Here is a 72,089-nt window from a genome sequence, read left to right on the forward strand (position 1 = left end):
CGTAGGGCCTTTCCCCAGTGGGTCAAGCACCCTGGCCAGCCAATTAAATATTCAACATAAGAGCCTTATTAGACCAAAATACATTGCCCAGGTTGCAGAAATAGCAAGCTATCTAACTTATTGTATAGGCATGATCATACAGTACATTAGATGATGAAGACCAATTATAAGATGTGGTTTCATAACCTTCTGAAAATAGTTGGAGTAATTCAAAAAAACTGGTTAGATGTTGTTCTCACTTGGAGCAATTCAATTACATGATATGACTATTGACAGAGAGTGAGTGGCGGGAAGATTATTGAAATGAAGACTGCCAACAACATTACCACAAGCACCAATTTTTCTATCATTATGTGATCTAGCCAATCTCACCATCAATTTTCATCTCTCCATTGGTTAATCAACAGGGAAAATAATTCTACACTGAACAGGATTCGACACCACATGAGAAATAGTCTACGGACGACTATGAATAATTATCATTAAATCACCCAAAATCAAACATATGGTTTCTTTTATAAACTTGAGTGTGTTCCTATATCAATTTGTGAGTGTTCACTATTTAACAACAAAATATAAAAATCTATAACCCCAATCCCCAAAAGAATGAAAGAATTTAAGAGTAATTGGAGAAATCTACCAAAAAAGAATCATCGGATTCCAAAACATTCAAAGATATTTCATTGCAGAAAGCCCTTGATCTCTCCACACCATGGATGGAAAATAGAGATATGTCTGCTCAAATCTGAGGTCAAAATAGGGGGAAATAAAACAAAGAGAACAACGATTAAATAGAAGAGAAGGACGACTCTGCTGATTCGCCTTGTAGCTCCTGCATAGCGGAAAAAAATCAAACACTCAAGAAAAAAGAACAATCATACCCAACATAAAACATTTAGTCAAGATTGCACGGCTTGGGAAAAAGCGTCTCGTCGCTTTCTTCAACGGGAAGTCCGCATGAGAGTATAAGACACCAATCGTCCGTGGGTCTTCAACTGTTACACCAACCTACACAGAGAGTAAGAGGCGTCTAGCGTTAAATCTGGTACACAAACCAACCGAGAAGAAGAGGCTCATATTTAGGGAAGTAGGAGAACGGGAGCAGCGGGCCGACAATCGGTGGAACACAAAACGGTATTATTTACGCTACTGAGATTTTACGTTATTTTGTTGATTTTTTTATTGCCGCGGGTCATGCTTTCTTAGGCACAAACTGAGAGTGATTCAAATAGGGATAAAGAAGTGTGGAGAGTCCACGTGGGCATAAATTGAGAATCTTAGCAATCAAGGTGTCAATAATATCAACACTAGAGCCTCTGCTTTATAAATATGTATAGATTTAGGTAGTTGTTTATAATATTTGTGGCCTGTGTTATCAATAAGGACACAGTTGAGAAGATATATTCCAATAAGAACAACTAAAAATATTTATTAATAAGTACATAACTCATAATGCATTAGCGCTTTCCTGATTTGGTAGTGATATATGTCCAAAGCAAATATATTCATAATGGTCTATAACTAGGTGGCATTCCACATAAGCAAGTCCTCATTGAAAAATTCAAAAATGAAAATGATATGTCCCTAAATTTGACATTCATAAAGGTACATAATCTAGGTGGCATGCCAACTTAACATGCCACCTTGATTTTTTTTTTAAAAAAGGCATGACATAGGTTTTCCTACTTCTGTCTCCTCAAATATTTCATTTGTTTTGTCTCTACTCAAAGATTTCATACATTTTTCTTTTTCGCTCTCGATCATTCTCTCTCTTCATTCCTATTTCCTCTCATCTATCTCTTCTAACCACCCACATGACATATTTGTCGTTCGGCCATCGTTCGTGACGCAACTGGTCCCAAAAGAATCACAAAGAGATGAGAAACAAAACCCAACAAACAAAGACAAATTTCATCCACCGTAGTTGCCAAAATCATGCTCGGAAGTTCTCGGCCATCGTGAGGAAAATCAACCAATCCAGAAAATCATACCACATTTGGAGAAATCCGACACCACCAATGGACTCATCTCAATGAGAAGTATCTAACCCACCTTTTCTTAGACAAAAGATGTCGCTAAAATTCGACTGTGTAATAAGGAACTATTTTCCTTTGTCATAGTGTAATAAGACACTATTTAATGGCATGAATTTATATGGTCTATGTGGTCTATTTACAGTCCTGAATTTATATAGTCTATAAACAATTACCGATTAAACTGCCATGAAATTATACATGTCTTTTCTAGAGACAGTGACTTATTACATTGACAATGTAATTAATTACATTGCTTCATAAATAATGTTTAGCCACTGTCAAGCGACTGCCAGGTTTAATAACAAGTTTAATAGCTTTTGGGTTTAGCATTATTGACATTGGTATATGATGTTTTGGCCATCAACTTTTTGGGGTGTTCTCCATATATTCACTACAAATCAACCATTTAAATTCAAACCATGTGAAACAAAACTTAATTACATTGTTGATTGGACCTCTATTTTGAGGTTCCAATGTCCTTTAATTATGATGTTCTAGCACTTAGCTAATGTATTTGATTGCATTTTAGCTTAGTTTTACACTTACAAATGTTTCCCCTTGGTTTTGTAGGAATCAGACCTTGTTCGGGCAAGTTGGAGCACTTTTTGTGCACTTTTTGTTGTGAGGTGTCCGGACACTTCCTTTGAAAAATGAGACAGAGCCTATAACGAAGACTTGATGAAACCCAGGTGTCCGGACACCTACCGCGGATCTGTAATTTTCTGCACCAAAATTTCAAGGGCATTTGGGGTAAATCATGTATGTAACCAATGGGGAACGATTTTATATGGGTAGTTAGGTATTTTCTATTGTAAAAAGAGGGGAAAACCCTAAGATTGGGGTTTACTTTCTCATTGATGGACTACACAACATCTAGCCTCCATAGTTTTTCTCTCTCTATTTCTCTCTAGGGTTTTACTTAGTTCTTGTGATCTTGATTGGTAACATTGGTTTTCATCTATAAAATTGATGTTTCTTTTCATTATGATGAGTGGCTAAGTTCCCTTTCTAGTTTCTAGTCCCAAACGGTGGATGCAAAGTTTCGATTACTCAAGGTATGTTCAAAGAATCGTAGCTTCGATTCTTCTCTTTTAATTTCATGATAGTTGTGTGAGTTGATATATGAGAATGACATATTTGATTGTGTTCTTGGATTGTCTAGTCTAGGGATTGCATCTAATGTGTTCGATTGAGGATTGTTAAACCCATTGCATGATTTCCTTAATTAATCAAGTTTTACATTGCATAGCTATTAATTATGTGTATTGATGATGGGGTTTTGGGTTGATTTAGGAATGTGCATGGGAGATTTATGGTTAATTGATCTTTGAGTGTGAAACTAGGGTGTTAGCCAAGCCGAGCCCCAAGGGGGAACATTAATCCATAATATTAGGTGTTTATCCCTCTGCGTTCATCGTAGATTAAGAGACCCGATGGCCTACATGCACGAATTGAAGTCTCATAACCCAATTCTCTTTGCATATGCATGATTAATTGTATCACACAATGCATTGTGTATGGTTGTGTGTGTTTGCAATGATACCTTGAGTATGAGAACCGAGTAGCCACCGGGACGGATTAGAGACTAGGTTTTTAATTAATTGTTTTAAATCCAATTCGTGCTTACTTTGATTACAACATCGTTCATGCTACCGAGTCATTCGGCCCATTTCATTTACTCGCTTTTATTTGATATTCGTTGCGTTTATTAGTGTTAGCAAATCATTTGCATATCATTCACTTCAAATTTGCATTGCTTCCTTGTGGATCGATACCGGACTCACCGGTTTATTACTTGCCGATACCCTACACTTGGGGTAAGTACACACACACACTTTGGTGTCGGTCAAGTTTTTGGTGCTGTTACCGGGGAGGCAAGTGTCAAAGACGGAGCTGGGTGGCTTGTAGATGCTAGCTTTATGCTTTTAAACACCATCAAATAAGGAAGGAGCACAGTCACGCTTCAAGAGTAACTTTGTTCCTCCCTTTTACTTGCTTTCTAGTGTAGTTGATTTAGTGTAGTTGCTGAAAAGAGAAAAAAAAAATTTGTGAGGAGAACTTGACGGATGGGGCTAACTTAGATTCCTGTGGGCGATGGATGCCACCTTGTTTGTTGCTTGGTAGTGATACGTTGTTTGAGAGAGCTTTGCGCATTTTTCTTTCTATCACTACTTGCTACATCTTGGTGTGTTATTGTTCCTAAGGTTGATCGTTGTTCTATTCCTATCTTTGCTCTTGTTCTTGGTAGTTCGCTGATTGAAAATCTTGTGCTACTTGACTTGGTTGATTGCTACTTTTGTGTGCTACTTGCTATTGTTCCTTGCCATCATGTCTCAACTTAGAGATAATGCTAGTGGGCGTGGGTCTAATAGAGATGGGAGAGGTGGTGATCTAAATGTGAGTGATGCGGGGAGTGTTCGTGGGGGTGATATGAATTTTGATGCATTGCGTCGCCTTTTGCAACATGTGAATATTGATGAGTTGATGAATCCGGTGCAAGGGCAAGATGTCCAAATTGGCAATGCCCAAAATGCACCAAATGCCCAAAATTTGCAAAATGTTCAAGTCGAGCATGCTTTGCAAAATGCACCTCAACCACTTCAACAAGACAATGCGGCACAATTTGCCCCACAAAATGTCTACCCACCTCCCAATATGCCTCCCCCATATAATTATATGCATCCCATGTATTACCAAATGCCACAAGTGCCACAATATACTCCCTATGGGCAAAACATTCATGCACCTCCTCCTATGGAGTACATTCATGCCCAAGCTCAAGAGTATCGCACTTTGAGGGAGCTTACACATCCCGTAAGGCAAACCCAACCTTCTTGCATCATCATGCCACCGAACCAACAAAATGTGAGCCTTAAACCGTCAATGTTCCAAATGATTCCCAAATTCCATGGAATGGAAACGGAACGACCATATTCACATGTGCGTGATTTTGAATCGGTGTGTACTACTTTTGGTAATGTCACATGCTCACAAGAAATTTTGAGACTCAAACCTTTTCCATTCTCTTTGAAGGATCATGCAAAACAATGGTTTGAGAACTTGCCTCCAATCCATTGCTACTTGGGCGGCAATGCAAGAAGAATTTCTTAACAAATATTTTCCTTCCCACCGTACCATCTCTTACCAAACACAAATCATGAATTTTCATTGCAAAGAACATGAAACCTTCTTCCAAGCTTGGGAGAGGTTTAAAGATTTGTTGTTTATGTGCCCTCACCATGGATTTCAAAATTTTCAAATTGTGAATTTCTTCCATAAATCTTTGACTCCATCTTTGAAGAAATTGGTTTCCACAATGACTCAAGGTGACTTTTTGAATAAGGATGCTAATGAGGCTTTTACTTTCTTTGATGGGTTAGCGGAGGAATCCCGATCTTGGGAAGCTCCTCCACTAACCCGACATGATGTTGTGCCAAACTCTAGTGGCAAGTTTGTTTTGAATGAAAATGATGATGTGCATGCTAAACTTGCTTTGTTGTCCAAGAAATTGGAGTCCCTAGAGTCACTAAAGGCCCCTATAAATGTGGTTGGTTTTGATGAATATGTTGCTTGCACTTTGTGTGAAAGTAGGGATCATAGAAAGGATGAGTGTAATGCTTTACCGGCTTGTAAGGAAGTCCTATTTGGGCAAGGTTATAGTGGGAACAATTCTCAAAACTTTAGGCAGTCCTACCCTACCAATTACCAAGGCAACAATTCTTACAATGAGAATTACCCTTGGAGGAATCATCCAAATTTTGGGTGGAGGAATGATGGGAATGATCAATCTCCATCAATCCCCAATCCACCCCAATAACAATTGCCTCCTCCAAGTGTTGCACAACCAACTCAACAACCTTATATTCAACCCCCCAAGAGGTCTCTTGAAGACACTCTCAACATTTTCATGCAAGCTCAAATTGGGGAGAATCAAAAGGCCAACAAATTTCAAGAACAAACCAATAGGGCCATTGAGGATATTAGGAGTCAAATCACCAAGGTCACACAAGCTCTCACCACCTATGAAAAAGAAAAATTTCCGGCTCAACCTTACCCCAATCCTTCAAAGCAAACCAATTTGATAAATTCATCTAGTGGGAGTAGAGAGGTTAGTGGACATGAGCAAGTGCAATCCATTCTTACTTTAAGGAGTGGAAGAGTTGTGGATAGACCTATACCCTTTGAGAATAGTGATAAAAATGATGTGGTGCAAGACTTTGGTGATGGTGTGAAAGAGAAAGAGGAAGAGAATAGTGAAAATGAGAAAATTTTGCTTGGTGAAAAAAGAGTTAAGCAACAAAGAGACTGCGAGGATACAGTAGAGCCTAGCAAGGAGAGTGAGTACATCTCCAAGCTACCCTTTCCCCAAAGGCTAAGAAATAACACCAATGAGGCATTGCATAAGGAGATGTTTGAACTATTTAAACAAGTTAAGATCAATATACCTCTCTTAGATGCAATTAAGCAAATACCCTCTTATGCCAAGTTTCTTAATGATTTATGTACGGTAAAGAGGAAATTAAATGTTAAGGAGAAAGCTTTTCTAGCGGAGCAAGCAAGCTCTATTATTCAAACCAACACCCTCCCTAAGTACAAAGACCCCGGTTGCCCTACTATCTCATGTGTCATAGGGAACCATAGGGTAGAGCAAGCGTTGTTAGACTTCGAAGCAAGTGTGAATCTCCTTCCGTACACAATCTATCAAAAATTAGGGTTAGGTGAATTGAAACCCACTAGGATTACCCTACAATTAGCCGATAGATCCGTTAGGGTTCCTAGGGGTATTGTTGAAGATGTGTTAGTACAAGTGGACAATTTTTACTATCTCGTGGATTTCATTGTGTTAGATACTCAACCTCCCACTAGCTTTAGCACTTCCATTCCGGTCATTTTAGGTCGCCCATTCTTAGCAACTTCCAATGCCTTAATCAATTATAGGAGTGGGGTGCTACAACTTTCTTTTGGGAATATGACCATGGAAATGAATATCTTTAGTGTGACTAAGGTTTTGGGTGAGTGTGAGGATATAAGGGATGTAGATTTTATCCATGCCCATGTTGAGGATAATTTGGAGTTAACCCTTGCAAAGGATTCGGTTGAAGGTGTGCTAGCATTGGGTACGAAAGTTAGTCAACCTTTGTGTGAGAAAGATGACATTGAGGAATTAGAGCCTCCTACACTTAGAGTTGAATCATCCCAAGTGCATCCACCAAGACCAGAAAGAAAACCTTTAGTAAGTGGAGTGAAAAAGTCTCCTAAATGCCACTTTGTGCCAAAAGTCATTGAAAAAGTTAGGAAGGTGTGGCGGCCCAAATCTCGGGTACAATTTTTTCCCGGAGATTTGAGGCCCAAGGAGAATGGACCTTTAGATGTTCGTCATGTTCCTCAACATGGAAGTAGTGATTTTGAGGACACTAGTGGAGGAAAAGTGTTTAAGGTGAATGACCAATGTTTGATACCATTCATGGAGAACTTTGATGCTTTGGTTGTTCCCCGGGATCTAAAGGATCCCACCCCCACCTAGTTGTGGGAGACTCCACCCTTGTACCATAGTATGGTTGTGATTAGTTTTGATTTGATTTCAATTTTTGTGTGTGTTTTGTATGCTCACAATCTATTTCACAATTTCCGCGCCTTGTGCACTCATTGAAATTGGGGGGTGAGAATTGTGAAATGGTTGTGTGTTATGTTGTGATTTTCTTACCCTTAATTTTGGTGTGTTTTTGTATGTTCACAATGCATTTCACAATTTGTTCTTGCCTTGTTTTCCATTCTTGACATTGGGGACAATGTCTCATTTAAGTTGGGGGGTGAGGGAATTGTGATCCATTGTGAAACTTGCTTTATTTTGGTGTGCTTTTGTGAATATCAAAAATTTGAATGCTTTATTTTGGTGTGCTTTTGTGAATATCAAAATTTTGAAAATTTGAAAGAAAAAAAGTCTTGTTGTGTCATGCTTGGATAGTGTGGTTGGTATTAACTTTTTCAGGGCATGCTTCGTTTCTCATGATTCTAACCACTTTTGAAGAGTATGGTATGACTTCCTACCCTCTATCCTATTGTGTTGTGCTTTGTTGTTCATACATGCTAGATGGACTTTAGGAGGGGACGGGTAGGTGCTTTTGGGGATTCACTACCAATTTGACTGTTAATTTCTTATTCTTGTTCACACGTGCAAGTGTAGAGTAGGTTCCTTGGATTCTTTTGCTAAATCGATGCATGTGATTGAGTGGGATGACTATGATCAATTTCTCTTGAAATGACTGAGACCTAGTTTGATATCAAAATTGTGTAGTTAAGCAGACATCTTGGCATTAAAGCATTTGTATGAATGCGTTTTTTGGATCCTTTTGTCTGAAAATTACCTTTTTACCCTTCTCATTCTTTTGAACCAATCTTCATTGATATACATTGGGTTTTGGGTGATGCTCTTCATTGATATTCATTTGACATCCTATGAGCGTGTTCTTCAATAGCTTTGCAAATATTATATTTGATTACTGAGAAGTGTGATTTTTTGTATTTGCCACTTGCTTGTGAACTTAGGATTGAAGGATTCACTAGGTTGAGAGATTTGAGCTTAGCCTATTCATTTGTGAGTGATTATAAGCCCTAAATTTCTTTAAGCCTCTTGATTTCACTTACAAGCCTTGTGTGAGCTATTTTCCCAAATATTTCCCACATTTGGTTGCAAGGTTGAGTAGGAGCTTGAAAAATAAATCGGTAGTGATATTACCCCTCCTTATTATGAGAAAAAAATTATGAGGGTTGTTGTATAAATGATGTTATATTCAAAAAAGAAAAAAAAAATAGAAGAAAAGAAACGAAAGAAAAAAATGCATAGAAAAGAGAATAAAAACATAAAAAAAAAAAAAGGAGGTGTATGCAATAAAGTTAATCATTTGTGTCTAAAGGATGAGAAGTGTTCGAATTTGTGGTACAATGGAAGGGGTGACAAAATGAGAATTTAGCTCACATGTTTGAATTTAACCTTGCAACTTGTTACCTAGATCCAAATTCTTCTTACCTTGTAACTTGTTACCTAGATCCAAGGTAAGCAAGTGAGTTGGTGAATGCATTAGTTGATCTTCTAGGTGATTTCTTTCTCAAAGCTATGCCCATCCAAAATTATTTTCATAAACACATACATTTAATCCAATTGTGTAAGTCATTCACTTAGCACAATGCTTTTATGTTTTTGTGTACATTCGGGATTGGGGATTTATGAACACCAAAAGGTTCCATAACAAGGTTTTACTTGTGTGAATGTGTTGAGTTGCCTTGCGTGATTGCACATATATTTTACATAGTATAAAATGTTCTTAGTCATCTTTGAGGAGATTGAGATTGGTTGTCCAAAGATTTTGCATGTTTTCGACTAGCGGGGGAATTAGGGGATTAGCTCTATTTCTTGTATGTAAGAATTTAAGAATCATTTATGGTGCTTTCAAAGTAATAGTGGTCCCTTCGCAAGTGTTTGTGGGTATCGCTCTGATAAGCCCTCACGAGACTACAACTCGTCCACTAGGGTGACCTAGGGGTTTAAAGGCTTGTTGCATGCGCTAAATGCAACCGCGATGCCTACGTCAGTGAGTTAGGATTTTATTTAGTAGATTTTAGTTTTAGGTAGTGGTTGCATTGCTAGGGACTAGCAACGTCTAAGTTGGGGGGTGTGATTGGACCTCTATTTTGAGGTTCCAATGTCCTTTAATTAGGATGTTCTAGCACTTAGCTAATGTATTTGATTGCATTTTAGCTTAGTTTTACACTTACAAATGTTTCCCCTTGGTTTTGTAGGAATCAAACCTTGTTCGGGCAAGTTGGAGCACTTTTTGGGCACTTTTTGTTGTGAGGTGTCGGGACACCTCTCAATGTGTCCGGACACTTACTGTCCTGACACCCACATTAGGTGTCCGGACAATTCCTTTGAAAAATGAGACAGAGCCTATAACAAAGACTTGATGAAGCCCAGGTGTCCGGACACCTTTCGAAGCCGTCCGGACACCTACCGCGGATCTGCAATTTTCTGCACCAAAATTTCAAGGGCATTTGGGGTAAATCATGTATGTAACCAATGGGGAACGATTTTATAAGGGTAGTTAGGTATTTTCTATTGTAAAAAGAGGGAAAAACCCTAAGATTGGGGTTTTCTTTCTCATTGATGGACTACACAACATCTAGCCTCCATAGTTTTTCTCTTTCTATTTTTCTCTAAGGTTTTACTTAGTTCTTGTGATCTTGATTGGTAACTTTGGTTTTCATCTATAAAATTGATGTTTCTTTTCATTATGATGAGTGGCTAAGTTCCCTTTCTAGTTTCTAGTCCCAAACGATGGATGCAAGGTTTCGATTACTCAAGGTATGTTCAAAGAATCGTAGCTTCGATTCTTCTCTTTTAATTTCGTGATAGTTGTGTGAGTGGATATATGAGAATGACATATTTGATTGTGTTCTTGGATTGTCTAGTCTAGGGATTGCATCTAATGTGTTCGATTGAGGATTGTTAAACCCATTGCATGATTTCCTTAATTAATCGAGTTTTACATTGCATAGCTATTAATTATGTGTATTGATGATGGGGTTTTGGGTTGATTTAGGAATGTGCATGGGAGAGTTATGGTTAATTGATCTTTGAGTGTGAAACTAGGGTGTTAGCCAAGCCGAGCCCCAAGGGGGAACATTAATCCATAATATTAGGTGTTTATCCCTTTGCGTTCATCGTAGATTAAGAGACCCGATGGCCTACATGCACGAATTGAAGTCTCATAACCCAATTCTCTTTGCATATGCATGATTAATTGTATCACACAATGCATTGTGTATGGTTATGTGTGTTTGCAATGATACCTTGAGTATGAGAACCGAGTAGCCACCGGGACGGATTAGAGACTAGGTTTTTAATTAATTGTTTTAAATCTAATTCGTGCTTACTTTGATTACAACATCGTTCATGCTACCGAGTCATTCGGCCCATTTCATTTACTTGCTTTTATTTGATATTCATTGCGTTTATTAGTGTTAGCAAATCATTTGCATATCATTCACTTCAATAACAACTGACCGGTTTATTACTTGCCGATACCCTACACTTGGGGTAAGTACACACACACACTTTGGAGAGATGCAACCAACTTCAATAACAACTTGCGGATTGGTCCATCAAATTTCCACTTGGAATTATTGAAGATGTGTTGGTGAAAGTGGATCATTTCATACTTCCGACTGATTTTATTATACTTGATATGGAAGAATGCTGAGAAGTTTCCATCATCATGGGTCATCCATTCTTGGCAACCGCTGGCACTATTATTGATGTGAAGAAGGGCTTGTTAACCATTGATGTTGAAGTAGAGTCGACGGAGTTTCGAGTATTCAAGGCCATGAAGAGACAGGCATATATGGAAGAGTGTAATTGGCTGGACATTGTTGAGCTGCTTGTACACACCAATTTGGTTCTCAAGTCAATAATGATGAGATAAAAACCAACCTAGAGCATCTAGAATTAATACAAGCAGCTGGTGATGATGTTTAAGACAAGGTAGTTATGTTCAATTCTGCTCCAACTCAAACACGAAGATGGAGACAAGCTACTAAACTTTTGGGGCCACCTAAGAGACGAGTTTTGCCCTCCATACAACAAGCTCCTAAACTGAAATTTAAATTGCTACCCACTCATGACATGCCAATTGGACCAAAAGAGTTCTCTCTAGACCAAAAGAGTTCTCTCTAGACCAAAAAGTCCTTTTGAACAACTCTACGCTCAAGCTATTTCCATGAAAATTACGTTCAAGAAGGCACGGTCTTTTTCAAGTTGCTCAAGTCCACCTGTGCAGTGGGCTTATACTTATAAAGCCTAGTTGGGTGTGAAATTTGGAACAACGTGATTGGGCTAGACTTAAGGCCCAAGCCCATGACAGTTGGCTTTTTCTTCTTGTGATACAAAAGGGTTGGCTGGTGTGGTAGAAAGGATATTTGGATATTTTGGTGAACTTTTGCTCTTAGTTTCTTCTTTCTTAGTTCGAGTTCTCTACCCTCGCCACAAGTGTTCGAACGATGTTTAGGGTTCTCCCCATTGGAGCCCGTTCTGGAGCCCATAATCTCACAAAAAATTCTAAGCCTGTTTCTTGGACCCATAAGCGTGCAAAAATCCTAAAGCCAATTTCTTGGACCATAAGCCCATAACAATTCCAACCCAAGCCCAATATAACTAAACCCTAGAAAATATCTAAAAAATAGGACATTTAAATAAATAATAAACAAAAGAAAATCCTTAAGAGAGAAAGTTGGTTCCTTTATTAGGGTTTCACAAAAATAAGGAAAAGACAAAAATGTAAGTCTTGAGGGTTTTAGAGAAGGAGAGATAAATAGGGTTTTTGGGGGCATTTTGGGATTTTTTGAAATAGAGATAATTTAAAAAGGAAGGCAGCCGCACAACAAGAAGGGGGGAGAAAGGGGGAGCCGCAGAAAGAGAAAAAAAAGGGGGAGAAGGAAAGGTGGCGTGAGAAAAAAAAAAGGAAGAGAAAAAAAAAGGAAGAAGATAAAAGAGGGCCGAAGAGAGAGGGGGAGCCGCAGAATCAAAAAAAAAGGGAGCTGAGAATAAAAAAGGAACTACAGGAAGTGTTCTTTGAGGAGATTTGGCTGCTGCACAACAAAGAGAGCAAGGAGAAAAAAAGGGTTTCGTTTGTTCTATTTCTATGAGAAGGTAATAATCGGTACATTTTCTTTGTTCTATTTCTCTGCCATTTCTCTGTTTCCATTTCCGGTTTTACGTCTGGGTTTGTTCCTCTGAACGATACATGTTCTGAAATGGGTTTTGAAGTGGGTTCTGAAATGGGTTTCATGTTTCCGGTTTTGAAGTGGGGTTTGTTTATGTTTGATTTGATTTTCTTTGCTGGAGTTTGGGTGGAAATTATCTGCATTATGGCTTTATTAAGCTGAGATGGCTGCTTTGTTTATGTCTGTTAGATCCTGCCTATTGAAGTTGTTTCATCGGTTTATGTTGGGATTTGATCATGCCACTATTCTATTTGTGGTTTTATGTTTGGATTTGAATGAAATGGAGTTTAAGTTTGTTTGTCTGGAAGTTAGTCTGATTGTGAGCAGTCTTACACAAAGTGAAATGCAGGGATCCCGCTTAATTTGGTTTGCTTGTGTTTTTGATCTGAGATGTTAAGGATGAGTTGATTTCTTTGAAGTTGGCTTAATTTATATTGTGGATGTTTGTGTTTGTGTTCAGATGTTAAAGGGGAGTTACTTGTTTGATTTGTGTGATTGGGCAGGGCTGTATTTGAATATGAATTTTGCTTGTATGATAGGTTCAGATTTGGTATAAAAACAAATGATTATATGTGAATCTCATTAAATCTATGGATATATGTGAATTTGATCTCTTGATTAGCATGTGGATATCCGTTTTTGACCCCCCCCCTTATCTTGTTTGATTTTTGAATGTGGACCGGGCTCGACTTTATATGGGCCGGACTTGATTGGACTTGGGTCGGAGAATTCATTTGGAGATTGGACCGGGCTTGAGCAGTTAATGGGCTCCATAGGCCATATTTATATGTGTATTTTTTACCTTTATATTTTATTATTTGTATATTTTCTTGTCTTATTTTTGTTTGGCATGTATATCCTTGTAAATGTAAGCCATGTAATAGCATAGTGGAAAAATAATGAAAAGTAGTGTAGAGTAGTATAATTTATATTTATGCATATTTAAATTGATTAGTATGCATGTTAGGGGTTATTAATTTATGATGCATGTTTAGAATGGATATTAAAATCGTATGCGTAGATCATTTTCCGCAAATCTGTCAATTCAACAACCGCGTCTTTACCAAATTTTCACATAAACAAATTATTGGATACTACATTAAAGTCAATTAGGAGGAGGACTTGATGACATTCAGCTCCTGCCTAGACTTTAATTTTGCTATCTTTATTTAAACAAAACGCAAATGGTGATTTAATTTACTAGATACCTAAATTAAAGTTCATTAGGAGGAGGACTCGATGACATTCAGCTCCTGCCTAGGCTTTAATTATGTTATCTTTTCAAATTAAAGTGTCATTTGTACTTCTAAACACAATGATAAATTAATTTACTAGATACCTAAATTAAAGTTCATTAGGAGGAGGACTTGATGACATTCAGCTCCTGCATAGGCTTTAATTATGTTATCTTTTCAAATTAAGGTATCATTTGTACTCAAAAAATAATGGTAACTAAATTGAAGTTAATTAGGAGGAGGACTTGATGACATTCAGCTCCTGCCTATGCTTTAATTTCGTTATCTTTTCAAATCAAAATATCATTTATATTGGACAAACAACTTTTCAAGAAAAAAACACATAGATCAATCTAGGTAACCTTTTAGGGAGTTGTGGGGTGCCTAACACCTTCCCCACACTCGATAGACCCCCTTACCCATTTTTTTGGTTCGTAGACCATTTTTTTTTAGTGTCCAATTGCACTTAAATCAATTGGTGGCGACTCTAAATCATTTTTCATCCTTTCATCGCCGGTCCACGTCGTGACCCTGGTTGCGACAACTGGCGACTCTACTGGGGACATTGGTTTTCATACCAAAGGGGTTGAGCCTATATGATTGATTTTTGTGCTTTTCTTGTATAGTTTTTATGTTAGTTCCTATTTGTATTTGTATATTAAATTTGAAGAATTTAATGGATTTGTTCAATGTTGTAGATTTCTTCATCAGATATGGGCCTTGTGAGATTTAAATGTTAGGGATATTGGTTTGTATGCCCCCGCACACACATTCACTTATCACTGCACACACATAACCCTATACCCGGGTTAGTTAGTGATTAGTGATGGTTGACCTACCACTTTCATGGGATTCACTTCCCTGTATGGGTGAGGGAAGACACCTTCCTGGATTGACGTCCTCTTTAGGGATGGCAAAAAAAACCGATCCGAGCACTATCCACAGGGTACCCGGTCCGTTTAAAACCCGAAAACCGATCCTATAGGTTTTGGAAACGGTTTTGGTTTTTGTTTTCAAACCCGTCATGTTTTAGGGTTGGGTTTGGTTTTTGGTGCCGGGTTTAGGGTACCCGAACCGTTTAATAAAAAGATTCATTATAGTAATAATATTATAAATCATCTATAAAGATATACTACTAGGATATTAAATTATAACATGATAAAGCATATTAAAACGTATATATTTGTAGAAGCATACTAATAAAACTATAAATTAGATTAATTTGAATTATAAAATCATAATTAATATAAATCATACTCAATATTAATTTATATTAATATAATCTTCAAATAAAAAAATTAAAAATTAAAGTTAAATGGTAAATGGATACCCGATGATAAACGGTTCTGGAAGGGTTTCGGTTTTGGAAATTTAAATGGTTTTTTAAATGGTTTTGGAACGGTTTTGGTATAGAGTATAATAAATGGAAACGGTTTTGGTATTTTATAAATGGAAGGGTACCCGACCCGTTGCCATCCCTAGTCCTCTTATGACATTAAGGGATGGGCTTTTGTGATCCAATGGAGCAAAAGCCACCTGATCCAGAGACCTCGTGATTAGTTAGTTAAACCACCCATATGCACCATAGATAAACCGTAGTCATGGTTCTAGACCTTCAGAAATTTTTAGGTGGTATTACCCATCTTAGGAACAAAGGGGGCGTCTCTATCCCTAACTATTTATTTCGCATGTTATATTCCTTGTTATATGCCTTAATCATGCTCATTATTTTTGGTGTAACTTATTCCCTCTTTTATATTGTTTTGCTTGTATCCTAACCTAACCTGTGCAGGTTAATATCCATGATTGTTTTTCTTTTTCTTTTTCTTTCTTTATCATTGATCATGCATACACGTTAGAGCACATCTTTGCAATCTAACTAGATAATATTGGCAGAATGATCAAGCCCATAGGAACAAGCACGGTGGAGTTGGGTGATCCAGTAGAAATCAGAGACAAGTTAGATAAGCTACAAGAAGAGTTGGGAGATAGTTTGAAAGAAGATCAGTCGTTGAGACCAGTGAAGAAGGTTTCATTCCAGACTCGAGCACCGGAAGCTTTGTCTGAGTTTTCGCAGAAGCAGGATATGAATACAAAGAAAGCGTTTAGGAGTATGTTTGGGAGAATTGATCATCTGTTGACTATCCAGACGCCAGTAACTCTCCTGAAGGCGGCTATGCAGTATTGGGATCCAGCATACCGTTGCTTCACTTTTGGGTCAATAGATTTATCACCATTGATGGAAGAGTATGCCGAATTATTGGGGTACACCTTGCACGCTAATAAAATCTACAACCCAGGAGAAAAAACTTTTGCAGAAGCAGTTATCTCTAAGCTTTTGGGTTTACCAGTGAAGAAGATTAAAGAAATGGGAAGTACAAAGGGTGCAAGGTGGACTTTTCCAGAAGAAATATTGATGAAGTTTGCTAAAGAGAATTTCCACAAGGAAGAAGGACGATTTGCTTTCGCAATTGTCATATATGGTACCGTGATTTTTCCATGTGCTGGTGGAAATAGAGATAGAGGTGTGATTAAGATGGTTAATCATGTTAAGCATCAAGCGACTCCAGTGCTTGCCATATTATGTGAGACTTTCCGGTCCCTTAATCACTGTCGTGTTTCTACGGAAGGGAGGTTTATTGGGTGTGCTCAGTTGCTTGGGATCTGGCCTATTAGTGATTTCGAAAAGGCAAGATTGCAGCCTTTAAAGCCTTCAATGGAGAAGTGGAGTTGTTTTTTGTCTAGTTTGGATGAAAAGAAGGTATACACATGAGAGCCCCATGGCATAAAACAGACGGATTGATTTATAGGTGTGGTGATTTCGATTGGGTTCCACTTATAGGCCCTTGGGGAATTACAAGTCAGGCACTGGCCATGTTTCTCCAACAAATAGGTGGGAATCCATGTAGACCAGTCACTTTTCAGTTGAAGGAGTTTGAATTCTCCCTTGAAGAGGAAAAAGCAAAGGCGTTAGTACGAAAGATAGTGGAGGCCTGGAGTACCCCTCAAGGAGTAAGAAAAGGTCCGCGAAATATTTATGGAACTGTTCAGTACAAGGCATGGCACGCAAAAAGAGGAAAATCTTATACAGATTATGATATGTCTGATGAGGGAAGAAGAAAAGGAAAAGGAAAGTTAGGTGGCAGAGATAATGGGGAAGAAAAGCATTCTCAGGAAAATGAAGCCATACTCAAGGAGGTCATTGAGGAAGAAGATGAGGATGGAAGGGTTTCTTATCCAGATTTTGTCTCAGACAGAGGTGTAGAAGTAATGGTGGAAGAAGAAATTCGGGAAATGGATGGAGATTTACAGATGGAGGACACATCAAGTGATGATGAAATGGTTAGAGGACCATCTGGATATCCTGACAAAGAGGCGAAGATAATGTGGAAAATGCTGCAAACTATGACTGAGAAATATAAAAAGTATAAAGGAAAGTTTAGAAGGATGAAAGCTGAGTTTGTCAAGAGCAAGAAAATGAAGCTGCAAGAAGATTTGCAAATGGAAAAAGAAAGGGGCAATCTTCAGGAAGAGTATACCAAGATGAAGGAGCAAGTGAGAAGTATGAAAGGAGAACTTCAAGAGGCGCGAAAGGAAATTACTCAAATGAAGGGAACAATTGTGAAATTGGAGGAGTTAAGCTACAATGCTAAGAAGGAGATAGTTGACAAAGTTGATAAGTTAAAGAGGAATAAGGTGGAGATCAACTCTCTGAAAGAACAAATGGAATATGCCTTTTCAGAAAGTCAAAAATTCCAGAAGTTGTATGAGGCAGACGAAGATTTCATTCAGCAAAAAGAGGCAGAGGCAGAAGAATTGAATCAACAGAATGATTTCTTACATGATGAATTGAATGAATTTCAACAGAAGCAACAAGGCACAGAGGACAAGATCAAGTTAATTATGAGTCGAGCATTGCAATTATCAGAATGGGCTCACAGCTATGAAAAACGGGTACAAGATCTGAAAGTAAATCGGGCATTTAAGGCGCCAGAGTTGGCTGGGGTTTCCTTGTTTTTGACAGATTTACACAAAGACTTGTATGTACTTAGGGAGAAGATATTTCAAACGCAGTCAGCTAATTCTGATGTTATTGAGATTGATGATGAGTAAAGATGTAAACAATTCGAGCTACAATATTTTGAATGGAATGATATTTTGCCAATATTATCTTTTTTTGGATTGCAAAGATTTCTTAGGACTTGCATAAATAATAATCACATGCATGCACATCTTTAAATTAAACTAAATGAGAACTAATGTTGTTGTTTTCATAATGCACAGAAAAATCATAAATAATCATAGCGCCCAAGAAGCACCATCGACACCCCTATCAGACTCGCCTACAATCAAGAATTATTCAGAATATGGAGCAGGAAATGGGTGAGCATAGCCAGAATCAGGACATAGCTGAACTGAAAGAGCAAATGGCCCTATTAATGAAGAATATGGCGTTGCTGATGAAAGGAAAGGGAGTAGTTGAAAATTCTGAAACACCAGAGGTTCCTGAGAATCATTTGCACCAAGAAGTACCAGTTTACCCACCCGGGTTCACTCCTGTCCGTAACCAATCTTTGCCTGGTTTGCACCAGCATCAATATGTTTCTCAACAGGCAACGACTCAGAACCCAGCTTACATTCATCAAGTTGATCCTCATGGGCATGAGAATCCCTTCCCAGTTGGTGCTGATACCGCGAGAACTTTTATTGGTGGGGTAGTAACTGAGGGAGTTCAGAATGATGAAAGTAGCTCAATGGATGCTATCAAGAAGTTGGAGAAGAGATTAAGAGCCATGGAGGGTTTCAATGCTGCAGGGATGCTGAACCCAGCCAATTTGTGCTTGGTGAAGAATTTGAATGTTCCACATGATTTTGTACTACCAAAATTCAGCTTGTTTGATGGCACTGGAGTCCCTTTGGATCATTTAACGATGTATTGTCGGCGCATGCAGGCATATGCAAGCGATGAGAAAGTGTTGATGCATTATTTCCAAGATAGTCTGACTGGGGCAGCTCAAAGGTGGTTCAATACCCTTAATCCTTCATCAGTAGCTTCGTGGGAGGATTTGGCTGAAATGTTTATGAAGCAGTATAAGCATAATGAAGAAAAGATCCCTACCATTTACGATCTGCAGAACACAGCAATAAAGGGTGGGGAAAGCTTTAGGGAATTTGCCCATCGATAGAGGGATTTGGCAGCCCAGATAATTCCGCCCCTTTCAGAAAAAGATTTGTTGAACGCTTTCATTGATGCTCTTCAGGAGCCTTATACTTCCAATTTGGCAGGAGGTGGCCATAATAACTTGGCTGATATGATACAAGCAGGCGAACGAGTTGAACGGTGCATGAAGAGAGGTACTCTGTATTATCCCACCCTTGATAAATCAGACCCGGCTAAAGCAAGTAAAGGCAAGAAGGCGGAAGTGCATTCTGTGAATTTTGATTCAAATCCAGCTGTTTATGGTGTGCCTACTTCAGATTATCGCCCTAGAAGCAATGCACCAAGGATGTCAAGCCCAGGAGCCTACTATAATCATACCCACACCCAAAATCCTTATCCACCCCGATTCAATACACCATCACCCAATCAATACTCGCAGAACCCAAACACTTACCAAAATTTTCAAAACCCAAATACTTACCAAAATTTTCAAAATCCAAACACTTACCAAAACCCTCGTCCAAATTTCCAAAACCAAAGACCCAGAAGGCCTGTTGAGCATTTCGATCCTTTGCCCATAACTTATGCTGAATGCTTCACGAAACTTCAAGCGCAAGGAGCAGTGGCTCCTGTTCCGGGACGGGTCCATCAACCTCCATATCCCCATTGGTATGATCCTAATGCTACATGCTTATATCATGGAGGTACACCCGGGCACTCAACTGAAGGGTGTTTACAATTCAAAAGGATAGTCCAGGGGATGATTGAAGCGAAATGGCTGGATCTTAGTGCAATCAATAAACCAAATGTCAACAACAATCCATTGCCTAATCATGAGAAGGAGGGGGTGAATGCCATTGAAGAATTTTGTGCTACAAAAAGATGGGTATCAGAGATTGCAATGCCGTTGGGCCAGTTGTTTATGGTGTTGAGGAAAGAAGGATTGGTTGAGGAAGTGGCAATGGATACGCCCATTCAACGTGGACTTTTTGATGACATGAAGACTTGTGAGTTCCATAGAGGACAAAGGGGACATGCTATTGAGAATTGTTGTGGCTTTCAGGAGAAGGTACAAGAGTTGATGGATTTGAAGATAATAAAGTTTGATGTGAAAGGCCAATCAAATGAAGTCAGTGTTATAGGAGGATATTATCAAGGGCCTAGGCCGAACCGTGCTCCGCAATTTGTCTTGCAGTATTATGTGGAAGATGCGCTACCAGTTGGGCCACTCAAACCAAAGATAGATCCTTTGTACAAGAATGACAAGGCTGTGCCATGGAATTAAGAGGCTGAAGTTAGAGGAAAGCAAGGAGAAATGGTAGATAATATTTCTGGTGTTAGTGGAGTTACCCAGAGTGGGAGATGTTACACGAGAAATGAGCCAGAAGGGAATCCGGTAGTGGATCTTGAAGCTGAATGCAAAAGAAAAGGGAAAGCAATACCTGAAGTTGAAGGATCAGGTTCTATTCCAGAAGAAGGTCTTTTTGTACGCCCAGAGGAGAAAAAGAAAGTTGTAACTGATGTGGAAGTCCAGGAGTTCCTGAAAATTATTCGGCAGAGTGAGTACATGATAGTGGATCAATTGAAGAAAACCCCTGCAAAAATTTCGATCTTAGAGTTGATAATGAGTTCTGAACCGCATCGACAAGTCTTGATGAGAATGTTAAATCAGGCATACGTATCAGACAAGATTCCTACAGATTCTTTTAATGGAATTGTGGGAAATGTGTTGGCGTCTCATTTGTTGTCCTTTACTGAGGATGATATTCCGCCTGAAGGGATGGGGCATAACAAAGCTTTGCATATTTCAGCCATGTGTCGTGGAAAGGAATTAGCAAGCATTTTGGTGGATAATGGGTCATCGCTCAATATTTTACCAAAGGAGACTTTTGAAAAGTTGCCGATTGACAGATCTTATTTAAGACCAGTGCCGATGGTAGTAAGGGCATTTGACGGAACACGTAGAGAGATTATGGGAGAAATTGAAATAGCTTTACAGGTTGCAAGCGTAACTTTCAACGTGCCATTTGTGGTAATGGATATCTCACCAACCTACAATTGCCTGTTGGGACGACCTTGGATTCACACTGCAGGAGCCGTTCCCTCATCATTGCATCAGATGCTCAAGTTTGTTCATGATGGAAGGGTTTATATAGTAAAAGGCCAGTCAGAATGGATGGTTGCTAGTTTGTCTAATAATTCTCCTATTGATGCTCCGACAGAAGGAATTGAGAGTTCATTCCAATCTTTTGAAATTGCTAGTGCTAGCTATGTGAAGGAAGGACTTTCTCCTTTAAAGCCACAAGTATCCAAGGTTACGAAGAATGTAGCAAAATTTATGTTGAAAAAGGGGTTTCGCCCGGAAGAAGGACTTGGTAAGAATCAACAAGGAATTAAGAAGCCAGTAGAAATGGTGAAACATCCAGAACGTTGGGGTTTGGTTTATAAGCCAACTAGAGCTGACAAGAACCGTGCACAAGCAGAAAAGCAGGCGAAGAGGTTTGCTCGTCTGGAAGGAAAGGAGCTGGAAGTCGAAAATAAATCGATTCCTTGGCTTTATGACAGTTTTGTGTATGGAGGGATGCAGAACAAGATAAGTTTGGCTGATACTAGGGCAGTTTTTGGAAAATTGCTAGTTGGAAACTCGATTGATGTAACTGGGGCAATTTTGACAAATATATGTGATCAGTTTGAGGAGTTCCAAGTTGCTGTGGTGGAAGAGGAACAGAGTTCAGCTGCTAGACCTTGCTTTGTCATCTCGCGTCCTTCAAATTTCAAATTAGGCAACTGGACCAGTCTGGAGCTCCCAGTATCTCTCAAGAACCTGCAAGAGTAATCCCGAGTGCACTACCATCGTGGGCCCAGCTCACGGCCTTCGTTTGGGTCTTTTGTAATGAGCATGCTTTACTTTGCTTTCAATAAATCTTATAGTATGGCGATTGCATGTTCAATCTTTGTACATATTCCCTTTTCCATGAAATGAAAGTCTTTTGACAATCATCCATATTCATGTTTCTCCATTTCCATTTAAGTTTTGTTCTCCATTCTCAAAACCATTTTTATTCATTTCTTTCACAGGATTGAAAATGATGATAACGAAGATGACAAACTTAATGAACCAGATTTTGATGCACCCATTAGCAATGTTGAATCTGACTATGAAATAGAGGAAGAAATTGAGATTTTACGTGAAATGTTAAGACAAGTCAATCAGGAAGAGAAACTAATAAAGCCGCACCAAGAAATAACTGAAGTTGTTAATTTGGAAACTGAAACGGAGAAAAAGGAGGTTAAGGTAGGAGCTGCCTTCGAAGGAGAGAATAAGAAGAAATTGATAGATTTGTTGCATAGTTACCAGGATGTCTTTGCATGGTCTTATCAGGACATGCCCGGTCTTGATACAAGTATTGTTGTTCACAAGTTACCATTGATTCCAGAATGTACTCCAGTGAAACAAAAGCTAAGGAGATTGAAAGCAGATATGCTTTTGAAGATAAGAGATGAAGTAAAGAAGCAGTTCGATGCTGGTTTTTTAGCAGTGGCTAGATACCCTGAATGGGTGGCAAATATTGTACCTGTTCCCAAGAAGGATGGAAAAGTGCGGATGTGTGTCGATTATAGAGATCTCAATCGTGCAAGCCCGAAGGATAATTTTCCGCTTCCCCATATCGATGTTTTAGTGGATAATACAGCTAGACATTCAACTTTCTCTTTCATGGATGGATTTTCGGGTTACAATCAGATCAAGATGGCACCAGAGGATCGTGAGAAAACGACTTTTATTACCCTCTGGGGAACCTTTTGCTATAAAGTCATGCCGTTTGGTCTGAAGAATGCCGGTGCTACTTATCAACGAGCCATGGTCACTTTGTTTCATGACATGATGCATAGAGAAGTTGAAGTATATGTCGATGATATGATAGCAAAATCCAAAGAAGGTGAAGATCATATTGTGAATCTCCAAAAGTTGTTTGATCGATTAAGGAAGCATCAATTGAAGTTGAATCCAGCTAAGTGCACATTTGGGGCGACCTCGGGGAAGTTGTTAGGTTTTATTGTAAGCAGGAAAGGAATTGAGGTAGATCCTGATAAAGTGAAGGCGATCTCGGAGATGCCACCCCCTCGGACAGAAAAGGAAGTTAGGGGTTTCTTGGGAAGGTTAAATTACATTGCCAGATTCATTTCACAGTTGACAGCTATTTGTGAACCTATCTTTAAATTATTGCGTAAGAGTAACTCTACTGAGTGGAACGAAGATTGCCAGATTGCATTCGAAAAGATCAAGCAATACTTGAAAAGTCCTCCAGTGTTGATGCCTCCTGTAGCTGGCAGGCCGCTTATTCTCTATTTGACTGTCTCGGATAGTTCGATGGGATGTGTGCTTGGACAGCATGATTCATCGGGAAGGATAGAGCATGCCATTTATTACTTAAGCAAGAAGTTCACTAGTTGTGAAGCAAATTATTCGATGTTGGAGAAAACTTGTTGTTCTTTGGTTTGGGCTGCACATCGGCTTAGACAATATATGCTTTATCATACTACATGGTTGATTTCTAGGATGGATCCTATCAAATACATTTTTGAGAAACCTTCTCTTTCAGGGAGAATAGCAAAATGGCCTTGTGATCCCGTGCCCTTTATTTTTCTGCACAAACATTTGGCCAAGCCGGGAATGGCCTTGTGATCCCGTGCCCTTTATTTTTCTGCACCAACAGTTGGCCAAGCCGGGAATGGCCTTGTGATCCCGTGCCCTTTATTTTTCTGCACAAACATTTGGCCAAGCCGGGAATGGCCTTGTGATCCCGTGCCCTTTATTTTTCTGCACCAACATTTGGCCAAGCCGGGAATGGCCTTGTGATCCCGTGCCCTTTATTTTTCTGCACCAACATTTGGCCAAGCCGGGAATGGCCTTGTGATCCCGTGCCCTTTATTTTCTTGCACGAACAGTTGGCCAAGCCGGGAATGGCCACAATGATCCCGCGCATTTCAGTTCCCGTACGAAACTCGGTTGACTACACCTTTGTTTGTCTTTTATTTCATAAAAGACATACAAAGGGGGGCAGCTGTAGTACCCAGTTTTCGTCCGGCCCAAAAAAAAATATAAATAATAATTAAATTCAAAATTCAAAATACAAAATTCAAAATTCAAAAATTCAAAAAATTCAAAAAATTCAAAAATTAAAAAAAAATTAAATTAAATTAATTAATACAATAATAATAATTCAAAAGCCCGTTCTGGAGCCCATAATCTCACAAAAAATTCTAAGCCTGTTTCTTGGACCCATAAGCGTGCAAAAATCCTAAAGCTAATTTCTTGGACCATAAACCCATAAAAATTCCAACCCAAGCCCAATATAACTAAACCCTAGAAAATATCTAAAAAATAGGACATTTAGCTAAATAATAAACAAAAGAAAATCCTTAAGAGAGAAAGTTGGTTCCTTTATTAGGGTTTCACAAAAATAAGGAAAAGACAAAAATGTAAGTCTTGAGGGTTTTAGAGAAGGAGAGATAAATAGGGTTTTTGGGGGCATTTTGGGATTTTTTGAAATAGAGATAATTTAAAAAGGAAGGCAGCCGCACAATAAGAAGGGGGGAGAGAGGGGGAGCCGCAGAAAGAGAAAAAAAAAGGGGAGAAGGAAAGGTGGCGTGAGAAAAAAAAAAGAAGAGAAAAAAAAAAGGAAGAAGATAAAAGAGGGCCGAAGAGAGAGGGGGAGCCGCAGAATCAAAAAAAAAGGGAGCTGAGAATAAAAAAGGAACTACAGGAAGTGTTCTTTGAGGAGATTTGGCTGCCGCACAACAAAGAGAGCAAGGAGAAAAAGAGGGTTTCGTTTGTTCTATTTCTATGAGAAGGTAATAATCGGTACATTTTCTTTGTTCTATTTCTCTGCCATTTCTCTATTTCCATTTCCGGTTTTACGTCTGGTTTTGTTCCTCTGAACGATACATGTTCTGAAATGGGTTTTGAAGTGGGTTCTGAAATGGGTTTCATGTTTCCGGTTTTGAAGTGGGGTTTGTTTATGTTTGATTTGATTTTCTTTGCTGGAGTTTGGGTGGAAATTATCTGCATTATGGCTTGATTAAGCTGAGATGGCTGCTTTGTTTATGTCTGTTAGATCCTGCCTATTGAAGTTGTTTCATCGGTTTATGTTGGGATTTGATCATGCCACTATTCTATTTGTGGTTTTATGTTTGGATTTGAATGAAATGGAGTTTAAGTTTGTTTGTCTTGAACTTAGTCTGATTGTTAGCAGTCTTACACAAAGTGAAATGCAGGGATCCCGCTTAATTTGGTTTGCTTGTGTTTTTGATCTGAGATGTTGAGGATGAGTTGATTTCTTTGAAGTTGGCTTAATTTATATTGTGGATGTTTGTGTTTGTGTTCAGATGTTAAAGGGGAGTTACTTGTTTGATTTGTGTGATTGGGCAGGGCTGTATTTGAATATGAATTTTGCTTGTATGATAGGTTCAGATTTGGTATAAAAACAAATGATTATATGTGAATCTCATTAAATCTATGGATATATGTGAATTTGATCTCTTGATTAGCATGTGGATATCTGTTTTTGACCCCCCCCCCCCCTTATCTTGTTTGATTTTTGAATGTGGACCGGGCTCGACTTTATATGGGCCGGACTTGATTGGACTTGGGTCGGAGAATTCATTTGGAGATTGGACCGGGCTTGAGCAGTTAATGGGCTCCATAGGCCATATTTATATGTGTATTTTTTACCTTTATATTTTATTATTTGTATATTTTCTTGTCTTATTTTTGTTTGGCATGTATATCCTTGTAAATGTAAGCCATGTAATAGCATAGTGGAAAAATAATGAAAAGTAGTGTAGAGTAGTGTAATTTATATTTATGCATATTTAAATTGATTAGTATGCATGTTAGGGGTTATTAGTTTATGATGCATGTTTAGAATGGATATTAAAATCGTATGCGTAGATCATTTTCCGCAAATCTGTCAATTCAACAACCGCGTCTTTACCAAATTTTCACATAAACAAATTATTGGATACTACATTAAAGTCAATTAGGAGGAGGACTTGATGACATTCAGCTCCTGCCTAAACTTTAATTTTGCTATCTTTATTTAAACAAAACGTAAATGGTGATTTAATTTACTAGATACCTAAATTAAAGTTCATTAGGAGGAGGACTTGATGACATTCAGCTCCTGCATAGGCTTTAATTATGTTATCTTTTCAAATTAAAGTGTCATTTGTACTTCTAAACACAATGATAAATTAATTTACTAGATACCTAAATTAAAGTTCATTAGGAGGAGAACTTGATGACATTCAGCTCCTGCATAGGCTTTAATTATGTTATCTTTTCAAATTAAGGTATCATTTGTACTCAAAAAATAATGGTAACTAAATTGAAGTTAATTAGGAGGAGGACTTGATGACATTCAGCTCCTGCCTATGCTTTAATTTCGTTATCTTTTCAAATCAAAATATCATTTATATTGGACAAACAACTTTTCAAGAAAAAAACACATAGATCAATCTAGGTAACCTTTTAGGGAGTTGTGGGGTGCCTAACACCTTCCCCACACTCAATAGACCCTCTTACCCATTTTTTTGGTTCGTAGACCATTTTTTTTTAGTGTCCAATTGCACTTAAATCAATTGTTGGCGACTATAAATCATTTTTCATCCTTTCATCGCTGGTCCGCGTCGTGACCCCGGTTGCGACAATTGGAAAATATTTTAGGAACGGTGAAGTCAATTGATCCAGAATCTGAAGACAAGTTGAGCTAAATTATGATCTCTGCAGAACTGCACTATCTGTGGATAAGTGGATCTAGAAGATTCCACAGAATTTTCCTAGAGACGTATGAGATATCCCTGGAAAGCTAAGACATCAAGCTTCAATTTAAATATTTTTGGAGATTTTTATGAAGGGTGGAACATGGGAAAAATGTTCGACACATCCAGCAGTGCAGTTTCCTAATCGAAGAAGAAGTCAACCTCTTCCCTTTTTGTTGGGTTTATTGTTTTGGAAACCAAGGATAAGCTTCCTTGGAGTTTTAGTATTTGTTGTAGAGGAAGTTTAGGGTTTGAAATAGCTATGTAAGGAGGACTTCAAAGGATTCTCGGGGACTTTCGGAGGTGGAAACACTAAGATATTCAGTCGACTTTTCTAGGGTGTTTTCCAACCTTTCTTGTGGTTTTCATACATAGCTATGTCTAACTAAACGATTTTGCTAGGGCGTGTTGAAATCTTAATATGATTCTCTAGTTTGTTTATTGTTCCTATCTTTGATTGCTCTTTTGATGTTGGATTTCTAATCACTGCGCTGTATACTTGTTTGATTGCTTGGATGATTGGCCACCAACTAAGTTTTGAATTAAGTAATTTGATGCAAGCTCACGTAGATACCATACGGGGTTTGGGACCAGCTTCTTGTGATTAGGAATTGAGAACGCCTAGGGTAGATACCATACTCCTAGGGTTTACATGGCATGTTAATGAATTCTTGTACTTAAGGACATCTTGCCATATTTGAGTTAGATACCATAACCAAATTGCATGTTAAGATAAACGAATTAGCCTAGATACCATAGGTAATTCACGCCTGAGTGGATTCGCCAACAATATCGATTGAGTGGATTAAAGGTGAGGTAATCAACAACTAGAGAGGATTATTAAGATGGATTCATTGTCCTAGTGTTTTCATAACTTTGTTTTCTCAACCAAAAAAAAACAACAAGTTCGTGTTTTCTTTACTTAGTTATTTACTTTCATTGCTTTCTTGGATCACAATCAATCATCTCTCAATAATTATTTGTTTTGCTAGATTTAGTATAGTAGTTAATTGTATTGTTTGTCCAATCCTTGTGGTTCGACCTCGTTCTTGCGTAACCTATTCTACTACGGTCTTGTGTGCTTGTGAGTATTTTAATTTGGGATTTTTATTTGCTTATTTTAGGCGATCGAAAATGACTATCAATGAACTTCATCGTAATCGAAATCAAGATCATGAATGTCACCAAATCGTTGTAATCGGAGCTCAAACGAGTGAGTTATAACTGTTCGAACACATTAACGTCGAACACAATTATGTTTGAAAAACAACTATGATGGGAAACGTCGACCCTTGATTTGACCCCCAAAATGTTCGAATCTCCAAAAATATATGGAACATAAATTTGTAGGTATTAGAGCCCTCATTCTAAGGCCAGAAAAATTGTACCAATTGGAGCTCTAACGATTGAGTTATTACTGTCCGATCACACTGATATGAAAACACATCTCTATCTTGCAAATCTTTAGTCGATTCCAACAAATTTTCCACAACCCAAACTCGTAGATTGCTCAGAAAGAGAGAGGAATTTTTACATGTAAAGGTGGGAAAATAAAAGGGGGTTTGGATTTTTTCTATCAAGTTGGTTTGTCTATCGCTTTCGATGTCAATATTGTTGAAATTTAGAAATAAAACTAGAGTTGAAAATACTTTGGTCAATAAAAAAGATATTTTAAATTATTTGTCCTTAATAGGATATATCTTAAAAAATTATGGACCTTATGGGTTAAAAAAATTAAAGTGGACCCATTGGAATAAAATTTTGTTTTGAGCGGCCTATTGATAATGAACCCAAAAATAATTCACCAATTTCCATAAAAAATATTTATTATGCCATATTAAGAAAGTAATTAATTTTAAATTATCATATCTGAATGTTTGGGAAATATAAAATATTACTTATGAAACAGTTTGTAAACAAAAGGGAAAGTCACCTAGAACTGAACAAAAGTAGGAAAAGAGAACACTCTATGATTTTATTAAATTATCAAAATCTAAATTGTCATAATCCTAATTAAATCATAACTTTTCTAATAAAAGAATACTTAACTCCTAAAAATACAACTTGACTTATAATGCGAAAATAAAAAAAAAATAATGACATTCTTTTTAGCGCATATGAGTTAAATCTTCTTATTGTCGATCATAGTCAAAATGGGACAGACATTTTCTTCTTATTGGAGGAAACTCGTCCTTGAGTTTTAAAAAGTTGAAGTAGGAAAGCTCTTGGCTGCTTGAAATAACCATCATCAATTCATCATGCCCAACATGTAAAACCACCTTGAACTATTGAGTATATTTAGCAATAGTATTAACAAAAAGTGTCTCCATGTAGTTCATCGAGTCGTTATGGAATAACAACTGGCATATAATTATTTGGTAAAGGTAATGTCTTGTAACTTGAGTTCATACAAGTTGTAACAGTAATCTTCAAAAAGTGGAAAAGTAGTGAAAAAAGGTATGATTGAGATAGGCTAGGTGCCTAGGTTCCTGGAAGGAGTGTAGACTAGCCACACGTTACAAGGAGACATAAAGAATAATCATACTTGATGTCACCCAACATGTCCAATTAGAGTAATGATGTAGCAATTATTTAGTTTATACCTTGAACCAATTTATGATTGGTTATGCAGGTGAGAATCAAGTTTCAGGTTGTCAGGCGCCTAGTGGCTGACAGGTCGCTAATTGGTGCCTTGTTCGACGGTTGTCAGGTTGTAATACCGTACTGCATCTGGATGTCAGCCTCCTAAGGTATGACATCTGTTGTGGGTGACAGACATGATGTAAGCAGTAGTGACATTGATTGATGTCAGATTGTATGACATGTGATTTGGGCGATTAATTGGCCATGGGTCTTGACCTTATGGACCTACAAAATAGATCATGATATTGGGCTTGAGCCCATAAATAATGACATTGGGCTTGAGTCCATGTTAGTGGCCCAATGGCCCTAGTCAATTTGTGTGTTTTAATTGGGCTTGGGCTAAATTTAGGAGACTAGTGGGCCTAATCAAATTTTGACAACTACAATTTGTCTGTTTTAATGGTGTAGGGACACGTTTAAACATTGAAGAGATTTATTCCAATTCTCGAAAAAAATAAAAGCGTAGCATTTCACATTGGTGTCGGTTCGAAATTTCTGTAAAGTAATGATAGGTTTTCCGGGAGGCCTGTATTTTCAAAATATCATTTCATCTAAATAAAAAAAGGGTCAGAGGAACAATTTACCTCTACTTGCAAATTTCAAAACAAAGTTCGTGTCTAGAGCAACTTTAGAGAGAGAAGTGGTACAAGTTGAACTTCAAGTTTGTTGTACATCTACACATTAAATTTTTCAGTGTAAATTAAATTCATTTAGAATTTGATACAAATTACAAATATTTAAATCAAAATGGACTTGATCTTTTCTTTTGACGCATTCCACATGAATACGGAATCCTCTGATTTTTAGTTGAATGCTTCAAACAAATTCTACGAATTTGTATTAAAATCCAGTTGTATTTGAGTGTTGGACTTGGATTTGGGATTTGATTACTGGACTTGAATTTTATATTTGACTTGGACTTCAGACTTGAAGGAATTCTAGGAATTCCGGATTGAGAGAACTTGAACTTTTCACTTCCGGGACTTGACTTTGACTTAAGACTTGAAGGAAATTTGAAAGAGTCTTTAGATAGTTTCTCTCTTCCTTTTCTCTTCTTTTTTTCTTCCTTTTTTTTCCAAATTAGTTTGGTATTTATAGGCAAAGAGATAAGTGAAATTTAATTTATGTACTATTGGCCTTAACCCTTGACATTGAGGGTATTGTAGATAAATCACTTAATCAAAAATTATCTCTTTGATTTTATTTGAATTTATTTTAGATTTTATCCATTTAACTAATTTAATTTGGTTTGGGCTTCTTAAATTATTTTAATTTAGAGCCCATTTAAAGTCCATTATTTTATTTAATTGGACTGCAATTTTTTATGTCTACAAATGTCCCCTCAAGACTTAAGTTATCAAAGACTAGATAATTTAAGTCTTGAATTATCTAATAAAATTTGTTTTATCTAATCACAATTTGACTTGTATTTGATAACTTGTAACTAATCCTATTTGCCATCATAATCAACTTGAAATGGTTTGATCAGATCAAAAAATGGTGTTCCAAGAATAACATTTTTTGTAATATTTTTGAAGCCAAGAAAATCAGTAGTAAAACCAATACCAGAATTTTGAATAATGACATTGGTTAATTTGTAATTTATTTTTAAATCATCACCATTGGCAGATTTCATGCCTTCAATTGTAGTTTCCCAAAATTGTTGAGGAACTAAGTTAGCACGAATACAATTTAATTCTGCTCCGGAATCAACCAAAGCAATTGTTTCAAAAGAATAAGAGTTTTTTATTTTTATGCCAATTTTGATAAACCATTTTTGACTGATAACAAGACGGGATAAAGACCCGAGAAAAGGTTTATCTTCTTGATAGCAATTGTTTCGTGCATATGATGCACCACAACGATATATATATACACACACACATGTATATATATATTCTTTCTTCGGCAGCAGAATTTTTATTTTTATTTTTTTTAAAATTTAGATATGGCTTCCCGCAAATCGTGTTCAGCCCCGAAAACGGATTCTGAGAGTAGCTCAAACTCTAATCCACAATGGATTACAAAATCTAGTAATCCCAAACTTAAAGGGAAAACAATTCGTTTTCCAATGGCTTTTGTTGGACTTCACTCTTCTACAGGCATGCAGAGTCATCTTAAATTTCACGTCAATAGTGCAGTGACTGGCCGTTTTGCTATCCCTGACATCAATTGATTTTAAGGTTTGGATATGTCTTTGATTAGCGGATCAAAGGAATTGGCATCCACAGATGTCCGTCGTCTTGGCCTACCTTACTTGTGTATTGCACCACATCATAATGAGGATGACTTCATCCCACGGCTTTTGATTGTCGAGAATATTGGGAACAAATTTATTAGATGGGGGACATCTTTGAACCCCAAAGGAGAGATTTCATATCTTAATGGATTTTGGGAGTGGTCCAGACGGGTTGCTGGACTCCTTAAGGATAGAGGCTTGGAGGATTTATCATTATCAGTCGAAGCAGCAACGATGGAATATCATCGTCCCCCTTCAGCATATCGGGCTTTATGTGAGGTATGGTGCCCTAAAACCAATACCTTTGTGACGAGGCATTGCATGGAGGCCTATCTAACTTGAGAAGATGGTGGACTCGGAAGTCATCTTGTTATAAAGACTTCTGTAGTCAATTTTTTCACATTGATATTTCTCCTTTAATGACAAAAGTTGTTGAATACTTGAATGACATTGATGACTTCCTTCATGAGGAGAATGACACCATGCGTTTTCCATCTTTAGAAGAAAAGCAAAAGTAGTTGACTTCTTTGGAAGATCTTATTTTTGCTCATATGCTTATTGTTCCAGACTTGACCAAGGAACGTTGCAAGTATGCACATATAAGCATCAAACAAAGGTATTCTCATTAAAGAAAGGAACCTTAAATCATAACATGAATGTATATCTTACATGCTTTGATTTTGTCCTTTAGAAATGACAATACAAAGAAAATTTTTTTCTTTGAATTTGACTGAATTTGAAAATAAAAGACAAAGTCTTTTTTTTATTTGGATTTAATTGAACTCGGAAATAAAAGACAAAGGCATTTTTTTTTATTTGGATTTAACTGAACTTGGAAATAAAAGACAAAGTTTTTTTTTATTTGACTGAATTTGGAAATAAAAGACAAAGTCTTTTTTTATTTGGATTTAACTGAACTTGGAAATAAAAGACAAGGTCTATTTTTTTTTTATTGAACTTGGAAATAAAAAGACAAAGTCTTTTTCATTTGGATTTAACTGAACTTGGAAATAAAAGACAAAGTCTTTTTTTTTATTTGACTGAACTTGGAAATTTCCAAGCTGCCTACGTACTCCTTTTGAGGAGATCAAGTCAAACGTAGTTCCATGCAAGAATTTTTTTTTAACTCTTATTTTTGTCTAGACCGCCCTTTCGTGTTTTCAATCTAGCGAGTTTTTTTTTTTAATACCATTCATAGTTTATACTCATATGGGCAAGGAATATTACAATTTAATTCTAAGCGTAAAAACGCTTCAAAAATTTTCCATTGATAGGTCCGATCCGTAGACCGTCCTTGTCGATAATCTTATAAGCACCATTTGTGTAGATTTCTGTGACTACATATGGTCCATCCCATTTGGGTAGGCACTTGCCCCCAGTCCATCGAGTGATCACAATCGGTCTTCTTATAGCTAAGACCAAGTCTCCTATTTGAAATGCTCGAGGACGTACCTTTTTATTGAAAGCTCTCGACATACGAGCTTGATAACATTCTAGTCGCTTTTGAGCTTCCAACCTTTTTTCGTCTAAGGACTTAAGTTCTTTCATCCATTATTTGAGCATTTTGCTCAATTGTAAGGCCTTCTTGGATAGCAATCCCGAGAGACGGAATTCGACATTCCAATGATACTACTGCTTCAACGCCATAAACCAAAGAATATGATGTGGCTTGTGTTGGTGTTCGATAAGTTATTCGGTAGGCCCACAAAGCTTCTCCTACCCTTTCATGCCAATCTCTCTTTGACTTGGCGACAACTTTCTTTAGCAAAGTGCAGAGAGTTTTGTTAAAGGTGTCTGCAAGTCCATTTGCTGCTGCGTTGTACATGGAGGAATTGTGTTGGACAAAATGAAACTTTTGACAAAGTTTGTCCATTAGATTGTTATAGAATGGTTTCCCATTATCAGTAATGATATATCGAGGAACTCCATATCTATAAATGATTTGACCTTGGATGAAATTGACAACGGTCTCTTTTTTAACTTCTTTTAATGGAAGTGCTTCCGCCCTTCTTGAGAAATAATCTATAGCTGCCAAGATATACAAATGGCCAGCAGACGATTTTAGAGTTATGGGTCCTACAACATCCAAACCCCAGGCATCAAAAGGCCATGAAGCAACAGTCGGATGTAAGGGTTCCGGTGGTTGGTGTATAAAGTTCACATGAACTTGACAAGCTTCATATCTTTTAGCATATTCAATGGAATCTTTCACCATGGTTGACCAATAATATCCCATCCTTTTTATCTGAAAGTAAAGTTTTGGTCCGGAATGATGAGCACCACATATCCCGGAATGGGCTTCTTCCAATACTTGATTTGCTTCTTCTTTCCTTAGGCATCGAAGAAACACGCCATCAAAAGAACGCCGATAAAGCGTATCTTTGTAGTAGATGAATCTAGAGGCATGTCGCCAAATTTCCGTTTTATGGCGATGATAATTTGGTAACTTTCCATATTTAAGAAAGTCAATGATTGGTTGCCTCCAATCCTCATTTTCAGTTGTATCAACTAAGATATTATGAATTTTTGTTACATCTTCAGGTGTCCATGATGGAATTACTCATTTTTGAGAAATGGACATGTAACACCCCAAAACTTCACCAGGGGTAATTACACGGTACAACCACTATTCACACATTCCCAGTTACCCGGGTCTATGCAGATAGCGTACCGTAAGCCTTTATTATCGGAATACCATTATCTAACTTCGATACACCAAAGTATTTTATGCGACAAACATACACAATAATTCCAATATATTTAAATACACACTTAAGTGCTTAATACAAAATTCCTTGCATAGATTTACGTAGTTCTAGATCTATTACACTACCTTGATCCTTATTTAGCCTGGTTCCTTCCCCACTCAACTTCCGTTAATCTACATGTATGGAAAACATGCAGGAGGGTTAACCAAGCTAAACGCAACCAATCAGAGTCAAGTATAGACATTTATCAAAATCATTTGGGCAAACATAAAATATAAACTTGTATAGAATGTGGACGAGATCACAACACGGAGTTCAAACTTCTTTTGAAGGTAATAATTATAAATTTATAGAAGTCATATTTCAACACAAATTATCCCTGTCTGACATTCCAAATTATAAATCCATTCAATGGATTCCAGCATCCCCACTTTACGGTTTTTCCCAGATTCGTCAATCCGGTTAGTATGTGGGGTACCCACCTGTATGCTTTCCCGTCGGAAAGATCGTGGAAATAACTCCTTTACATAGTGTGGGAGTAAAATCGCTCTGACCACACACACTAGTCACACCTTAGGACTAGTTAGCAAAAACCACAACTGGGCCAAGGTTGGGGCGACCATGTGCACAGGCAACAAAATAATCATATTCTTTCATTTCCACATACTCAAAGAAATTCAGCACAGGGAGTTTGAAATCATATGAATATTTGTATCAAACCGCATTTTAATAGGAATTTTAGTAACGTGCACCAATTTGCATAATCTCAAATGTAAAATTCCTTTTTCGAAACTTAGTAGCCAACTCTTATTCATCACATAATCGTCTTCCCAAAATAACTCAGTTTCCAATTTACAATAAATGTAAATAGGTATCTTTTTTCCAAAATTCATCGCAAATCATAATTCGGCATTTAAAGACACATAAACTGTATTTATCGCAAATAACATTTCTTTATTGACAAAGAATTTATCGTATCAAATAAATCACATATCACATCAAAACATTCTCATTGGATATCATATCAAAACATTTTAAATGTATTAGCAGTGGCAACCCTCACCTTTGCCGATACTTTCAATTTTCAGTGAGTGTCTTCCCTTTCTTTTTATTGTATACGAGACTCAGTCCAACGTCTTCGGTTCCTAGCCAAATATTTATTTTCAGTTTCACTCAAGTATCGTAGTATATTACCGTACTTATAATAACCATGCCTTACTGGTAATAAATACAAATGAAGTCTATATCTTATATTATAAATTAATTGAGGTTATTACATAATTATCTACAGAAGCTTCACACCTATAGTTTTGATTAATAACCACAATCCAATTTCAAAACTTATAAGATTTTGATTCATATGTCGATTCAATCACAGAGTAGTTATAAACACATGCAAAACCCAAGTTCCTATTTTAAGGACAAATCCTTACATGGAAGTTTAACTTATCAATTTTCATTCATATATCTTAACGAAATTTCATAACAAATGATATATTCTCAAATCTCCTATAATTCCTTAGTCAAATCTGTCGCATATAATATATTTCATGTCTTTAACTCCTTGATAGCCTTGCATGCAATCTCAACTATATTCCTTCCGCCCAATCTTCACATGCATGATCATTTAATCACTCTTACTCACAACTCAACATATTCATGGTCATAATTCATCATCTGCTTGACAAATTTATGCATGCATATATAAATCCATATCAAAAACTCCAAATTTATCACCACATATACCAACTTTTTATTTAGACCTGTAACCCTAGATCCTCTCCATGGACTATTACATATATTACACAATCAAGTTCACCATAGCATCGTTACCTTTCCTCACCTTTTTCAAGTATCTAAGCTTCTTTGTGCTTCTTGGATTCTGATCGATACTTTTTATTGCAAGAAATACTTGCAACTCAATACCGACGGGTTTATCCCAATCGCAAGTGTACGTGCCAACTGACAGTATAATAGTGAAAGGGGTCGAATCCACGAGGACTGTATTAATTACCAACTATAACTTCTAACAATAGTGCAAATTAAATTCGGATGCTTCTAATATTAACTAGCAATAAAATTTAGATAAATATCAATGGATGAAAAACTAGCTTGGGTTTGGCTTGCCAACTACCTCCACCTGTGCACACAGATTAATATGCAATCACACAATTTAAAAGTCTAACAATGTCAATTGAAAGGCCTTGGTCCAGCTGCAGTCAATTAGATTTCCCTAAACAACGATCCTGACTTTGGTCCAGTTGCAAGATCTTTTCTTATCAAAGGAGTCTTGGTTGGTCTATCCTAAGAGTTTCCTAAGACAAGCATAAGCACTAGGAAATCGACAGTTGCACAATCTAGGATAATGGTCTATTACCCAATCAATTATGTCCTATGTTCCCAAAACTTGGATCTTACGCAAGTTCTTGTTACTTCGTCAAACACCGGGTCATGGTCAGCCGAATATGTTTAACTAACAATTCCTAAAATTATGATGTTGATCAGGCATGCATAACAATAGGAAATAAACAATTAATCCAGAGAACAAAGAATTAAACTTAGTCTGATTGTCAATTAAATATGTGCACAAGGTTTATGGTAGAAGTATTACCAAACCCTAGCTAGTAAAGAGTTTAGCTACACATGCTTAAAATTAAAACCATATAAATACTCATAGACAATGTTCAAATCAATGGAAGAGTAGAAATTTGCTGAAGAATTGATGTGCCCAGCTTTGATGTTGCTTCTCCTCCTTCCTGCCGACACCCACTTCCTCAATCTTTGGTCTTCGGCTACGCAAAGTAAAAGTCTCCCTTTTTTCTCAGCTTAACACGCCTTATATAGTCTTTAGCAAGCCCTAAACTGGCCCAATTGTCCTTGCCACGTCAGCAACTTAATTAACACAAGTCTGGTTCCCACGTTCTGCGGCCGCGACAAGTTGCAAAACAGGTTACAAATTCTGTCCAGTAATGAATTTATTCTCCCGCAGTACCTGTGCATAAAAACACCAATGTGGGTAGTATTTTGCACTAAACAACATAGAAAAATAGTAATTTTAAGCCCGTAAAAGTAGGTGTATTTTACACCCAACAGATTCCCTTGTTTTTATCTCTGTACTTCCCTTGCCCTCTGAGTTTCCTATCAAAACCACATATAGCTAATGAGAAACTGTTATGGATATTTTATTTTCTTGACTAATGAGTTGTAGTTCTTCTTACCCAAGTCTTCCAAAATACTTTGCTAAGCTTCTTTTTCTTCTTCCTTCTTCAAGACATACCCATCTCGCTTAGGACTTCACTGTCTACTATCCTCTTTCATTTATCTCTCTCTCTTTCTTGTCTCCCTCTCTACCTTGCTAAGTAAGAGAACCCGTATTTAACCCTACATTTCATCTCTTACTTCTTTACACGTTTTCCCTCCCTTACTTGACAGGTGGTACACATGCATATCTCATAATTACATTCTTTGCTTCTTACCATGTACACGACAGCATGCATATCTTATTTCCTCCGATTATTTTTTTAGAAAAAAAAAAACAATTCTCTTACACCATACATCCATCAAATTCTCATGTCAGACTTTATTCTCTTAGACTTCCATAGTTAAGGACTTGATAGTCAATTTCTATTGATGACCACTCCTTCCTACCAACCCTGAATTATTTATTTATTATATATATATATATATATATATATATATATATATATTTTAAAAATGTAATATACGTACGAAAATAATCCCTTATAATTATTCACTTGAGCAAGAATTTCACCTACTTACTTGGTGAATTTTTTTCTGGGTGTTACAGGACACAATCGCGATATCTTTATCAGAGTTAGCCAATACAATAGCTAAGTTAGCCAATGCATCTGCTTGTCGATTTTCATTCCTTGGGACATGAATAATATTAACCATGTCAAATTTTTCCGAGAGCTTTGCCGCATGCTTTTGGTAAGGAATTAAATTGATCTTCCGGACTTCATATTTTGATAAAAGTTGATTAATAACCAACTTAGAATTTTCAAAAACTTCAAGCTGTCCACGTTGCATCTCTAAAGCCATTTCCAAGCCAATTATCAAGGCTTGGTATTCCGCCACATTGTTGGAACACATCTCCATCAATGTAAAGGAGAAAGGCATGACTTCATTTTGAGAGGTAACGAAAACTACCCCAACTCCCTCACCATATTTTCGTGCAGCACCATCAAAGAGTAATTTCCATGATGGTATTATATCAATGAAAAAGACTTTTTCATCCAAAAATTCTTCTGGAAGCTCCCACTCTGCTGGAATCGGATGGTCCACTAGGAAATCCGCTAAAGCTTGTCCTTTTATAGCCTTTTGAGGTACAAAAGTAATATCAAACTCTGATAAAAGAAGTGCCCACTTTGCTAATCTTCCGGATAAGACTGGTATTGACATGATGAATTTAAGTGGATCCGCCTTTGTGATCAAATGATTAACATGTGCAAGCATATAATGTCTTAGCTTCTTTGTTGCGAAGACTAATGCTAGGCACCCTCTTTCAATTGGTGAATAATTTAGCTCTGTGCCTACCAACGTACGACTCACGTAGTATGATGCGCTTTCTTTCCCCTCGTCATCCACTTGTCCAAGAAGTGCTCCTAATGATCGCTCCTGGGCAGTAATGTATAGGATTAATGGCTTACCTAAAATTGGTGCCTTTAGTATAGGCGGATGTAGGAGGTACTCTTTGATATTATTAAAGGCTTTCCGACAAGTATCATCTATTTAAAAGAAGTCTCTTTTTTCATCAACTTATTGAATGGGTGGCATCATCCAGCAAGGTTTGAAATAAACCTTCTAATGTACGCGAGCTTTCCTTGCAAGCTATTTAGCTCGTGTAAGTTAGTCGGTTCTGGCATTTTTAAAATGGAGTCGATTTTTGTTCGATCAATTTCAATACCTCTATGCCTTACGATGAAGCCAAGAAATTTTCTAGAAGTGACACCAAAGGCGCACTTGAGAGGATTCATCTTTAATTGAAATCGACGAAGTCTTTCAAAGATAACCCGTAAATCATCTAAATGATCTTTTCGGTTTTTGGTCTTTACGACTAAGTCATCCACATAACATTCCACCTTTTTATCCAACATATCATCAAAGATCTTCTGCATGGTACGTTGATATGTGGCTCCGACATTCTTCAATCCAAAAGGCATAACTTTGTAACCATATATTCCTTTTGGAGTACGGAATGCAGTGAATTCCTCATCCTTTGGGTTCATCCGAATTTGGTTGTATCCAGACGAACCATCCATGAAGGATAACACTTCGTGTCCAGTAGTTGCATCAACCATTAGCTCTATGATGGGCAATGGAAAATCATCCTTTGGACATGCTTTATTTAATCTCGGAAGTCAACACAGACCCGTAGTTGCCCATTTTTCTTCATTACTAGGACAATATTGGCAATCCATGTTGGGTATTTAACTTCTCGAATGAATCCAGCTTCAATAAGTTTATTGACTTCATTCTCAATTTTCGGGACTAATTCCGGTCGGAATCGTCTTTGAGCTTGTTTTATGGGACGTACTCCATGTTTGATAGACAAGTGATGGACAACAATCTTTGGATCTAGTCCTGGCATTTCTTTGTAAGTCCATGCAAACACATCCATATATTCTTGCAAAAGCTGGATGTATTTTGTTTCTTCTTTTGGACTTAGAAGTGCACTTACAAATGTTGGCCTTCTATCAGTTTCAGTTCCTAGATTGATCTCCTTGAGTTCATCAACCGTAGCTTGCCCCCCATCTTCAAAGGCAGATGGTGCCAATATGGGTTATTCATTAGAAGATGATTCGGAATTGAATTCTTTTTTAGTCACTTCCTCAATTGTGACGTGATTGATAGAAATAATCACCTTGTTTTTATCTTTATCTAGAACATTACGTCTACGACGTCTTTGTCTCCTTCGTTTCTTCGGATCCTCTTTTTGGACTTTTGGCCCAAGCCTAGAAAATATAGAGACTTTTTGTACAGACTCCATTTGGTTTGATGTTGACGGATTATCACGCATCCATTCAAATACTAAAATTCGAGTATTTTGCTCTTGTATTTGGCTCGGAGCAAGGGGCTCTACAGGCTTGTCATCATTGTACTAAAAAATCTGTATCATGATTGGATTGGCCGATGTTTTCTTTGCTCTAATTCGGATAGGGTGTGAGTCGCGAGATTCATGTCCCAATCCGTGTTTTAGCTGTGGAATAGATATTCCTTTTTTATTTATCACCGGAGCTTTTCCACTAGACAGAACGGAATCAAGGTTGCCAAGTTTGTGTGCCTTCCCTTTTCCGTATCCAGCATTCTCCATGAGCTTCTTTACACATGGATCAAACCATCCATTTGAATGGTCTCCCAAAGCTTTAGGAAGCTCAACTTCCTTGACATTTTCGTGGGTAGAATTTAAGTTCACAACTTTCCCAATAGAAGGGATTGGAAGGATTAGGTCTTCCTTGAGAATGTCAATATCACTCTTCGACAACTCAATCTTTGATGATTTCTTTATAAAGGTTCTTGACAAGATGTCCTCAATTGAGTCATCTTTTACGTCATTTTTTGATTCTGAAATCAACACTGGAAGGGCTTTTTGGGGCATATCTTCCTTTTGGTAAAATTTTGCATCCGCAAAATGAGATTCTTCACTTGCGAATGGCTTTGATTCGGCTACAATGCATTTTTCCTCACCATCTCGACTGTACTTGAAATATTGGTGCCATGTTGAAGGAATTACTCCATTCTTATGTAACCAGACACTTCCCAAAAGTAATTCGTAGGATGTTTTGGAGTCAATTACATGAAATAAAGCTAATGATATCAAATCATTCATCTCAATCTTTAATCGGACTGTGCCAATGGCTCGTTGTCCTTTTTGATTGAAACCTTGGATTGTCAGTTTGCTTTTAGAAAGCTCATTCACTGAGATTCCAATCTTTCTCATTGTATGAATCGACATAATATTTACAGCAGATCCACAGTCAATGAGGATTCGAGATATTTTGTGTTCTCGAATAATTCCACTAACAGAAAGTGGCCAGTTATGAAGTCTCGTTCCAAGCTGTAAGTCATCGTCCGTAAAAGTAATTGTTGCCATACAATCACCGGGACTAACTTTTCTTATTTGGGAAAATATTTTTCCCTTTGTATTCTTTCATATTGAGCAGTGTTTGAACTAGCACCAAACGAGTATCTACTGGGAGTTCAACGACTTCTGAGATGTTCATGTCAGAGGGAATTTCTTGGAGTGAAGTAACAACTCCTTTCTTCTCAATGCTTGAGACTTCCATCTTAGAACCATCTCTTTCTTCATGTGACTCTTTAGAGTCTATTGCGTTGATCACATATGATGTCATATGGTCATCTAGAAAGTAATCTGTCGGAAAGTATTTCTTAAGAGTTACTTCCTTTCGGGGCGTTGAATGAGTGTTTTCATTCTCAACATCAACATGTGTCTTTCTTCGATTTCTTCTTAATCGATTCTTAGACCGAGATTTCTTATTTTCTCTCCTTCCGAACTCTTTATTCGGAATAATTCACTTTCAGAGGATAAATCATACATTTCTGGTGACGAATCCCACACATCTAGATCATCCGTCATGATTTCATATAATATTGGCCTATTTGGAGCTTGTGGCCTCGGCATTCCAGGATATGCATAGACAGTGGTGGCTTCTTCATCTACAATGAATTGGACTCTTACAGCTCCTTCAGGAAGCTCATCAGTCAGTTCTATATTTGATGATTCCTCGTTAGTTAGGGACGAGGGCATCGTTTGAGCTTCCATTGATATTGGAATGGGATCAAATGACCCAAAAGCCACCATTCCGCAATTAACTTCAGCATTGTCAGTGTAATAACCGGTTTTCGTCTGGCCAAAAACAATAGAAAAATTCAAAAGCTCGTTTTTGGACCCACAAACCTATAAAACTCATTTTCTTGGCCCATGAGCGCACAAATATTCATAATTCATTTCTTTGATCCATGAGCCCACAAGGTACCCAAAATCTTGGTCCAACCCACCAATGAATCAAAACCCTAAAAAATATCTAAGAATAAAAAGAAACAAAAAAACAAAAAAACAAAATAAAATAAAGTTAGGAAAAAGACAAAAGAAGGGTTGGGACTTGGGAGGAGTTGATTAACGTGAGACAGAGGTGGCGTGCAAAAGGAAAAAAGAGAGAAAATGTGTAAGAGAGGAAACGTGTAAGAGGAGAAAACGTGAAGAGGGGGAGAAAGGTGTAGAAAGACAAGAAAAAAGAGAAAGGTCTTAGGGAGAAGAGCATAGTTTTTAAACTCGGACCGGCTCGTCGGTCTGACCGTCAAACCCGTGAACCGGCAGCCTTCACGGTCCATTGCTTACAAAAGACCATATAAGCATTAAACCGGTAAAAAATAGGTTGAACCGCCGATTTATTTAAAAACCGGTTATTTGACAAAATGTCTATTTTATACACCAAAGAGTGAGTTCTGCAAGCAGCATCAACACTCCATTTGTTTACACGTACACAGGTTTCAAGATTTGTCTTCTCTTTGCCTTTTATAGGCTCCACCTTGACCACCTTCCACGTTCTTAAGCGATGTGGGATTCATGTAAGGCGTCTGATGTGTCAAATATATACATACATTTGTGCATCCTTTACACATAAGTTCATTGCATTTTGAGTTGATTAAGAGTTAATATTGCCTAAGAAAGCTATATTTGCATATTGTAGGTGTCAAGGCAAGAAATGGAGGAAAAGAGTGCAAAATGAAGATTTGGAGCCCAGTACTGATTTCCGATCGATCGGCCATATTCCCGATCGATCGGACCTGCCAAAACACCTAAAAATATCATCGAGACAGATTGTATTTCCGATCGCTCGGACTATTCCCGATCGATCGGAGTACTATTCACAGCACTACGCAGTTTCGCGGAAAAGACCCGAATTCACGTGTTTCTAAGCCAAAACGACCCCAACTTGTTTTGGAAACGACATAAGAGTTTGGAGAAGTATAAAAGGACATAAGATAGGGTTTTGGAAGGGAGCTTGGAGGCTGGGGAGCTGGATTTCGTGCTACTTCCATTGGAGAGCTTGGAGGCTACCTTGGAGCTTGGAGAAGAAGAGGATCTACAAGGGGGTTTCCTCTCTCCTTTTCTATCCTAGTTTCTATGGTTGATTTCCTTTGTTTAATGATGTATTTTGCTTCCATGAGTGGCTAGATTTCCTACTAGGGTCTTAATGTAACCAAACCTTGAAGATTCAATAAACTTGATTTCCTTATTTCTTGATTTCTCTCTCTCTTGATTGTCTATGGGTGTGATTAATGCTTTTGAGTGTTTGGCCATCATTCAATTGATTTGCTGCCTAGATTGAGACCGGAAGGAGATATCTAGGGTTTGCCTCAAGCCATAGATGACATAGGGTGCATGAACCATAGGAATATAGGTTTGTGACTTATGCAATCGCTAAATGATTTCCATAGTTCGTAATGGGTTTTTGATATATTAATCCGATTGTTAGGAATAACAGGGATTTATATTGAAAATATGTTTGATGTATCTAGGAATAGAACATTGAATAGGTTGGGAAATCGATTGTCATTATTGAGAGATGAATTAGGGATTAAGGAATCAAGGGAATTGAATTGGATAGGTGAGGTGAAGTTAAGTACCCTAGTACTTTCCATCATTGATTTCATATTTGTGTTTGATTTGTTTTTGTTCTTTTTAATTAGTTTAGTAAAAAATCAAAAACCAATCGCTAATCCTTTTCTCCAATTTACATAATTGTAGCTTGTTTGACATTGATTTCTTTTGTTAACACATCACTAGTGGAAACGATAATTTACTCATCTCTTTATTACTTGTGCGATTTGTGCGCTTGCAATTAAATCCATATCAGCGTCAAAGTTCAACACTTTAGTCTTTAGCAATCATTTCACCGGTCCCACAATCACATTGAATAATAAAATAGTGAACCTACTTGGTAGTTGGTAACAGGGCCAAACGTGGGCTCGATTTCCAAGCCCATATCTTAGAACAAAACAAAATTGATTTAAAAAGCCCATGGAGGCATGGACTCCATACAGGCTTGTGAACGAGAATTGATGCACATAACATGTTTAGCTAGATGCCTAGAATTAAGGCTGAATTGTACATGTATGCTCCTCTAATTTGCTATATAATATATAATTATATAATATATAACTATTAAACTATAAATATTTATTATTTATTAAAAACCCGCGGTTCAACCTCCTTCATAACGGTTGAACCTCGAAACCCTTGACCCTTCAGCCTTGACGGTTCGATGAGCGGGTCGGGTTTAAAAACTATGGAGAAGAGAAGACAACCAGAAGAAAAAGGAGAGAACAACCGAGGGAGAGGAAAAAAGGGCAGAAGAAAAGAAACAAAGACAAGGAAAAAGAGAAAGGTCTTAGGCAGAAGAGAAGAAAACCAGAGAGGAAATTGGGAGAGGAAAAGAGGGAAGTCGCCGAGAACGGGAAGAAGAAGGCCATTGCACAACAAGGAACCAGAGGTAATATTTCGCTCATCCGAATCTTATTTCGTTTTGGTTTTGTTATCTGGGAATACTGTCTTGCATATGATGGCTGCCATGTCTGAGATGATGATAGTTTATATATCCTTCTATCATTCTTGATTTTGATATCTAATCAGGTAGTTTACTCAGCCCTGGTTTGAATCCCTGTTTGTCTAATCTGTTGATACTGGTTTTCGATATCAAATCAGAATAGGTATTTTGATCTCTGTATTAATCCGACTTTGATACACTGGTATATCCACTATGATTGATGCTCGATGCTTGATTTCTGGTTCATTTGTCTACGAATGATCAAGAATGTGGACTGCCATATTAAATATGTATATGCGTGTATCTATATATTATGTCTGTGTGTATGTGTGTGTGTATATATATATATATATATGGTGTGTGCGTGTATGCATATATGTTCAATTGAGTATATATGTAATTTGTGTATATGTGTTTGTATATAGATCCAGGTTCATTATGTACGGGTATATGCGTTTATGTATATCTACAGGTTTATATATGTGTATGTATATATCTTTGTATATGTATGCATACCAGTTCATACGTTTATAATGTATGGGTATTTGTACTTAATTTAATCTGAATTTGATATTAGATTTGAATACCCATTTGACCCATTTTTGTGTTTGATGTTGGGTTTGGACCAGGCTTGACAACACTTGGACCGGAGGGCATACTTAGAGGATTTGAGCTAGATTTGAGCAATGGTTCCCAAGGGCAATATTGGATTTTTGTATATTTGTATAATTTTATTATTTGTGTATAATTGTAAAATGTAAACTTTGTAATAGTGTAACAAAAATAGTAAAAATGCATACATGAATATTGTAGGGTGCTAGATGCACATGGACATTAGGAAATGATTTTGTGAATGATGATTGCATTAGAATGCATGCTTAGGAATTTCTCACATTATGCCATGCCTTAGAACGTATATTAGGCCATGTTTGAATGTCATGAAAATAAATGCAACGCGTTAGTAATTGGATTAATCCAAGCCGTCTCACATTAATAAACACACCAAGACTAAATTATGGAACCCTTATGTTTAGTTTAAATACCAAGGAACCTTCAAGATATTGGGGTTCCATTGACATTCATCCAAAACATTTGGATTTCATGGACCTGGAAAACAAATATGTTTTTAGGGATTAGGAGAATTTATTTAAGGACTCAAAGGTGAGTTTAAAGATATTTAACCCATTCAATGAGGCTTAAATGGATTCTTTCTTTTCTCATGAAAAATATAATTGTGAGTAAGGCTTGAATTGAACATTTTTCCTTGATTGTAGGTCTTTTCGTACATCAACCAAGTCCTCAAGAGTCATATTGTCCAACTATCCAAATCCACTCCAAGTGGGATTTTATCCAATCTTTGGCTAAGCCGGGAATGACCCCAATGATCCCGTGCACATCGTTTTCCAAATATCCAAATCCACTCCAAGTGGGATTTTATTCAATCTTTGGTCTAATCGGGAATGACCCAAATGATCCCGTGCACACCTTTTTCCAAATATCCAAATCCACTACAAGTGGGATTTTATCCAATCTTTGGTCTAATCGGGAATGATCCCAATGATCCCGTGCACACCTTTTTCCAAATATCCAAATCCACTACAAGTGGGATTTTATCCAATCTTTGGCCAAGTCGGGAATGACCCTAATGATCCCGTGCACACCGTTTTCCAAATATCCAAATCCAATGCAAGTGGGATTTTATCCAATCTTTGGCCTAATTGGGAATGACCCCAATGATCCCGTGCACACCTTTTTCCAAATATCCAAATCCACTCCAAGTGGGATTTTATCCAATCTTTGGCCAAGCCGGGAATGGTGCTAATGATCCCATGCACACCCTTTTTTTTAATATACCAAACCCACTCCAAGTGGTGTTTTATCCAATCCTTGGCCAAGTCGGGAATGGCCGTAGTGTTCCCGTGCACCTTATTCTCCAAACCACTCCAAGTGGATTTTTCATCACATTCCAATAAGATCCATCAAAATGAGATTTTCAAAAACAAATTAGAGCCAAATAGGAAAACATTCAAAGGTAACCGATTTCGGGAGTTATGGGGTGCCTAACACTTTCTCCATGCTCAATAGACCCCTTGTCCATTTTTCTCGTATACCATAATGGATGTCCAATTGCATCCTAAAAATTGATTGGTGACGACTTCATTATTTTTCATGCCGGTTGCTTCAGTCAGTAGAATCGAGATCGATCTTGTTTCCCCTATTCAACCACATGATTATGTCTTTCAAGAAAAAACATTTCGCAATCGGATGACTAATAATCCGATGATACTTGCAATACTTAGGATTATCATTTTGACCAATTTCTTCTGGCCGCTTCGAAGTAGGAAGCTCTATGAGCTTCTGTTCAAGTAATTGGTCTAGAATTTCCAGACACTTCAAAATCCGCAAATGGGTATTCCTTCTCTTGCATTTGTTTCAAGGTTGGTCGCTTCTTAACTGGGCCGGTAGTAACAGCCATGGACTCTTTAGTCTATGATGGCTTTGAATCCTTTTTTACTTCTTTCTTTAATTCTCGAGGGTCACTTGGCAAATGGCTTCCATGCCTTGCTATTTGGATTTCCAAGTCATGTGCTCAGGTTGCAAGTTCCTTGAAGGAATGAGGCATATTAGCTTGAAGATTGTAAAGTAACCCCCAATACATTCCTTGAACACACATATCGATGGAGGTTCCTTGCAATTTAGGACAAGGTTCCTACAGCGTTCAATATACTCGACCACAGCTTCTTCTTTATTCTGCCTCGGTCTTGCGAGTTTCGGGAGGCTAACTGTCCGTCGGGTGCTATAAAAGCGAGTTAGAAACTCGCGCTCAAGTTGATCCCAACCTTCAATGAAGCCAGTTGGAAGGTCAAGATACCATTCAAATGCAGCTCCTTTTAGGGAACGCACAAATTGTTTTACCATGGAATCACCAAATGTACCCACATTATTGCAGGTTTCGATGAAATGAGCAACATGTTGCTTTGGGTTGCCCTTCCCATCATAGTGTTGGAACTTAGGGGGTTGATAACCCCATGGCATACGAATTTCATCAATCCGATGACTATATGGCTTTGCGTACACTAGAGATGATTGTGGGGCTCCATCATACTAAGCTCGGATGGTGTCTACAATCATGTTTTGGAGTTGATTAACAGAGAGTGAAGCAACAAATAAGTTGGTCGAATCGCGGAGAGCATTTTGTGTTGTCAAGCGATCTTGCTCTTCTTGCTTTTGTTGAGCTTTAACAGAATTTGAACTTTCTGGAGCTTTACCTTCTCGTGAAACAAAGGTTTCACAGCTCGGTTTCGTGATTGGTCCTAGGGAATCCAATCGGTTTATGAGTGCAGCAATTTGTTTGTCCTTCTCTTCTAAGGACTTTGTCAATTGATCAATGGTGACATTCATTTGTTTCACCTGATCTTCGGAACTTGTTGCCTCGGTGATCATAACCAGTACAAGAATATTTGATTCCAACGTTGGGATGTAATTATCCCACTTCCGTGATGTGGATTCCTCATATGAGGGGTTGGAATATACATATTCCATTCCTTTTGACTTGGAAGATTTGGATTCGGATTTAGACTCTGAAGGAGAGGTGTAATCAACCCACTTCCGTGATGCCAACTTCACGGAATGAGATTTGGACTCGGATTCATCACCCAAGGAGCTAGAATATACATATTCCGCCTCTTTTGTTTCATCTTTAATTTGAAGGGATTTGGACTCGGATTCATCACCCGAGAAGCTAGAATATACATATTCCGCCTCTTTTCATTTATGGGATTTGGATTTAGATTTAGATTTACTCACATGAGACTTCTTTTGACCCTTTTTTGAGAATTTCCTAAGTGGAGAAAACAATTGTGATTCTCCGGCTTTAACTCACGTACGAGTTGCGTGAGAGATGTCATCAGTGACATCAATCTCCTTCGAAGGAATCATGAGTAAACTTAAAATTTAATTACTCTTGTAACCATTACACCCTATTACCCCTCTACCAAACGCACCATAAGTATTAAATATTAATAGTTACATTATTTTGGCCCATTTTGGAAAAGGGCCAAAAAATAGTGGATCTTTGGGTGTTGGATCATTAAAGAAGGTCCACTTTGGCGGGCAAAAAAGCTCAATAACGTTGGGATAGTGAGTGCAGGCCCATTATGGAAAGGCCGAATCCAATACCCAATAACCGACCGGTAATCGATTGTTCGATAATGTTGAAAACATTTTGATGATCGGTCGGCCAATGGTTTTGTAGTTAAAAAAAAACCGAATATTCGGTTCCGGTTGTAAAAGTACTGTAAAACGGACCAAAACCGATCGTGGTCACCTCTAGGGTATATACCAAAAAAACCAAAAGCTAACGTGCCCACATGGTTTTCTGCTGACATATTAGTAAGCATTGACGATGCCATTGCAAACAATGTCTATATTCTGAGGAAAATGTTAGAGACCTTTAAAATTTGACCTCCAAAAGTCCCCCGAAATCAATGTGACATTAAAATAACCATTAAGTAAAAACACATATGTATGGCGCACCTCACATCTAGCCCTCCACATTAAATGGAGGTTTTTTGGGGGGTCACTTTTTGGAGGTTTCAAGCATTATCCATATTCTAAACATATCCCTCGCGATGAAAAAACTTCTTCCTTATATTCAAGACCCTATTGCCTTTGGTGAACTTCATGCCGTGAAAAAAGATGTTGTGGTGGTATGTTCTGATAGGACTAGTATGCTAAAGGTCATTATTTTATGTAATATTCAAACTCAATTTATTTATTTTAATAAAATATACTTAGCATGAGAAAAAACATATTGGCATCAGTGTCTTGTATTCTATATGATATATGAATGGTGTGTAGAATCTAAGCTTGCACACGGAAGATCAATTCATAAGTTCCTATCGAATATAAGTAAGCGATCACAGCTAAGACGGAATTGGATAAACCGTCAGCTTGGTTGTGGTATAGTATTTTAGTATACATATCTTGGTTACGGAGAGCGACAAAGCTTGAACTTACTATACCAGTATACTCGGAGTGTATTGATCAGGAATATGTGTTAGTCAATTTTCTGAGTCTGACTATATGAAAAATTGTTTACTCACATAGACATTATAGAATTGTTCATATTCTTAATTTATTAAAGATTATTAGTACATGTGTATTTATTGTACGAGACTTTGATTTACTAAAGGGTGAGGTCTTTTTGTAGAGGCCAACAAGGATTAAATTATACATCAACTTATACAAGGATTAAATTAGACATCAACTTATATAAAGATTAAATTATACATTGGATAGAAAAATTATACTATCCTATACGAAGTTCCAAACAGAACTTTATAGTATAAGAACACAACTAACAAAGACCAAGTCTTCATATAATTGACACCAAAGATCAATTTTGAAATAGTCTACAACAAGTGGAGGCGTGGTTTTGGAAAATGAGGGCTAGGTGAGATTTTTCTCTTTTTGAAATTTTTTGGTTGTGCTTGTTTTGTTTTATTATCGAGTCGTGAGGGCAATAAATTGGAACCATGTTCTAGAATTTGTTGTTTTATTGGTTATGGCATTGAGCATAAGGGTTATCGAGGTTATAATCCAATAGCCAAATATCTTTGCATATTTTAAGTTTGGATTATAATGTCCTAGATGATGTGAGACATTTATCTCTTAACAGTGTTCCCCTCATTTGTGGACCGAACAATCTGAAGGCTCAACAAGTAAATCAAACGGGCAAACCATGACCCTAGAAACATATGTAGGTAAGGCCGTCTAAATGAGAGCTGCAAACAGCAGTAACAACTTCATCAAAATCCTGCACTTCTCCATTTCGGCAAGTTTTTACTAATCATGTTATAATAAGGTGTTTTCAGAATATAAAAATTCATAAAGAACAATTATAATAAATAAATATGTAAAATCTTATTACTTGAAATTATTATCTTCTTGCCTTATAAATAACTCGAAAAAAAATATTATCGCTGTCTTTTTGTCCAGCCGGAGTTGTGCCCAACCGGACTTGACGGAAAACATATAGCTAGGGTCAACCTTAAGCTTTGTGGTACTTGGTCTATGCTCTTAGTCCCACTTTATTTTGAAATTTGAGATTCCCTAATTAGTCACGGCATTATACTGATGTGAGTGTGAGTTGGAACAATTGTATATCATTTTCTTAGAAAATGTAGATGATTAATGCGACAATAGTAATATGAAGAGGAAATTGACGCATATGTTAAAAGGGGCAATTACCAATAAATATATTATTAAAACTACATGTTCTAACAAGGGGAACAAAATTATTAATAAGAACAAATCCCATTGAATTACATGTATGCCTTTTTTCATTTAAAAAATTACAGAATATTTATGTGGTCTAAGTCTTCTCCCACATTTCTTCATGCATGACATCTTCCGTCTTGATTTTTTTCCTCAAAAGAAATTTCAAAACAATTTATCTCTTAAAATACATGACATATTTTGAAAAAAAAAAAATTTAAATCAACATGAAAAACTCTTTCAAACAATATCACAATAGCTATATTTTGAGATAAAAAAATCTCGCATTTGAATTTATTGTAGATGAATTTAACTGTAATATAGATGAATTTATCTGCACTGCATATAATTTATTTGCACTCAATATAAATTATATGCAGGAGTGGGCGACCACCCCTCCTTAAAAAAATTTAATTATATTAGTACATATATTTTTAGAAAAATAAATTTACTAGTGGACTTTGCCCTCCCTTAAACATTGAGAAAGAAAAATAAGCATTAAATTAGTCTCATATATGTTGCACTCAGCTGCATAGACCACGTTTAAACAGGGTGCTCATGATTGAATTCCGAATGAGGTTATTATGCAATATTATCAAAGCATGAGAACAAAAAAAAAAATTATAAGGGTTTTATCAAATTTATGGATTTAGTTTTTTACTTTTACCTTAACGTTATTATAGTGATATGTATAAAACCCAAAAAAACTTTCGAAGGTACCCTCGGACCCCTGCTCTAAGTTCAGCCCCCTATGTCTAATACTGGATCTGCCACTGGTTATATGCACTACATATAATTTATTTGCATAGTATATATTTTATCTACAGTGCATAAAAATTATTTATCTGCATAACATATGTTTTATCTGCAGTGTATATAATTTATTTGTAGTGTTAATTTAGTGTAGATAAATTTCAATATATACCAATCATAACAACACTATAACAGATAATTTCAATAAATTTCAATATATGCTAACCATAACAAAATAAAAAATTGTATGGATAAATCAATGCAAATAAATTTAGTATAATATTGACAAAAAGTAGAATAAACCTCACCCGTCCGATTTGCTCCTACAACAACTGATTGAAAGAAGCAGCGGTAGTGATGACTTGAGGGAAGCTGGTGGAAGCACGGAGGCCCCACCGAGCTTAGTCTCAGGACCCACATTGGAAGCACCATTAACAGCCTCATTCCACCACTAATAACCTTGAATAGTCAATCTGGGCACATCAACAGCATTGTAAACCAACAACTTTGTCTTCTCCTACAAACTCAACCGTCCAATCAAGTCCTTTACTATTACATGAATTGGCACCGATACCCTACAAAACGTCAGAGTCCTCATTATCGGGTTTCGTGGGTTGCAATCGAACATTTGGACGACGGACGAGACTCCACTACTGCAACAAGAGCTAGTGAATATAATTAGAAGAAAACAAGTGTTGAGGATAATATGGTTGATAAAAATATTTTAAATAATTTGTCCTTATAAGAATAAGTCTCACTTATGCACCTTTATGGGTTGAAAAAAAATTAGAGTGGAACTATTGCAATAAAAGTTTGATTTGAGGGACATAACTAATTAACCCATGTTAAGAAAAATGGGAGTGTTACATATCCGTAATAAAGTCAACCACAATCAATCATAACAACGTAATAATGAAATTCAATATAATTAAACAATGTAATAACGAAATTCAATGCAATTAGATAACATAATTTTGTTATGGTTGATTATAGAAGAAACTGTTAGGGATATATAGAGTTTTCCTAAAAAAAACAATGGGACTTGATAATACAGTCAACCAAGGGCAGAGCTATTAAGGGGACGGGGGGCGAGCTCCACCCCTCAAATATTGGGAATTTTTAGAATTATATGGATTTTCATAATAGATTGAGATATTATTTACGTTTTTATGAGTTAAACAAAATTATTTATATCATGTCAACGACAATGAACCAATCAAGATCAGCAGTCAATAAAATATGTTAACGTATCATTAGCTCTTATTATCCAAATTTATCCCCAAATCCTAACTTTATTATTATAACTAATTCCAAAATCTAATTGGATAATATAAATTTATCCCCAAATCACTTTTCTTTGATTTGGCATTTGTTTTAATGATTTTAACTTTTTTCTGAGAGTGAGACTTACCATTGACAGTTAGGTGTTTTCCAGTATTAATACAACTCACTGAGTTAAAATTGAAGATTAAGAAATGGAGGATGAGTATCTTGTAGATTGCATGGTTCTTTACATTCAAAGGGAGATTGCAAAAATTTTTAGTTTAGATTCGATCATAGATGATTTTTATTTAATAAAAGATCATCAATTACAACATAAATGATTTTTTTTTTTGAACATCTTATGTTTTAAGTTGTAATATATAATTTAATGACTATATATTCATATTTTTTTATTCACGGTCACTTTTCAAAAAATAATTTTAAAAAAATTTCCGCAACGTTGCCCCGAACCCTCTCTAACGTTTGCCCCCATGAATTCTTAGCTCCACCACTGCAATTAACGTAGTCAACTTGACAGATTTGGCTTCCTAGTACGTATGTATAAAGACTAATCAAAGTCTCGGTCTTTTGGTGCACCCGGAGTCGTGCCAAAGTTGGCTTTGACGAAAAACATATAGCTAGGGTCAAGCTTTGTGGTCCCAAATTAACTACTTCTTCCAAATTCATTTGTTTGTGGTCCTTGCTCTTTCCTCTTGGCCCCACTTCATTTTGAAATTACGGATACCCTAATTAGTCACGGCATTATACTGATGTGAGTGTTAGTTGGAAAAATTGTAAATGATTTTTTTTAAATGTAAATGATTAATGCGACACACAGTAATAAGAAAACAAAAAATGTTAAAATATTTTTTTTGATAAGCCCAAATGTTAAAAATATTATTACTGGTAATTATTAAGTGTCTTATTGTTTGTACCAAAATCAAATCCTACAAGTCAACTGACACATGACAAGACGGGATCCATAGTGCACAAAAAGCAACCAATCTCCTGGTGACACGTGCCGGAGGCAAGGAGAATTTTATAATAACTAATGTTCATTTTGCAGGTTTCTTATTGGCTAATGACCTAAAATCCAATGATTAGTTCCCAGAAATCAGGACTTCTCAAGATTTATTGTCCAAATGGATACAATTCAGGGAGTCTTGGTCCTAGCGGATAAATTCTTATCAAACATGGTTTGTTGAATAACTACTGAGGTTTTAGCAAGATTATATCAAAGAGAGTCTTGGAGAAACAAAATTCTATTAGCTGAACAACCCAGTTTTCTCTCAAACATATTTCCAATTGAAACACAACTCCACAAGAGTCAAACCACATTCATCCTGCACAACTCAGAAGTTCATATTTTTACATGATCTTTCGTGCAGAAGCAACCACGAAATGATCGCCATGAGTCATGTTCGCATATTTTGATCCATAAAGCCTTAAGCATAATCAGAGAGATGGTGTCATCATTCCCATATTCAGGAGAAGGTTGCCGTTATGAAGCCCATCAACTCAGTCACTCCAGCAAGTAGCAAGAGAAGGGTCTTACCACGATTCCCATGATGTCCCCCGACATATACTTGAAGAATAACAGAAGAACTTTTCATCACTTGGCATTATAAAAGAAGAAGAAGAAGAAACATCATATCACCCAGCGTCAAACACAGACCCAGCGTCTTCAATCCTTTATTGCTTTCTTAGGCATGACTCCAGTCATTTATCTTTTTATTTAGCATGGCTCTACGCCAACCTATACTTAAATTTACATTTCCAAAAGCCTCTGCGGCTATGTTTTAGTTTAAGCTTGTAAAAGCATGCCCAAATCCCAGGATGTATCTATTTGCAATGAAGATCATGATGCATTCTAGCAATGCGTTGCTTTTCATTTCATTCCAATAGGAGCTCTTTTTCATTCCGGTGATTAATCTTCTGTTTTCCTGCCTTTTTTTCCAGATTGACACTCCAAGCATTTTAAGTTCTTTTCCTGGAAGGCAAACCTCAAGCTAGCAGCTTGTGTTCTCTAACTATGCATACTCCAATTGAGATGATTTTTCAGAATTTAGAAAGAATACTCTAAGATCCACAAAATTGTATCTAATACATATTTGGAGATTCGAACATTTTAGAAGTCAAGTCGAGACTCAAAGTTTAAGCATCGAAGTTGTATTTTTTACTTTAGTGTGTTCGGATAGCCATAAATACTCGTTTGAGATTCGATCGAGAGGATTTTTGAGGCATTTGAAATAAGACTCTAAGACCCAAACAATTGTGTCTGATAGATTTTTAGTAGATTCGAACGTTTTAAACGTCAAATTAATCAAGGCTCAAAGTTTGCGCATCGAAGTTTTAATCGTATAGACACAAATTTATTTGCATTATCTGTTATGATTTTGTTATGGTTAATATATATTGAAATTTATCTGTACTAAATTTATCTACACTAGTTTATCGTCTGCATTACATGTTGTAATTTGTTATGGTTAGTATTTATTGAAATTTATCTATCATAAATTTACACTACAAATAAATTTTTATGCATTGAACATAAATTTATCTGCACTGAAGATAAATTATATGGAGTAGATAAATTATATACAGTGAACATAAATAATATGCTATGCGGATAAATAATTATGCACAGTAGATAAGTTAAATACATTGTAGATAAATTATATGTTATGCATACAAATAGTTTTTATACACTGTAGATAAATTATACGCAGTGTAGATAAATTATATACACTCCAAATAAATAATATGCTCTACAGATAAATAGTTTATATGCAAATTTTTTTCATCTCAAAATATATCGATGATAAATCTTATTTGAAAGGGTTTTTCATGTTGATTTGAAATATATATTTTCTAAAATTCTGTACTATATTTTGATAAATAAATAAGTTTGAAGTTTCGTTTAGTACAAGAAAAAAGTCAAAATTGATGATATTATATGCATGTGTTGGAGTAAAAGTGGGAGTGAATATTGTGGTATTTTTTAAGTAATTTTGGGAAAACCATATGTGCATATAGGTAATTTAAAACTCTTCATCCTTATTCTTAATTTTGTTTTTTGAGTATGTCCTCATTTGTCATTGCCCCATTTAAGAATCTGCCTTCAACGAATTTACATGTCCCATATTTTCAATTTATTTACAATCATACCACCCCATATTAACGATTATGCCAATACAAAAATTTAAACTAATATTTTAGTCAATTTCTCTGTAATTTCTTTTCCGATTTTGACCATCCTCGAATCCAAATTTTCACAATGTTTCTACAATTTATTATAATTGTGGAGTAAAAAGATACACCTACGGTTCTCCCGGTCGGAAGCAGTTCATCTGACAGTCCGTATATACGGTTCTCCCAGACCGAAGCAGTTTTGACAGTAGTCACTCCGTATATACGGTTCTTCCAGACAAAGTTTCATCCGATACTCAGTTACCGACGGTTACCAGGAGCAGTTACAAGAGAAGTTACCAGAGACAATTAACCGCATCAACTGACATATCCCAAGCCTATAAATACATTTCCTTTGACATTTGTAAGCATTCATCGACAATCGACTCTAATAAAATATCAGACTCCGTGGACCTAGGCAAGTTGCCGAACAACGTAAATTCTGTGTTGTTTATTCTCTTGAATCTTTCTACTTTATACACATTCTATACTTCGGTGCAAATTTAGCATCGACAATTGGCGCCGTCTGTGGGAAATCGTTCATTAATATAAGCCATGTCTCAAGAAGCGAAAGAATCACGACAGGAGGAACTGCCTCGTCCAGAAGAGGAGAGGCCTTGGCATAATCATGATGAAATAGAAGAGCAAATTCCAAATGAATTGGAACTGGAAGAAGCCCTTTTTAGGGTAGAAGAAGATTTGCAAAAGAGACAAGAGCATGCTCAAGCTCTAAGGGAAAGACTCCATAGCATGAGGAGAAAGGGGAAGCGTTTGGCTAGTTAAATCCAGAGTGTTGTCCGAGGTGATAGGGATACGGATCCGAAGCGTGTTCGGGAGCAAGACAGTGGGAGCACTGGGAGGTCTCGTAGGAGGAGGGGACCAGCTACGGAGAGGAGAAGGCATACTCCTCCTCCAAGGGGTGCAAGGAACAAATCCCCGCTGCCGTCTAGAAGGATAAGACACCGAAGCCTTTCCCCAAAAATTCAGATGAAGAAAGATACTGGGGAGGTCTTATGGAGTGCTCAGAAGAAGGCCGAGCAAAGCCTCAGAAAAATGACTTCCACACCCTTCGTGCGGGCTCTGCGACTGGAAGATCCACCAAACAAGTTTTCACCAACCTTTGCAATTTATGATGGAAAAACGGATCTTGTAGCACATATTTCAGCCTACACACATAAGATGGCACTTTGGGCAGGTCGAGACGGACTCATGTGCAAAATGTTTCCATCGAGTCTTGGGACAACAGCCATGAAATGGTTTCACCAACTTCCAGAGAATTCAGTTTCGTCTTGGAGGGAGTTGGCCCGGATCTTCGTAGGAAGATTCATAGCAAATAGTCGAGATCCAGTGACATCGGATGCTCTATTTGATTTACATCTCAGGAGAGGAGAGTCACTCCGGGCTTACGCTGCCAGGTATTCAGATACCTATGCGGATATAGAAGATTGTGATGAAAGGACCGCAGTGGCTACTTTTCACCTCGGGCTCCCTCGTGATTATAAACTGCGAGAAAGTTTGACGATGGCTCCACCTAAGAATATGGCAGCGCTTCAGGATAGGATTAAGCAATACGTCAAACTAGAGGAAGACAAACAAGGGGATCGGCAGTTTGCTTCTCAAGAAGGAACAAAAAAAGAAAATAAGAAGTTTGAAAAGAAGAACGTGAAAGAAAAAGACTCGAAGAAGGACCCAAAGCCCACTTCTTACGAGGCGGTAAAAACAATATTTAAGGACCCAATTTTTTGAATTCTTCCTCAGATCGTAGACAAACCGTATTTTCGACGGCCAAATAAGATGTCAGGGGATCCGTCCACTCGAAACCAATCCAAATGGTGTTCCTATCATCGAGACAAAGGTCACAGGATAGAAGATTGCGGAGAGTTCAAACGACATTTGGAAGAATTGGTTCAACAGGGTCATCTTAAGGAATTTATTGACAAAGAAAAAACCGTTGTCGAAAAGAAGGGAGAACCTCAGTCAAAAGAGCGGGGAGAACCTTCACACTACGTGGTTAATTTTATTGATGCAATGGTACCGGATGCACAACTTGGTAATGCGATAAGGCCAACGGAGTATAGGAGGGTCCGACACCAACAAGAGGTAATGCGGATGGATCTTAATCCCAGTTTGGGAACTAAGAGACCAAGGGAGGCAACTGCAATCACTTTCACCAAGGAAGATGCAACATGAGTCATCTTTCTGCATAATGATGCTCTCGTGATCTCCCTGCAAATCGAAGCAGCAATAGTGAAGCGAATGATGGTAGACCAAGGAAGTTCTGCATAGATCATGTATTATTCACTCTTCCAGAAGTTAGGGAAAACTCATGCAGATTTGATTCCTGTTCCAACACATCTGGTGGGCCTTAATGCGACCCCAGTTTGGCCTCTCGATACGAATGCCAGTCACAGCAGGTCCAAGAATAGTTGAAGTAGATTTCCTTGTTATAGATCTACCCTCAACGTATAATGCAATCATGGGCAGGACTTGGATTCACTTAATGGAAGCTGTCCCCTCATCTTATCATCAGATGCTCAAATTTCCCTTCGGGGATAAAGTGGTGGAAATAAGAGGAGACCAAGCTGCCTCAAAAAAATGTTTTATGGCAAAAACAAAGCAAGCAGGAAAAATAATGATGATGGAAGAAGAGGCTCCAGTCCTAGAGGAAGTTGGAAAGGAGCCAACAGCCAAGTCAATGGAAGAGCTTGAGAAGGTTCAAGTTACACCAGAAAGTCCTGACAGATACTTTCTAGTTGGTACTAGCTTGTCTATATCAGAGAAGGAATCATTAATTGGGATATTAAGGAGAAATGTGGGCGTGTTTGCATGAACTCCCTATGAGATGCCAGGGGTGGATCCGGAATTGGCAATCCATAGGTTAAATGTCAAACCAGGTTTTAAACCTGTGATTCAAAAGGGGAGAAGGTCAGCCGTACAGCATACGGAGGCCGTAGCTAAGGAGGTAGAAAACTTGTTAGAAGCTAAGGCCATCAGGGAAGTACAATATCCCGAATGGCTCTCAAACACAGTGGTGGTTAGGAAGAAGGATGGAAAATGGAGGGTTTGTGTTGATTTCACTGATTTGAACAAAGCATGTCCAAAGGATTTGTTCCTGCTTCCTAAAATCGATCAATTGGTGGATATGACATTAGGAAAGGCAAGAATGAGCATCCTGGATGCATACCGAGGGTACCATCAAATCCCAATGCATCTGTCTGATTAGGAGAAGACTTCATTCATTACCCCAAAGGGAATATTCTGTTACCAAGTAATGCCTTTCGTCTTAAAGAATGCAGGTGCCACATTTCAGAGAATGGTGACGAAACTCTTTGGACCTCTAATTGGCAAGACTATGGAAGTTTACATAGATGACATGGTGGTCAAAAGCAAATTTCAAGAGGACCATTTGATGCACCTTCAGGAGGTGTTTGATGTCTTAAAGAAAAATAACCTAAAGCTCAATGCAAGCAAATGCGCTTTTGGAGTTAGTACGGGCAAATTCCTAGGCCATCTCGTTACCCAAAGAGGAATCGAGGCCGACCCAACACAGATCAAGGCCATTCAATGCTTGGAGCGACCCACTAAAGTGAAGGAGATACAGAAATTAACTGGAATGGCGGCGGCACTTAACAGGTTCATCAGTAGATCCTCAGACAGATTCAGGCCTTTCTTTCGACTGCTTAAGTCGGGGAGAGCTTTCTAATGGGATGATGAATGTGAGGCGGCTTTTCTTGGGTTAAAGAGTTATTTGCAAAAGCCCCAACTATTAGCAACTCCCAAGGAAGGAGACACGCTACAACTATACATGGCAGTGTCAGAGCACGCCGTCAGTGCCGTAATCCTAAGAGAAGAAAAGAAGGTCCAGTACCCAATCTACTATGTAAGTAAGACACTGTTAGATGCTGAAACGAGGTACTCACCCCTGGAAAAGCTTCTCTTGGCATTGGTAATGGCTTCTAGAAAGTTGAACCACTATTTCCAGGCACCTAGTGGAAGTGGTGACAGAATATCCATTGAAGACCTTGTTAGGGAAAGCGGACATGTCTGGAAGGGTTGCCAAATGGTCAGTCGAATTGGCTCAATATGATTTGAAGTTCGTCCCAAGGACTGCCATTAAAGCGCAAGTCTTAGCTGATTTTGTTGCCGAGTTCACCACAGAGCAACGACCTAAAAAAGCCAACCAGATATGGAATGTACAAGTAACTCCTTCGCATCTTTGGGAATTGCAAGTTGATGGTTCTTCAACAAGACGAGGATCCGGAGCAGGAATTGTGCTAGTAGCCCCGGAAGGAGAAGTATTGGAAATGGCTATACGATTAGGGTTCCCAGCAACAAATAATGAAGCAGAGTATGAGGCCTTGTTTCAAGGAGTCCAGAATGCTCTAAGACTTGGGGCAAAGGAGTTGGTGATTTATTCCGATTCTCAATTGGTAGTCAGTCAACTCACTGGACTCTACAGTGCCAGGACGGCAACTATGGACATGGAAAAAACTAAACAATTGCTCGACCGGCTTCATGACTATAAGGTAATACAAATTCCAAGGGAGCAGAATGACCACGCCGATGCTTTGGCTACCCTTGCGTCGGCCGACCAACAAGGGGTGAAGAGGGTTATACAAGTGCAGGTGCTCGAACGATCAAGCATAGATGAGATGCCAGAAGAGATACGATGCGCAGAAGAGCAGGTGCCAAGTTGGATGGATCCCATCGTTGCTTACCTAAAGGATGGCATTCTTCCCGAAGATAAGAAAGAAGCCAGAAAATTGGCAGTCAAAGCAGCACGCTTCTGGTTGTCTCCTGATCAGAAGCTCTATAAAAAGTCTTTCTCAGGTCCATATTTATTATGTGTTCACCTAGCAAGAGTGGAGGACTTGTTGTTTGAGATTCATGAAGGCTCTTGTGGAGCACATGCTACGGGAAGGACACTTGCATTTCGAGCAATTACCCAAGGCTTTTGGTGGCCGTACATGCAGAAGGATGCTTTGCAGTACGTAAAAAAGTGTGAAAAGTGTCAGAAGTTCGCACCAATCCCCTACCAACCGGCTGGTGATCTTTGTCCTCTTACAAGTCCTTGGCCTTTTGCCCAATGGGGGTTGGATATTATTGGACCACTCCCGTGGGCTACTGGCAATAGAAGATTCTTAATTACTGCCACTGACTATTTTACGAAATGGATCGAGGCAAGGGCTCTGGCAGCAATCCGAGATATAGAAACAAGGAAGTTCGTTTGGGAAAATATCAGTTTGGAATCCCTCATGCCTTGATTAGTGATAACGGAACTCAATTTTCAAGTGCCAAGTTTAAAGAATTTTGTGGTGGATATGGGATAAAGAATCTCTATTCCACCCCCGCCTACCCACAATGCAATGGTCAAGCAGAAGCATCCAACAAGATCATTTTAGACGAAATTAAGAAAAGATTGGAGTCTTCCAAAGGAAGGTGGGTAGAAGAACTTCCGTCAGTATTATGGGCATACCGAACCACTCCTCGCAGGTCTACGGGAGAATCTCCATTCGTGCTTGCTTATGGAGCGGAGGCTGTCATTCCCTTAGAAATAGGGCTTCCAACTCTCTGAACGCAAGTATTTGAAGAAGGCAACAATGATTTGGCAATGGAAAGAAATTTGGATTTGCTGCAGGAGAGAAGGGATCAGGCCATGGTGCGGCTGGCTGCTTACCAACAAGTGTTGTCCCGATCCTATAATAAAAATGTTAGGGCAAGAAGCTTTGAAATTGGGGACTTCGTTTTACGAAAAGTCTTATCTCAAACTAAGGATCCAACTGATGGAAAGTTGGGTCCAAATTGGGAAGGACCTTTCCAAGTCATAGCACGGGTTGGCCAAGGAGCCTACAAGCTAGTTAGGCAAGATGGCAAAGCTGTCCACGGAACTTGGAATATCTCCAACCTAAGAAGATTTTATGTGTAATGCCGATTATGGCTAATTTAAGCCTTCGGCAACGTATCATCAATAAAAGAATAAGTTTCCTCTTCATTTAAATTTGCATTTAGTTACTTCTTACTACTTCTTAACTAAGTTTACGAAAATTTTAAGATTCAGCCGTGTACTCTGATTCTTACTCAGGCTTGAATTTAAGAATATTGATTTTTGATTCCAAGACAAGTTGGGACTCATAGATCAATCCAGTGTTTTCACTAAGAGGCGGTTGGAAAGGAGGCAAGAAGTTACTTGCGGTTGACAAAGAGGCTAGAAGTTACTTACGGTTGAAAAGGACCAGAAGTTACTTCAGAACTGTCATTCAACCGTCTTAGCAGTTACTCCACACGTCTCGGTTGTTATTCATCACAGTTCAACCGTCTTATCACTTCCACCTATAAATGGACAAGAGAAAAGTATAGAGAGATGGGGAAAAAGAAAGAAACAGCAATTCATAATAAGTTCTTCCTCACGTTCCATCAATGTTTCACCAAAGAAGAGGTCTATGATAGAGAACGAGGAGGATGACGAATTGGTCAATCCTAAACATCCAGCAGGCGCCTCCCTCCAAAAGAAAGCTAAGTTGGAATATCAAGAAGAGGATGAGGATATGATCATCCTTGAGCAACCGATAAACCATCCACCGACGCATGTGATTGAAATTGAAGATGATGAAGATGACGAAGAACTGAAGGTTCTCGATTCATTCTTAACCAGCAATGTGGAAGACCAAGTCGAGGACCTTAAGGAACAATTACAGTATATGAAGAGGGAATTCCAGACTGCTGACAATTGCAACAAAGAGCTTCTAGGCGCTCTGCGAACTATTCAACACTCACTCATCCAGATATGTGACATGGCCTGGGTGGCGGCAATGGCTCAAGACCCACAAAGGCTCCGGATGTCTCTTCTGGACCTCTCAGCCCGTGTTAAATCTATTTTAGACAGGGCGATGGTATTTCTAGCAAGTTGGTCCATTTAAAGATTGTAATCATTTCCCTTCTATGCAATAAATAAGGTACTTTACTTTCCGAATATATGCTTACGGGAAAAAGCTATACAAAAAAAAAGCGCTTTATTCCAAGAAAAAGACAAATGAGTCTTAGCCAAAGAGGGCTTTATTCCAAGAAAAAGACAAATGAGTCTAAGCCAAAGAGGCATTATTCCGAAAACAAATTAGCTAAAGAGGCTTTATTCAAAGACATAGACTAAGAAAAGTCTTAGCCAAGAGGCTTTATTCAAAGAAACAGACTAAGAAAAGTCTAAGCCGAAAGACTTTATTCATACGATTAATTAAATATGCAAGTCGAAGAGGCAGAATCTAAAATATTAGCAAGAAGAGACATATTCCTATTGTCCAGGATCGGTGGCCAAAGTAGTCCAGGAGCATTGGTGCCCAGGCTAATGTTATTTTCACGAAATTTCTTTAAACTCGGGCGAGGATGGTTGGGGGCGGGCACTGGAAGAAGTCCTCAGACCAAGCTTCATGTTCTGGAGGAATCTTGAGTGCGAGAAGTGTACAACCACGCCCAAGTCCAAAATTTTCGTTGGATTCCACAGCAAGAGTTTCCGTATATTTTTTGCAACACTGAGCTATGCTTTCTTCAACCGCTTTCATCTTTTCTGCCTCAGCTTTGGACAATTGGCTTTTGGCTTTGAAAAGTTCACTCCGGGACTTCTCTATCTCTTCCTTGGCTTCGGCAAGTTTCGCTTCAAGAGTGGATTTTTCTTGAACAACCTTCTCAAATTCAGTTTGCATCGTCTTTGATTTCGATAGCTCTGCCTTTGTGTCAAAAAGTTGTTGCTTCAAATCAACTATATAATGAAGGCACATTAAATCAACTATGTAATGAAGGCACATTTGAGATCCCTGATTCAAACAAAAGAAAAGGTTAGTATGACTTAATCCACGTACACATGTATTTAATATTTAATGAATAAGCGTAAGTAAGAGGAAAACCCCAAGGAGCATCTGCAAGCCAAGATCTTCGCCTTTGGGAAGTTTGTTAAAGAACTCTTTATCTTCATTGGAGATGGTAGAACAAAGCTTCTCAAGGCAGAAAGGTGAATATCGGACTTGCAACGACAAGGGACTATCCACAAAACCTTTGAACATGCTGTCGGCATTATTCCAAGACGAGGGACTCAAGGTGGTTCTACTTAGAGAAAAGGGAGCAAATGTAGTGCCACCTTGAGAAGAAGAGCTATCAGCACTTCTGGACACTCCGAAGGAAGGCAGACTATGAGTTCCTGGAGACGGAAAAGACGATGTCGACTTAACTAAAGAAGAGCTCGTGTATAAGGTTGAGGATCCTCCAATAGGTTTAGGAACTCCAAAGATGTTTGCCCAGGGACTGAAGTTTGTCTTAGGTAGATCAGGAATGGAGATACTTTTCAGAGATCCGGAAGATCCGCCTGAAAGGACTTCTGCAATCATACGTAAAAGAAGGTATGTATATAACGGTACCTATGTAGAAACATATATATATAATAACAACTAAATTAAGCAAAGGAAACACACCTAAAGAGACGGAATGCTCACTGGAAGTATCCTGAAGTTCATCATCATTCTGGTCCTCCTTACTTTCACCTTCAGAATATGATCCAACCACGGTAGGAGAAGTGACGGGAAGAGTAATTGTAGCTGAAGAACGCTTCCTCTTACGTCGCTGCCGCGCTGGGGGTAACTTGAAGTATTCACAAGCTTGTTCAATAGATACACCATGAGGGAGAGGAGCGAAACCACGATAAGATGGTTTACAACCGAATAACACTGGGGCAGATCTCCAAAATTTACCACCAAATCTAGACTTAGCAAAAGAATCATCAAGGACCTCTTGTACAACTTCACTAAGCACATCCGGGAGTGCAGGCATGCGCCCTGTAGTAAACAGAAAAATAAGTAATATATATATATATATATAATAAGAAAACCATCAAAGATCAGAACAAAGGCATACCTAAGGGTTCCCCTCTACGAGATGTAAAGCCGCTCCAATGTCCGGAGACGAGCATATAATCCACGTCTTTATTGGAATTTGGAAGACAATGGATTAATGCCGAATCACACTTCGGAGACAAGTAATACTTGCCATCTGAACTCTTATTCTTGAGGATGGAGTAGCAGCAGAAAATATCGATAGTAGCAAGTTTTTTCTTCAAGAAGGAATTCATTTGTATCACGCCACCGATGATCCGATAAGCATTCGGAGCTAACTCTGAGGGATGAAGATCAGTATACATGAAAAATTCCTGAAGGAGTGGCGAGAATGGAATGTGGATTTTGCACTCCGATAATAGAAAAATGGGAACCTTGATCAACTCGGGATCGGAATCCCTATCGTCAATAAAAGGAACCCGAATGTCAAATGGGGGTACAATCCGGTGTTTCGCTTTGAATGCAGCTAAGCTCTCTGGAGAAGAAATCAACTCTTTGAGCTTACCCATGGCAAAACCTGTAAGATCCAAGATTAAATATATATATATATATATATATATAATAGTAATAACTTTTTCGCCTTTGTTCGATCCCCCACATGGGGTTCGGCCGAACCCCTATTAGAGGGTTGGGGCCGAACCCCACTCAAGGGGCACGGCCGAACCCAACCACCATTAGGGGGTTGGGGCCGAACCCCCATTAAGGGGTTGGGGGCCGAACCCCCATTAGGGGGTTGGGGCCGAACCCCCATTAAGGGGTTGGGGGCCGAACCCCCATTAGGGGGTTGGGGCCGAACCCCTCTCATGAGGTTCGGCCAAACCCCCATTAGGGGGTTGGGGGCCGAACCCCCAGGGGTTCGGCAAGGGGATTGGCAAGGGAGCCAGACCCCGAATCTCAATCCAAGTAGTTCTCATCCGATATTTCGAGAGGGCTTTATTCTAAGTAAACAGATTACAAAAAGAAAAGTCGTAAATTCAACAAAAAGATTTAAGCCAAGAAAAAGAATTACCTCTTGAAGAGCAGAAAAGAGATGATCTTTGAAACATATGAAGAAACAAAGGAAAATCTTCACATAATGCAGCTATTTATAGAGGATGTCAAGACTCCTAATTCAACTAGGAGAAGGAGATTATAGAGGATGTCAAACGCGTAATTGAACTAGGAGAAGGAGATCATTTGCTAAGAGCATTTTAATCCAGTTAGGAAATTGCTTCCTGATAAAAAAAAATTAAAAAAAAAAACCTTTAAATTTATCTAAATTTATTTAGGTAAATTAAAAGGCTGGGGGTATTTGTGGAGTAAAAAGATACACCTACGGTTCTCCCAGACGGAAGCAGTTCATCTGACAGTCCGTATATACGGTTCTCCCAGACCGAAGCAGTTTTGACAGTAGTCACTCCGTATATACGGTTCTTCTAGACAAAGTTTCATCCGATACTCAGTTACCGACGGTTACCAGGAGCAGTTACAAGAGAAGTTACCAGAGACAATTAACCGCATCAACTGACATATCCTAAGCCTATAAATACATTTCCTTTGACATTTGTAAGCATTCATCGACAATCAACTCTAATAATAGATCAGACTCCGTGGACCTAGGCAAGTTGCCGAACCACGTAAATTCTGTGTTGTTTATTCTCTTGAATCTTTCTACTTTATACACATTCTATACTTCGGTGCAAATTTAGCATCGACAATAATATTTTTTAATATTTCCAAATTTTTGGATCTAACTTTCGGTATACCACAACTCGATTACCTCAAAAAACCAGTCAACTCAATTTAACCAAAAATTTTCAGTATTTTTCGAATTTGGGTAATTTCAAAAAGATATAATTGTTGTACTTCCTTTTGAGTCAAATAGATCAACGACTTTGGAAAGTATTTTTCGAATTTGGGTAATTTCCAAAAAGATTTAATTATTGTACTTCCTTTTGAGTCAAATGGATCAACGACTTTGAAATATCTTCCAAAGAAATATGGATCAACGACCTTGAAATATTTTTCAAAGAAATATGGAATTGTGTATGTATATATGCCCGTATGGTAAGGGTATCCTAAAGTTTTCATTTGTAAGAAACATGGTTTGTGCCCAAATGTTAGTTTTGATTTTGGTTATCACTGATGGATCGTATTTAACACAAGAGGGGGGGTGAATTGTGTCCCCAAATTCCGATAGGAATCTCTTTTTATAATTTAAAAGGAAATCAATGTCAATTAACAATTAGCACACAAATTTGAACTCTAATGATTATCCTAATCAATATTCATTTCAATGCAAGATGTGATACAATATGGTGAATGATCAATTATCAAATAGTCAAGGAATTGCAAAAACAGATTTTTTCAAACAACACACTGCACACAGATTTTACAACTCAAATTTCACCTAGCAAATCAAGTCAGAATTCAATGAAATTTGGTATGCAGTATCACAACATCCTAATGAATACTATATCAAAATTTCAGATTAAAATTCAAAGTTTAGCTATGTGAACAGTGCACGGACAGACTAGTGGTTCAGAAAATTCTGCAATCAAAACACTTAATCAATCAACAAGCAAGCAATGCAATCAAGAAAATCCACACAGCAATTTATAGTAGTTCGGAGACTCTTCTCCTACATCTACTACCTAGGTTCACCAACCTAGGATTTTCCAACCTCCACTAAGGATGTGGTTTTCTCAAGAGCTCCACAAAACTCACAAGGGTTTTTAGGTCACCCTTAAAACTGAAGATTTCAAGACAATCTTCAAACTTTACAACCAAGGGTTTCAAGCACTCCCTTAAACTCAACCTCAACAAGGTTTTTGCCCAATGAAGGGACTTTTACAAGTGTTCGGTATAAATGGTTCACTCAAGGTTTGCACTAAGCAAATGGGGTTGAGGAACACTCAAGAATCACAATATCACCTCACGGGTTGGATAGAAAATGAAGAATAATGAGGATTTTCGAATCTGAAAATAAGAAGCCAAATGAGAAGCACTCCCTCTTTGCAAAAGCAAAATAGTGAGGAAGCCTTTAGAGTGGCTTGGGTAGAAGCTTGGATTCAATGGCACAAACTAGCTTGAAAGTTTTGAGAGCAAGAATTTCTTCAATGTAATTTTGGCTTCTCCAAGTTGGAATGAGGAAGAACCTCTCTTTATAATTTACCAAGCTCTTATGATTTCCACCATTGGATCTTTTTCCATCTTCAAATCTCGACCTTCAATTACATGTGCAAATCTTGGCCATTTAATGAATAGATCATTAAATCTTGACCTTACAATATGTAGCCGTTGCACTTGCATTATTTTCCAAGTCTAGCTTTCCAAGATTTGAGTTGTCATGTGCACTTGCAGCCATTTTTGACAATTTGATCAAACTTGCACCAAATCTTGACCTTGGTATCTCCAACAATTTTGTCATCTTTGACCATTTGATCAAACTTCCACCAAATCTTGGCCTTGGTATCTCCAATGATTTCCTACAAAATGTGTAGCAACTTGCAACCATCTTTGACTCCAAAAATCAAGTAAGATCTTCTTCTAAGTCAAAAATTGCAAGCAAGAATATGGTCTTATGCACAACCATTGGATTCACCTTTTAAATGGTCATCTTAACCCTTCAAGTCTTGTTGTAATCTGATCCATTCATAATTCAAAACAATTCAATCTCTGCCATAGATTAGTGTACCGTTGGAGCTTGTAGTCTTCAAGAATATCTTCATAATCTAAGTCTTGTCTAGTTGCAAAATATACTTTCTCATCTCTTACAAATTTCAACCATTGCATTTGTCCTTTAGCTTCATCAATTTTCTTCTCACAAAAATCTTATCATTGACCTCAATAAAGGAAGCATGTGCAAGATCTTGTTTGATGAAGATAAGAGATCCTTCACATGACCAAACATGTCCCTCCAATCTTGACTTCAAACTCTGAATTTGGCAGCACCAATATATCCATATTATACAGCCCTAAGGCTAGTTCCAATCATCAATCAAAATGCCTTAGTGGAAGGTTGATGAACATAGGTTTTTCTTGGTTTTCTAGAGATCCAAGCTCATACTTGAAAACCGGACTTCAATTCACCTGAGCATACTGAACTCTGAGTCATATGAGACCACAATGATGATTAACCTACAAGGAAATAGGAGGTAGAACTCCTCAATTGTATGTAAGCTCAAAGAGCTTCATATGGAGCGCATAGGTTAATTACATTAGAAAAACAACCCAGAAAATTCATATTACTGCATGATAAATCATTTTATATGTATTAGAATGTCCATGTAAAATTTCATAACAATCGGAAATCGTTTGGTCACTCAACCAAGCAATTTGATCACTAATAGTGAAACCGATAAATTCTAAGTGTAAATTCAAAGTCATTTTGCAAACTCAGTGTAAATGACCTTTTCTCTTGAACTTTACTAAATCAAATATGTTCATAGTGATGAAACTAAGATGCACACGAAATTTCATTTAAATCGAAGTTCATTTGGTTCACTACGTTCACAAAGAACACATATGCACAAAATTAGGTAAAACCTAGTTTTGGCGGAATTTAAGCATATGACCAAATATATATGTGATGCACTTAATTTCTCATGATTATAGTCCTAGAACATATATTAAACCTTCATGTGCATGTGGTTCAAGTTTCAAGTAATTTGGACCTAAGTAAGATAAATTATGATCATTAGAAGATTAATGCCCTAACTTAGTCCATGTATATTTATTTTCAAAACTTAATTTCCAGCACTATCTCAAAAATATATAGATACCAAATTCACATAGAGATATGCATAAGCCTTCATTTGTATATGCACAATTAAGATATTAAACAATTAACCAAATAACCATTTAATCATGTTTTCTAGCATTTTAGGATATGTTCAAGTCAAGCATGCTCACACACATTTTAGTATACAATCATACACAATCATCAAAAACACAATGTTGACTAGACACTAAGTCTTGGTCCAACAATCACTAGTCTTGGAACGAAACTAGACGCAGCTACAAATTATGCATATGGTGGAAGAAGAACACTCACTAGTGACAATCCAGGTACTATACGCTTCAGAAATCAATTTTTAATTCGCAAAGCCTTACACTTTCTTCATTATTTCATTATTATTTTTATGATTCAAAAATGGAAAACCCAAGTTTGCTTCTTGTCTGCTTCTTCTGCTACTACTGGGGTTTCAACTCTTCACTGGGTCTTGGGAGGGTATAAAATTTACTCTGGGTTTTTTGAATTCTAGAATCTGTTTGTGTAATGTATCCATTGATGGTACGGTAGATTTCAGCAGCATTGATTGTGGGTCGAGCGAAGATTATGTTGATGAAGCGAGTGGTATATTCTACAAGCGAATACTTCTCTCAAGACACACCATACGGGCAGCAGCTAATCAACCTGAGGAGCTGTTGGAGATATGGGAATCATAAATGGGCTAGGCACAAATAAATGGCTCAATATAAGAAGCACCCAATATGGGTATGTAATTTGATTTGGCCCATAAGGTTGTTATTTATGATAAGGCTCAAATCTCCTAATTGGATTTGAATTGAGCTTATCAGTAAATAACAACTTAATACTATTTCAAATATTAAATAGAATCCAAATACAAATTAAACTCTATCCTAAAAGATCTCTATATTAGGACGGTTGAAGAGTTTTTGGCGTACGCTTCTAAGAAGTACGTTAGCTGAAGAATTGGATACTTCCAATTCTTGAAACAGAGAGATTAAACACTTGTGAGAAGAGTGTTTATCAAGCTAACCTGTTCTATTGTTTAGGGTATTTGTGCTGTGTAATCGGTGACCGATCGAGTATTGAATCACCACAACCTGAAAGTTCCTGACAATTCACGCTACAAGAGGTATGTAAATTCCACTGCGTACTTAAGTTGTGATATTCTACAGGAGCTTCCCACAAGGAAAGAAGAATTGCTACATATTGAAGCCAATTCAAGGCAAGAACAATAACTATCTCCTCAGAGCTGTCTTCTTGTATGGAAATCATGATGGATTGAATGTAAATCCCAAATTTGACCTGTATTTGGGTGGTAATTTCTGGGTGACTGTTCGGATTGAAAATAATCATGTTTTCTATGAAATTTTACATGTAGCACCAAGGGATGTGATACATGTGTGTCTTGTAGACACTGGGTTAGGAACACCTTTCATATCTGCTTTGGAATTACGTCTTCTGGACAACTCCATATACAGGATTAAATCTGCAGGAGCACTGGCCTTGCGAGGCCGATTCGATATGGGCACCAAAGGAAATACTACTGTCATGTGTTCTTCTTCTTCCTCCTCTTCCTCTTCTCTCTTGTGTAATCCATAACTTTAAGTCCAAAGAACTTGAATAACGCTTAGCTATGCTTGTCAGAACCGGACGGCTAAATTAAAATATAGTTTTTAGCAAAATTCATTTGATTATTATATATGTATTTAAAGAATGTTTATTGTGCATAATCTAATAAATTGTTGGCATTGTCTCATCACTAGGCGCAATGATGACCCTTATGATC

At 37.6% G+C, this 72,089-nt stretch overlaps 4 protein-coding genes and 1 pseudogene across 4 annotated transcripts in view; 3 read left to right on the plus strand and 2 right to left on the minus strand.

Moving 5' to 3' along the window:
• Positions 1-5,182: 5,182 nt before the first annotated feature.
• LOC120003166 lies at positions 5,183-5,282 on the minus strand (annotated as a pseudogene).
• Positions 5,283-33,445: 28,163 nt separating this feature from the next.
• LOC120002596 lies at positions 33,446-39,940 on the minus strand. Its single transcript, XM_038851356.1, has 5 exons — positions 39,547-39,940; positions 38,632-39,367; positions 38,400-38,508; positions 33,893-34,357; positions 33,446-33,763 (listed from the first exon to the last, which is right to left on the minus strand). Exons 1-5 carry the CDS (start codon positions 39,938-39,940, stop codon positions 33,446-33,448), a joined length of 2,022 nt encoding a protein of 673 aa, XP_038707284.1.
• A 17,310-nt stretch (positions 39,941-57,250) lies between these two features.
• Positions 57,251-58,885, plus strand: LOC120002597. Its single transcript, XM_038851358.1, has 3 exons — positions 57,251-57,382; positions 57,485-58,408; positions 58,454-58,885. Exons 1-3 carry the CDS (start codon positions 57,251-57,253, stop codon positions 58,883-58,885), a joined length of 1,488 nt encoding a protein of 495 aa, XP_038707286.1.
• A 1,615-nt stretch (positions 58,886-60,500) lies between these two features.
• On the plus strand, positions 60,501-62,270 carry LOC120002598. The gene is made up of 3 exons (XM_038851359.1): positions 60,501-60,607; positions 60,678-61,916; positions 61,964-62,270. Exons 1-3 carry the CDS (start codon positions 60,501-60,503, stop codon positions 62,268-62,270), a joined length of 1,653 nt encoding a protein of 550 aa, XP_038707287.1.
• An 8,773-nt stretch (positions 62,271-71,043) lies between these two features.
• Positions 71,044-72,089, plus strand: part of LOC120002599 (probable LRR receptor-like serine/threonine-protein kinase At4g29180) — a 14,973-nt gene continuing 13,927 nt past the window's right edge. The window contains exons 1-4 of the mRNA XM_038851360.1: positions 71,044-71,047; positions 71,168-71,249; positions 71,476-71,853; positions 72,016-72,089. The exon at positions 72,016-72,089 is cut by the window's right edge and continues 459 nt beyond it. Coding sequence (XP_038707288.1) covers positions 71,044-71,047; positions 71,168-71,249; positions 71,476-71,853; positions 72,016-72,089 — 538 coding nt within the window. The remainder of the gene's footprint in view (positions 71,048-71,167; positions 71,250-71,475; positions 71,854-72,015) is intronic.

Source organism: Tripterygium wilfordii, chromosome 7 (genome assembly GCF_013401445.1).
Source record: "Tripterygium wilfordii isolate XIE 37 chromosome 7, ASM1340144v1, whole genome shotgun sequence".
In the NCBI taxonomy this organism is placed as follows: Eukaryota; Viridiplantae; Streptophyta; class Magnoliopsida; order Celastrales; family Celastraceae; genus Tripterygium; species Tripterygium wilfordii.

Bases quoted from the DNA above. Each gene is read 5' to 3' on its own strand.
- LOC120002597 (XM_038851358.1), top strand. From the start codon at position 57,251: ATGTCTCAAGAAGCGAAAGAATCACGACAGGAGGAACTGCCTCGTCCA. The intron at 57,383-57,484 runs GTAGAAGAAGAT...AGTTAAATCCAG, and splicing joins TGGAAGAAGCCCTTTTTAGG to AGTGTTGTCCGAGGTGATAG. The intron at 58,409-58,453 runs GTAAAAACAATA...ATTCTTCCTCAG, and splicing joins AGCCCACTTCTTACGAGGCG to ATCGTAGACAAACCGTATTT.
- LOC120002596 (XM_038851356.1), bottom strand. From the start codon at position 39,940: ATGGTTGATGCAACTACTGGACACGAAGTGTTATCCTTCATGGATGGT. The intron at 39,368-39,546 runs GTATTGAAATTG...TCTTTTAAATAG, and splicing joins CTTCATCGTAAGGCATAGAG to ATGATACTTGTCGGAAAGCC. The intron at 33,764-33,892 runs GTTAAAAAAGAG...CTTTGTCAAAAG, and splicing joins AAGCACTTCCATTAAAAGAA to TTTCATTTTGTCCAACACAA.
- LOC120002598 (XM_038851359.1), top strand. From the start codon at position 60,501: ATGGCAGTGTCAGAGCACGCCGTCAGTGCCGTAATCCTAAGAGAAGAA. The intron at 60,608-60,677 runs GTACTCACCCCT...CACTATTTCCAG, and splicing joins CTGTTAGATGCTGAAACGAG to GCACCTAGTGGAAGTGGTGA. The intron at 61,917-61,963 runs GTTCGTTTGGGA...TGCCTTGATTAG, and splicing joins CGAGATATAGAAACAAGGAA to TGATAACGGAACTCAATTTT.